The sequence below is a fragment of the Indicator indicator genome, chromosome 14 (genome assembly GCF_027791375.1).
Source record: "Indicator indicator isolate 239-I01 chromosome 14, UM_Iind_1.1, whole genome shotgun sequence".
NCBI lineage: Eukaryota > Metazoa > Chordata > Aves > Piciformes > Indicatoridae > Indicator > Indicator indicator.
Window position 1 is genome coordinate 6669846 of NC_072023.1, and position 71644 is coordinate 6741489.

General features: G+C 41.6%; 2 protein-coding genes across 2 annotated transcripts in view; both read left to right on the forward strand.

The window, feature by feature from the left end:
* The first annotated feature begins 13187 nt into the window (after positions 1 to 13187).
* TCF20 (transcription factor 20) lies at positions 13188 to 52104 on the forward strand. Its single transcript, XM_054386662.1, has 4 exons — positions 13188 to 18770; positions 41968 to 42061; positions 49019 to 49068; positions 52021 to 52104. Exons 1-4 carry the CDS (start codon positions 13188 to 13190, stop codon positions 52102 to 52104), a joined length of 5811 nt encoding a protein of 1936 aa, XP_054242637.1.
* Positions 52105 to 71224: 19120 nt separating this feature from the next.
* Positions 71225 to 71644, forward strand: part of LOC128971120 (cytochrome P450 2D14) — a 9770-nt gene continuing 9350 nt past the window's right edge. Inside the window, exon 1 of the mRNA XM_054386540.1 lies at positions 71225 to 71437. Coding sequence (XP_054242515.1) covers positions 71225 to 71437 — 213 coding nt within the window. The remainder of the gene's footprint in view (positions 71438 to 71644) is intronic.

The following is a 71644-nucleotide window of genomic DNA, read 5'->3' on the forward strand; positions in this document are numbered from 1 at the left end:
CTGGAATATGATGATTTATTTTGGAATATTTTTCTGGTAGGAATTCAGTCATCTAATTGCTAGTAAATTGCAAGTGATAAACAGAACCCTCTGATGAGCTCTGATAAGAGCTCAGTTCTTGGCTAGAAATTGTATAGGGAGCTACTATGCTAGAAGCTTTAACATAGTTCATTAGTAGTATTGTTCATACTATTTTTCCTGTGAAAATTCTGTTGAGAATTCTGTTTTGGGTACTGGATTTTAGCTGAAGTAGAGGCTTGATATTAGCAGAGCTGATTATAGATGGCTTATGTCCATATACAACATCACTAATGACTACAAAAACACATCTTGGGTACAGTGATCGCAAAATGGCAGAGTTTTCAGTCTTTGGAGAAGTAAAGAGGGGGTCAGCAGAACTGCCATGTTGGACTTCTGGAGAACAAACTTTGGTCTGTTTGGGAGACTAGTTGACAGAGTCCCTTGGGAGACAGTCCTGAAGGGCCAAGGAGTCCAGGAAAACTGGACATCCTTCAAGAAGGAACTCTTAAAATTGCAGAAGCAGGCTGTCCCCATGTGCTGAGCCAGTGGGTAAGAAAACCGGCCTGGCTGAACAGAGAGCTTTGGCTGGAACTTGGGAAAGAAGGAATTATTGGCCTTTGGAAGAAGGATCCAGCAACTCAGGAGGACTGCAAGGATGTCATGAGGTTATTCAGGGAGAAATTTAGAAGGGCCAAAGCCCAGCTAGAATTAGTCTGGCTACTGCTATAAAAGATGATGAAAAAGATTTCTATACATATATTAGCAGCAAAAGGAGAGCTAAGGAGAATCTCCATCCTTTATGGATGTGGGGGGAAGCTTAGTGACAAAGGGTGAGGACAAAACTGAAGTACTTAATGCTTTCTTTGCCTCGGTCTTTAATAGTGAGACCAGTTGTTCTCTGGGTACCTGTCCCACAGGGATGGGGAGCAGAACAAAGCCCCCATAACCCAAAGAGAAATAGTTAGTGCCCTGCTACACCACTTAGATACACAAAGTTCCATGGGTCTGAATGGGATTCACCCAAGGGTGCGGAGGGAGCAGACTGAAGTGCTTGCCAAGCTTCTTACCGTTTACTAGCATCCTGGCTAACAGAGGAGGTCCCAGTTGACTGAATGTCAGCAAGTGGGCCTCCCATCTAGAAGAAGGGCTGGAAGGAGGATCCAGAGAACTACAGACCTGTCAGCCTGACCTCAGTGCCAGTGAAGGTTATGGAGCAGATTATCTGAGTGCCATTATGTGGCATGTATGGGACAATCAGGTGAAGTCTTTATCAATGATCAGGATGAGGGGATTGAGTGCACCATAAATTCAGAGACAATTCTGAGTTGGGCAGGAGCTGTTGTGAGGGAAGGAGAGCCCTAGCAGAGGGATTTGGACAGGCTGGATCCGTGGGCTGAGGCCGGCAGTGTGAGGTTCAACAAGGCTAAGTGCCAGGGCCTGCAGCTGGCTCACAACAACCCCATGCAGTACTACAGGCTCAGTGAAAAGTGCCTGGAAAGCTGCCCAGCAGAAGAGCACTTGTGAGTATTGGTTGACAGCTGGCTGAGAATGAGCCAGCAGTGTGCTCAGGTGGCTAAGAAGGCCAGCAGCATCCTGGCCTGTATCAGGAAGTGATTGTCCCCCTGTACTCAGCACTGATAAGGCCACCCCTTGAATACTGGGTTCAGTTTTGGGTCCCTCACTACAGGAAGGACATTGACATGCTGGAGCATGTCCAAAGAAGGGCAGTGAAGCTGGTGAAGGATCTAGAGAACAAGTCCTCTAAGGGACAGCTGAAGGAGCTGGAGTTGTTCAGTCTGGAGAAAAGGTTTAGGGGAGACCTTGCCCTCTGCAACCTAAGGAAAGGAGGTTGTATCAATGTAAGGTCTCTTCTCCAAATCAACAAATGATAAGGCAAGAGGAAGTGGCCTCAGGTTGTGCCTTTAGATTGGACACAAGGGAAAATTTCATCACTGGAAGGGTTGCAAGGTGTTGGAACAGGCTCCCCAGGGAAGCAGTTGAGTCACCATCCCTGAAGACAAAATTAAGGCAAGTAGCTTAGGGACACTGTTTAGTGGTGGACTTGGCAGTGTTAAGTTAATGGTTTGACTAGATGATTTTACAAGTATTTTCCAACCTAAATGTTGGTGTACGTTTTGGTTTGTCACTGTATTTTTCCATCTCTTTATGCCTGCATAAGTGGGGAGGTTTCCCTTTTCCCCCTTCTCCAACGTATTTGTGTGAAATATTGTGGTCATCAGATTTTCTGATGTTCTTGATCCTGACTATACCTTTGTTTATCTTGCTACATAAAAAGGGTCTTTCAGATAGGTTTTGAAATGTATGATAGACACTTAGCAGGCAGTGAATTAGATGGGTTGGGTAAAATTGTTACACAAGGTGGTAGCAGATTGTGTCATGGGGGCATTGCTGAGTGAGTGGCAGATTCTCTTTGTACTGCTGGAGAGTGGAGGTAGCAGAGTTGTGGTTATTGCTCCAAAGCAATGAAAAAACCCTGAACTGTTCTATCCTTACTCCCTTCCCTCCAAATCAGTGGAACTGTAAAGGAGAGGCATCCTCCTTTTGCTTTTCTTAGTCTCCCTTTTACTGTGAGAGTTCATAAAGAGAACTTGACTGACGCAGAATTGTTTGGTCACCATCTGTGGTAGGGATTGGCTTTGGTGGATGACACAGGGAGGTCCACTGCAGTGTAGAGTTCTGCATCTCTGCACTTCTGACTCAGTAAGCAGAGTGGTGATTCTTACCCTCTGGTCCTTTTCCCTTCTCCTCTGAAATACTTGTCTACATTTGGTATCTTCTCATATTTCAGTTATCAGAGAGAAAACTTTTATTTCTTGAATTGCTCAGTTGTGTACATATTTTTTCAAATGATGGTATTATCTTGCAATCAGGATACAGAAATTAGACTTGTGTTCGTTTTGTTTGATTCCTTATTGCTTGCCTTGCAGAAATAGTTTGCTGTATAGTTTTGAAAAGTGCAATTTGTGAAAAACCAAAAAGTGTGTGTATATGTATATGTAATAGAGCTGCTCAAATTGGAAAGAGGAGAAGAGGTTAACCATGTGTATACTCTACAGCTTCATCAAATGCCTGTAGAACTTGAGTGACTGGATCAAGCTCACCAGGGAAAGCACACCTAGCTCAACAAGAAACAGGGTCAAGAGGCTTCTAAATGTGGACTGGAGGAGGGGTTGGGAAATAAACTTCCTTGCTTATCCACAGAACTGTAGTATTTATGAAGACTTTGTTAGGCTGTGTTTATTCACGAAATTTATCTTTATTAACTCCTCCTGTACATTGCCCTTCTGAATAAGCTAAGGAGTAGGATCCTTTTGGCCAGTTTGTTAACAAGACATAAAGAATTAAATTGGGAGCAATTGTCCAAGTCAATGACTTATATTTGTTGTTATCTTTGTAGTTGAAACAAAGTAGTAAACTTTTGTTTTTTACTGAATGTTTTAGAGCAGGAGGGGAAGCAGCATCTCCTCTTTATGTTCTTGTGATAGAACTCTAGGAATACATTGGCATTATGGAATGATTATATATAATCTATCATCTATGGTTTATGTTAATTGTCAGTCTTTATTAGGCTCCTTGAGGGGGAGGCAGGATGGGGAAGAACAGTAGTGTCTTCTGGTTTTGTTTTTTGTCTTCTCCATAGTATACAGGATGAAGGACTGTGAGAACTCAAGTTTAACAGAATGATGGGGCTGATTCTCAGAGCAGTGGACCATCTAAAGTTTCCTCTGTCTTACTTTGAAATCTGAACTCTAGCTTTTCCAAAAATTGTGCTCAGAGTGCAGCATCTTTGTTATCCTCCACTAATTTGTGCTTACAGAGGTGTTTGTTCGTTTCAGATGCAGAATTCATCCTCCTCCTTTGCTTTCAACTGCTGACTTTCTTCAGGGTGTATGCTCTAGAGTATGAGATGGGGAATACGTGTAATGGAGGCTTTGTCTATCAACTTTCCCAGTGTTTCCATTAACAACCTCAAACACTGTCTCATGCTATCACTGTGGTGATGCTGAACTCTCTTGAGGGAGAAAGTGGCCTTAGACTCCAGTTGCAAGATCTGCCGTTGCTTGTTCATTTCTATGAACTTCTTATGCTCCTTGGAGTTAATTTTGTGACTGGTGTGATCTGACTACTGTTGTAACTCATTGTGCCTTTGGGTGGTGCAGCAGAACTTTGAAATATGGAGTTAAGTGTCTGCAATTTAAAGTGATGGTACCATATCTTGTTTGTTGGTTACAGGGGCTTGAGTTTGTGCCGTGTAATTTCAGATGTTTAACTGAGGTGTTTAATGACTTTATATGCATAAAGTTGACATGGAAGAAGAGACCTTCTGGAAGGCTTTCATTGAGGGTGGGCTGGTGTGAGGCAACCAATTTAAATGCTTTAAACTAAAGCATAGTGATATAGGAATTAAAAAAAAAAAAAAGAATTTAGGAGTTCTTAACTGTTTGCTCCAACACCGCAGTGTGCTGCCTCCTTTTTGTTATCTGTTGGTTATGCTGTTATAACTAGAGTTGGGATGCATAATGAGATGGTCCCATCTGAAAAATCCAAAGAAAACTTGCAGTGCTGGGGTGGGAATGAGAGTCATGGAAATGGGAAGGCATGAAGTGGGAGGATCTCCTTAAAATTAGTACTGCCACTGAAGTAATTTTTTTGTTGAATCATTTAAACATATGCAATTATTTTGTATTATTTCAAACTATTTCTCTTGTTTCCTATAACTGTGGCTGTAGTGCTGGTCTCTCCTTGCTGGTCTCTCCTTGCTGGTCTCTCCTTGCTGGTCTCTCCTTGCTGGTCTCTCCTTGCTGGTCTCTCCTTGCTGGTCTCTCCTTGCTGGTCTCTCCTTGCTGGTCTCTCCTTGCTGGTCTCTCCTTGCTGGTCTCTCCTTGCTGACAACATGTAAATTGTAGGAGTGGTTCTGCTTCAGTTTTTGGTTTTGGTATCAGGTAGATGCTGTGGAGGAATGAACAAAGTGATGTTTAGAGGATATAGGATGTAGTAGACAAGGGAAGATGTCAGGGGAAAAAAAGTGTGAAAATTGTAAAAAAAAAAAAAAAGGACAACTTGGATTTTTTTTTTCCAAGGAAGTTCATCTACCTTTTTCTTAGAGAAAAAACATATTTTCCCCTAACACTTCATAAATAAATATCATATGGCCTTGACTGTGCTTTTTTCCTCAAGTTTTCCACAGCAGGAGTGGACCTTCAACACCCAAAATGCTCTTAAGTCTGTGTTGCTTCAACAGGATGAAGTACTAAACAGATCAGAGTAATGGTAACCTTGGTTAGTGAAAGGTGGTGTAGTGCATAACTGAATTTATTCTGTTAATCTTAAAGCACCAAAAATCATGTGTAAGAAGTTTGGAGGGTGTAAATTTGAAGTTTTCTGCAGTTGGACCGTAGTTCTTTAATTTCTTAGTTGAAGTGGATTGAGTTTATATTTTTACCTGATTCCCATATTACTGCATATAGTGTAACTAGGTGGTATTTAATAAATGGATTTATTTCTTGTATACAGTGCATAACCTGTATCGTAATAATGCTTGCACATAACTGATAGAGATTTTGGTTAACTTAATTTGCCTTGAGGAGTTCCCAAGAGCCTTAGTTACAGGCTTATTGCACCAGACACTGTAAAACAGGTTTAAAAGATTTAAGTGTATAGACTACATTGAATAGAAAAGACAGACACATGTTACAGATAATACTCAATATGACCTAATATTCATTAGTAACTTGTCATAATTTGAAGAGAGAATGCATTTAAGACTTTAAAGGTAGGAGCAACTACTTAGTATGAAGGAACACTAAAAGTTAATTAAAAATAATTATGTTAGGGTTTTTTGTTGTTGTGTAGTTCTGAGTGGTTTTGGTACTGAATTCATTTCTCCAGTGAAAGTGGGAGCGTGGACAGATAGAACCTGATAATCCTGCTCACCTCTTGCGATTAATACTTGATCTTCTTTTCACCATCTTCAGTTTTGTAACCGAAAGACGAAGGTTTGGTGAAAGTTGTGATGCCTTTGCTGAACCTCTTGCCTCCTGTCTGAGGAGGTGAAGAGCAGATCACAAGCCATCCTTGAAATAGTTACTTGGATATTGCTGAATTCCCAAAGCAGACATGATGTTTAGAGACATTGCAGATGTAGACAAAATTGAATTTGCAGTAAGAGGCACGTAATGAGTTGCCAAACTTTTTGGAGAACTGGTGAATTGGGTTAGGATGTACAATCAGCCGATCTGCAGCTTGAAGAAAGGAAATGAGGAGCTGAGGGTTCGGTATTATTTTCATTTTGATGGTGGCAAGGGTTGTTTGACTGTTGTGTAAAGATGAAGAGCCTTTTAAATGTGAACTTCTGATTTCAAGTGCACTTCAGTAGCCATGCCACTTAAGCAGTTCCTGCTGTGTCCGTTTTGCTGGTACAGATGTTTGTGTAATGATACAGTGAATGGATCTGTCAGTTCAGCAATGGCTTCTCTCCCTCACAGAATTGTTTCTTGACCATATCAGTTCCCTGATCTGGCCTGCTGCACGAATGGCAGTGTTAGCACTGCGGAGGAGGATGGACCTCTTCAGTTAGTGCATAGAAGACTGACTATATATGAAACAAAGGGTTTTGTTTTAATCTTTGAAGTATGATGAAATCTGATTTTAATAAGTTCTTATTAAAATTAGGTGTAAAAAAATTAGTAACTTCCAGCAGTCAGTTGACTTTTTAAAAACTATTTTAAGTGGATCTGTAATGTTAATTGAGGTAAAAACTAATGACATGATAAAATCTGATACATAAAATCAAGTAAATCTACTGAACTTTGATCTTTAGTTGTATTTCTAGAAGTACCTATTTTCATAGTACTATAACTTTAATACCAGCTTACAAGAAAATTTTGTTCTCGTAAGACTTCATGTTTAGGAATATGAACTCAACAATACACTTCTTTCAATGGACAGAGCTGAACTGGAGATGGTATTTTCTCTGTGCATAGGAAGGAAGACTTGCAGATGCAAAAAATTTGGATATTTTTAATTTGGGGGTAGGGGAGGCAATCAGCAGTCAAATAACAACCACATACAAAATTCTGATTATTTTTGGTTATTTGTTTATAGGATGGCTGTTATTATAGCAGTTGAACACTCCAAATATGTCTGTTCACATCTCCCCTGTGAGATAGGAAGATGCAGTGATTCAGGCTTAGTAAAATCTTCTGTGGCCACTTAGGGAAATACTTGAAATGAGAAGTGAATGCAGATCTTATCTTGCACTGTAACACCCAGAGCATTCTCCTCTCTCAGCTGACAAAGCTCACTATGTTCCTTCTGCCATGTTCATCTGTTCTTCACCCATTGTGTGAGAACCATTTCCTTAGTTGTTTGGATTTAAGCTCATACATACTGATTTGCTAAAAAGCTGTACAGACGTTTTGATAAAGGTGGAAGTCTCTGAGTTGATGGAAACTAGTTACAGTCTGCTTGGCCAAACTCCATTTGAGGAATCTTTTGATGACATTTTTCATTGGGAATGACAAAATTTGTTTGTTTGGTTTTGTCAGGACCAGTATTATTCTTCAGCTTATCTACTTCAACAGGTTCTGGAACTCTGAGTGGAAACTAATTGTATCCTGTTTGAATGGTGTAGTAAGGCTTTGAGTAAATTATGATGGCTTGGTGACAGCCAGATGTGACTGTGGTTTTCTCTAGAAGTGCAGTGGTGAAAAGACAGCATTAGAGTTTCCCATGTTCCAGTAGCATGCAAAAGCAGCTTTTAATGGAGCAGGATCTGAAACAGCTTTATAGAAAGGTATGAAGACAATCTGTTTACCATTCAGAGTAACCACAACTTTTTGAAGGAAATGAGAAATGAGTGTTACTACTTGGATAAACTGGTGACCTTTTGAAGTGCTGACAATCTTGGTTTACTTCCATATCGCATCTAAGGCTGGAAAATAAAACTGGTTTCCCTTTTCTCAAATGTAGATAGAAGAAATAAGTTAGATCTGTTACTCTGTTAAATGTAGTCTTAGGTTTGATCCTAAAGTTCATCTACTTGTAGTATATCTGATTTGCTTTCTCTTAAAAGCAGCAAACAGGCTAATGTTTCAAAACTGAACCAAGATCAGTCTATTCTCAAGACACTGCTCATGTGTGCAAGTAATAACTGTGTACCTACAGAAATGGGGTTTAGCAACTTGGCTTTAGAAACGGAATTGATACTCAGTACCTCTTTTTTTGGCCTTTATTTCAGCTTAATTCAGATCCTAGGGATCATTTACTTGCAAATTGTGACACTGAGTTGTTCATACTCAAATTCTGACTTGGTAGAATTTGTTTTGGTTGTTGGTGAGCCCTGCAACTTTAAGAACATGGGGTGAGGCAGGAACAAAATGGTAATTTTTATTTTGTAGGGACTGTGTCTAGGAATGGCTGTGAAGATGTATGTATATCTCTCTTATTTGCACAGCATTTAGCAAGTAAGTCTATTTTAATCAGAAGCCTGGACGCTACAAAACCCCCACTTGTTTGTGTGCATTTTTTGATTATGGAAAATGGTATCTTACTGATTGTCACTTGCCTGTAAATACATTTTCTTCCCTGATAAGCATGCTAGGAAGTGAGAGGTCTTTGACAGATCACTGAAAATATATTGCATTTGACTGCTGCCGGAGACTTCTCTGCACAGATGGGTCACAGTAGTCAACCCAAATCTAAAGAAAATTTAACGAAGCAGAAAGACCTCACTTAACGTCCTACAGAATTAAGTGATGCTGGCTTCGTTTGCTCCTTTGTAGGCTTACCATTTGGGTTTTAGTTCACTTGTTTTGAGCTGTCTGTAGCGATGGACAAGTATACTGGCATCAGTGTTACGGGGGAAGATCTTGGCAGCTGTCCTATATTTGTCCAATTTCTGATAATCAGGACAAAAAAGTTTTAAAGATTATATGGATTAAAAAAAACTTTGTACAACGTTGCAGAAGATCATTTCACACAGTAATCCTGGTAGTACTGATGAACCCTGTTAGTCAGCGGTGGTTGGGGGCAATCTCGTATACATGCAGGAACTCTTGAAAGATACGTACATGCTGTTGCCTACCATTTGGTACTCTTGCTCACAGGAGGCTAAACAATGCAGTAGCTTCATATTTTGAGGAACTCCTCTGTTAACAAATTTCTACAAGGCTGCTTAGATGATTAAACAAGAAACAAAATCTACATTGTGGATGTGTTTTTAAAAATAAGTTCACATGGAGAAGGTAAGTTGAAAGAATGCCTGAAGTAACTTCAGATGTTTCACAAATACATCTGAGCTACAGTTAAGAAGACATACTGTTCTTCATGACTTATGTGCAGTGATTTTGTAAGAGAGGCTATTTCTTTATCAGCCATGCAAGCTTGGTAATATGCTTCCTTTGTTCCTACCAGGTTGAAGGTAACTATTGATTACTGAGCTGTTGGAGAAGAAACGAATGTGTAGGGGCAGAAGTGAAACTGCTTAACCTAGTGCATGGAATCACTGTCATGTCTAGATGGATGTGCTTAGACGGCTCTACAGCTACAGGCTATAAATACTTGAGAAGAATCATCAGGCTTTATTGAGAGAGCTGGATTCGCGTGTAGTGAGAGTGTAGGTGTAACATTGGCGTAGTGAAAGCTCTGGCTTCATCTTACCTTCCCTTTGAATAAATGGGTAAGGCTTTGGATGTTTTTGTGTTGTGTGTTGGAAAATACTGTAAATGTGTGTAGTTTGTGGCTGTAATGGAGCACTTTTATGGAGTAGGACTTTGCCTCTTCTTCTGGGAATGGGGTTATGGATGTGTACCACCATTACAGAGTTTTATGCAATTGTCAGCAGGTGGAGTTTTTTTCTGATTAGATCCTGCATGTGGAGAAGTATGTACCAGCTGAAAGTGTTTTCTTTAAACACTGAAAGTATTTTCTTTGGGTAAAATTTTAATTTATTTTTTTCCCTTGTGGATCTAGGTAGACTTTGAAGGCCTCATCTGCCTGAATGTATTTTATTAGCAAGGCTTGCACATGGAATTGTTCTCAGTGGTTTTGCTGAGACCATAGCACTTGGATCTAAGCACTTTACAGCACTGTTATTAAGAAAGATTATTACAATAGTAATTGTAATAGTCCTGTATAGTATATTAATGACAGGAAATGTGCTATGTGTTTTAAGTTGTCAATGATGTAATGGATCGAAGCACCTCCTATCTTTTCTTACTCCTGTTATTAATGATATGCCCTTTTTTATTGGCTGCTATTCTACTGGTTGTGTTAGTTGAATTAAGCTGCTTGTGACATTTAAAGCAAGTGTTTTGTGGAAGACAGGAAAACAGAAAGCATTTGCTTAGGGCATGCGTGATTTAAGTTCTGATGAAACTCTACTTATTTGCAAAGGTAAAATCCAAGATTTAAAGAAAAAATAATAATGGAAGAAGAAAAACATTCTCCCAGTTTTGAGTTAGCATCTATATCTTATAGACTAAATAAATATTATATGATTGCATGAGATTATCAATGGTAGGAATTAGTGCCTCTGGTTGACCTTTACCAATTTTCTGTTCCTAAAAGTATTTGACAGCGTCTTGTGCTGTTTCTGTTCTATTATGTAATTAAAATGACTTTTTTTTTTTTTTTTAATAGTGAGGAAGTCTTAAGAATGTTTCCTAGCATCGCTAGTATGCTAGCAACTTTACAGCCTTTGTTAGCATTATAGAAGAAGGGTATCATCAGTGGTGAAATTTTGGTGTGACGTAATGCAAAAGAGGCTTCCTGAGGCCTCCTTCAGACTATGGAAAGTAAACTTTATTAAAATCATACTTAAAAGTTAGTCTGAAGTTCTGTGAGACTGAGCCTGTGATGAGGATGGAAGTGTTACTTTAAGAAGCCCATGCAAAGCATGTGACTGTGAGGGCATGCACGCAGCCTCCATAGCACCTGAGTGCTGCTGATTCCAGAGGCCCAAACTGCTTATCTCGAGGAGCTGCTTTCTAACATCTGCTAGTTACAGTTGATGTTCTCCTACCTTTTACTTTAATAATTTCCTTCTGTTTCCATGCATGTTTTTTTTCCTCCTTTTATTTATTTTTGTTCCATTTTTCACCTTAACAGCAAATGGTACAAAAAGGAAGGAAGAAGCTTGCATTGGGTATCCCTGTTTTGAAGGCAGGAGCTTCAACCTGATGAAGCATCAAAAAGAACAGTTCAGAAAAAGGAAAAACTTTATCCATAATTGGCATGGTGTGGCATAAACAGAAATGTTAGTCATGTCATATATGTTGTCTTTAAAATGCTAAAAACCTGGAAGTTCCCCAGAAAAGATCCTTCTTACAGTGTGATACTTAAAATATTAGATTATAAGACTAAGCCAGCAGTAAAGTTGACTTCCTAGAAAGGGAGAGCCAAAACTGGGAAGTATTAACAATTTGAAAGTTTCATTCTGATTCTGGTGTGTGTTTTGGTAGCATTTTTGTGGACCATGAAGCTGCGTGAACCAAGGCTGTGACACAAAGATACCTTTGAGTTAGCAGAAGGATTCTGGAGACATGCATTGCAGTGGGGTTTTGTGTGTGTATCCTGTGGCCCACATACAAAGAGAGTAGAAACCTGGATATAAGCAGGGTACCTTTCTTAAAGACCCTCAGGGTAATCAGAGCCTTCAGTGAATAACATACATATTAATTAAAAAAAAAAAATCTTGCAAGGCAGATGGGGAAAAGAGTGCAATGCCAAACATTGCTGGCACTTTCTCGTTTGCATGCTTGTTTTCTGCTCTTTGATCTTCTATTTGAACAAAACCTTTCTGTGCAATACTGCACTTCAGTTCTGAGTGGGTTCAGATGAACGTGGCAAGCACAAAAGATGGCTAAATGAGAGAATTTAATGCAGACAAGTCTTCCAGGAAGTCTCCAATCTGAGGAGTCAGAGTTCTGTTTCCTGGAAATGTGTAAGCATTGTCTTAACATTTATTTAAAGGAAAGAAAATGGGTGGCTTTATCCAGTTTGATTTCAGGAAGAGAAAGCCACAAGGTGTTTCAGAAATGAAATGCTTTTTTTGTTATTATTTAAATAATCACATTAATTACAAAGACAGCCTATATGCATATACTTGTTCATTACCATACTTTCCTTAATGCATCTAGAGATGTGTCAGGCTATTACAGAGGGACTAACTAGGGTCCCCAATCAATTGTGCAGCTGTGGTCCAGTCCTGGAGGATGAGTCATGATTCCACACACTGAATAATAGATTAGAGTACCTAAGAGACCTTCCTGAAACGCATTTACTTAACAGTTGGTTATGTAAATGTAGATGATTGTACGTGCTATTCCAACATACATGATCTGCCTGACAAATCTTTTCAATTAAGCTTCCATTCAAGGTGATATGAAAGTCTGAAGTGATGAAGCTGTAGACCCTTTTGCTCAAATTGAGTGTATTTTTTCTAATTTTCCATCGTTTAAAACAAAGCAAACAGGAAAAAAACCCCACCCTGCGTTGTCTTCCTGTCTTGGTTTTCACCTGGAGGTGTCACTGGACAGTCAGGAACAGAGCGTGAAGCAGATGTCTTTGAGCGTGCTGGTGCCAGTTCTTTCAGAAGTTCCTGTAGGTGTATCTTGGTGTGAGCTTGGGTCAGTTTCTTGAGTGTGGGCTTTGGATCTCATTCCTACAGTGGATTTTAAGACTGTTTCATGGTTCTTGTCATTGCACCCTTAAACACGGTAGCAAAATGCTTGATTACTCCCAGTATTAGCCATAGAGAACAGTTGGAGAGTAAAGATTGTTCTCCTTTGCTTTGCAAAATATTGCTTTATTTCTTCAGGGGCACATAACCAGACTGTTAGTAAATGGCTGCAGGGAAATTGTAATGCTGAAAATGTGCTCACGCTGGTAGTGGGTTACAAACTTGTGTTTTCTTGTCATTCCTCTTGTGCTACCTAGAAGGTTGGAAAGTTGCAAGGGGATGCACGCTGATGTACCAGAAAGTAGGAGAGGAATACTAAATGTTAATTGCTATTAAAACTGTGAAATTGCTATTAAAACAGTGAAATTGAGCGTTGGTGTGACTGGGAGATGCTATACCTTTTTTCTCTCTTTTTCTCCCCATTTAGGAGGGCTTTCGAGCTGCTGCTCTGCTGCTGAACAGCATGCAGTCCTTTCGGGAGCAAAGTAGTTACCACGGAAACCAGCAGAGCTACCCGCAGGAAGTGCACAGTTCATCCCGACTGGAAGAGTTCAGCCCCCGCCAGCAGGCCCAGATGTTCCAGAGCTTTGGAGGAGGTGCTGGCAGTGGACGTCGTGGAGCAGCAGGAGCCTCTACAGCAATGCCTGGTGAGAGCTCTGGCCATCAGAGCTACCAAGGTTTCAGAAAAGAAGCAGGAGAGTTTTACTATATGGCTGCCAACAAAGATCCAGTGGCATCAGGAGGGCAGCAGCCACCTCAGCGCAGGCCCTCTGGACCAGTACAGAGCTATGGGCCCCCTCAAGGGAGTAGCTTTGGGAGTCAGTATGGGAGTGAGGGACATGTGGGCCAGTTTCAAACACAGCACTCGACCCTTGGGGGTGTATCCCACTATCAGCAGGATTATACTGGTCCTTTTTCTCCAGGGAGTGCTCAGTATCAGCAGCAGACTTCTAGCCAGCAGCAGCAGGTGCAGCAGCTGAGACAGCAAATCTATCAGTCTCACCAGCCTTTACCCCAGGCTTCCAGCCAGTCTGCTTCTAGCACCTCACACTTGCAGCCAATGCAGCGTCCATCCAACCTGCCTTCCTCTGCTTCTGGGTACCAGTTACGAGTGGGCCAGTTCAGCCAACACTATCAGCCACCTTCGTCATCCTCCTCCTCCTCTTTCCCCTCCCCACAGCGTTTTGGCCAGTCAGGCCAGAATTATGATGGGAGCTACAGCGTGAATTCTGGGTCGCAGTATGAAGGCCATGCTGTGGGTTCCAATGCACAGGCGTATGGGACCCAGTCAAACTACAGCTTTCAGAATCAGCCAATGAAAAGCTTTGAACAATCTAAGCTGCCCCAAAGTGGTCAGCAGGGACAGCAGCAGCAGCAGCAGCATCCACCTCAGCATGTAATGCAGTATTCAAATGCTGCCACCAAGCTCTCTCTTCAAAGTCAAGTGGGACAGTACAGCCAGACTGAAGTTCCTGTAAGGTCACCAATGCAGTTCCATCAAAACTTCAGTCCAATCTCTAATCCATCTCCTGCTGCATCTGTGGTTCAGTCTCCAAGCTGCAGTTCTACCCCTTCTCCACTCATGCCAGGTGGGGAAAACATCCAGTGTGGGCAAGGCAACATGTCCATGGGTTCTAGAAACCGAATCCTACAGATGATGCCTCAGCTTAGTCCTACACCATCTATGATGCCAAGCCCCAATGCCCATGCAGGGGGATTCAAGGGGTTTGGGCTGGAAGGATTGCAGGAAAAAAGGCTCACAGATCCAGGGCTGAGCAGCCTGAGTGCCCTGAGTTCTCAAGTGGCCAATCTGCCCAACACAGTCCAGCACATGTTGCTCTCGGATGCCTTGGCACCTCAGAAAAAAAGTTCCAAAAGGTCATCTTCTTCAAAGAAGGGTGACAGCTGCACCAACTCAGAAGGCTCCCAGGCAGAGGAGCAGCTCAAGTCTCCCTTGGCAGAGTCCCTTGATGGTGGTTGTTCCAGTAGTTCAGAGGATCATGGGGAGAGGGTGAGACAACTGAGTGGCCAGAGCACCAGCTCAGACACCACTTACAAAGGGGGTAACGTAGAGAGATCCAACTCCTCACCAGCACAAGCCTCTCAGAATGAGCCATCAAAACTTAGCAGCAGCCCTGCAGCTAGGGAAGACGTGGCATCTCCTGATGGGAAGGAAGCTGTGGTGGCTGTGGAAAATGCCCCAAAAGTGAACGAAAAGGCAGTTGGGGTGATTGTCTCCCGGGAAGCCATGGCAGGAAGAGTAGAAAAGTCAGGTGGGCAAGATAAACCTGCACAAGATGATACTTCCACAGCCACTCAGGCACCAGCTAGTGCTAGTTCAGTGAAGGAAGCTGGGCATGCAGGGACACAGCCAGAAACTCAAGGAGGAAGTAAAGGAAGCAAAAGTGGAGATAACACTAACCATAATGGAGAGGGCAACAGCCAGCCTGGTCATGCAGTTGGGCCAAGTTTTCCTGCAAGAACAGAACCTTCCAAATCTCCTGGCAGTGTAAGATACAGTTACAAAGATAATCTAGCAACCGGTCTACAGAGGAATATTGGTGGCTTTCCACAGTATCCTTCTGGTCAAGAAAAGGGGGATTTTCCAGGGCACAGTGAGCGCAAAGGCCGCAATGAGAAGTTTCCTAGCCTCCTACAGGAGGTCTTACAGGGGTACCACCATCACCCAGACAGAAGGTATTCTAGGAATGCACAGGAACATTCTGGGATGGCTGGGAGTTTGGAGGGAGCCATGAGGCCAAATATCTTAATTAGTCAAAGCAATGAACTGACCAATAGAAGCTTATTAAATAAAAGCATGGGGTCTCTCTTGGAAGGCCCTCACTGGGGTCCCTGGGATAGGAAGTCTAGCAGTGCAGCTCCTGATATGAAGCAGATAAATCTAGCTGATTACCCTCTTGCTAGAAAGTTTGATATGGAGTCACAATCTTCTGCCCATGAAGCGGGGACACTCTCAGAGAGGAGATCAGTGATCTGTGACATATCTCCATTAAGGCAACTTGTCAGAGATCCTGGCCCTCACCCAATGGGCCACATGGGTCCTGAGGGCAGAAGTGGAAGGAGTGAACGTCTTGCCCCTGGCTTGAGTCAGTCAGTAATACTCCCTGGGGGTTTAGTATCCATGGAAACAAAAATGAAAGCTCACAGTGGGCAAATAAAAGAAGAAGATTTTGAACAGGCTAAGAGCTCAGCTAGTCTCAATAATAAAAAAACAGGAGACCATTGTCATCCTGCTGGCATCAAGCATGAATCTTTCAGAGGCAATGCAAGCCCTGGAGCTGCAGTCTCTGATGCTGCTCCAGACTACATTCCCCAGCAGGACAGCAGATCGACACAGATGAGACGAGCACCTGGCAGAACTGGAAGCAGCAGGGGTAAATCACCTTCTCAATATCACGATCTTGCTGATAAGCTGAAAATGTCACCAGGCAGAAGCAGAGGCCCAGGGACAGATCTGCATCACATGAACCCACACATGACACTATCTGAAAGAGTTAATAGGGCTTCCTTGCATTCTGCTTATCCTCAGAATTCAGAAGGCCCATCTTTGGCTTCAGCATATCACACAAATGCTAGGTCTCATGCTTTTGGTGACCCTAACCAGAGTTTGAATTCCCAGTACCATTATAAGAGGCAGATATACCAGCAACAGCAAGAAGAATACAAAGATTGGGCAAGCAGCGCTGCTCAGGGTGTGATTGCTGCAGCTCAGCACAGGCAGGAAGGAGCAAGAAAGAGCCCAAGACAGCAACAATTTCTGGATAGAGTAAGGAGTCCCTTAAAAAATGACAAGGATGGAATGATGTACCTTCAAGGGAGCTCTTATCATGATACTGGGATTCAGGAAGCTGGGCGCTGCGTCATGGGGGGCGACAGCGCTCCGAGCAAGTGCACCGAACTAAAACACGGCAATCAGAAGTTGCAGCATCATGAATCTGGCTGGGACCTCTCTCGGCAAACTTCTCCTGCCAAAAGCAGTGGCCCTCTTGGAGCAGCCAACCAAAAAAGATTTTGTCCTCCAGAAAGCGATGGGCATCGCAGAGAGGAATCTACAGATTTGCCCAAGCCTAGTAATGCTATGCTCAGGCTCCCTGGCCAGGAAGATCCATCTCCTCAAAATCCGTTAATTATGAGGAGGAGAGTCCGTTCTTTCATCTCTCCTATCCCTACCAAAAGACAACCACAGGATATGAAAAATAGTGGTGGTGAAGATAAAGGGCGATTGATGACTTCAGCAAAAGAAGGGGTTGATAAAACGTACAACTCCTATGCCCATTCATCTCAAAGTCAAGATGTTAGCAAGTCAGTTGCAAAGGGAGATTCCTTCAAGAACCTGCCAAGTCCTGATAATAGGAATTGTCCTGCTGTTTCCCTCACGAGCCCAGCTAAGACCAAAATACTGCCCCCAAGAAAGGGGCGAGGATTAAAACTGGAAGCTATTGTTCAAAAAATCACATCTCCCAATATTCGGAGAAGTGCTTCTACCAACAGTGCTGAAACTGGTGCAGATACTGTCACTCTTGATGACATCCTGTCCCTTAAGAGTGGATCTGAAGGAGGAAATGGACCAGAGGCTGAGAAGAGAAAAGGAGAGATGTCAGATCAAGCGGGACCAGCAAACCAGGATACAGCTGGTGAAACAACTCTTCCAAGATCTTCCGAAGAGTGGCAAAGTAGTGAGGATGATAAAACCAAAAAAGATGTCCCTGAAACTGCCAGTGTTGGTAAAGAAGGAGCAGGATCTAGTGCAGCACCACCACTTTCTCAAAAATCAGGTGGTCAGGGAAGGTCTGATGGATCTGTAAGTGGAGCTGGATCTCTAACCTTTTCAGACTCAAAAACAATTCCTCCTTCCAGTGTGTTTACTTCTGAACCAAATCCAAAGTCTGAGGAGAAAGATGGAGATGTAACAAACATTTCACCCAAGCCAGATGGATTCCCTCCAAAGGGCTATTTTCCCTCTGGAAAGAAAAAGGGGAGGCCAATTGGGAGCGTGAACAAGCAGAAGAAGCAGCAGCAGCAACAGCAGCAACTGCCACCACCCCCACCACCCCCACCAGTACCATCACAGCCTGCAGAAGGGGTAGGTGGTGGTGAGCCAAAGCCGAAGAGGCAAAGGAGAGAGAGGCGAAAACCTGCAGCTCAGCCACGGAAGCGGAAGCCTAGAAGGGCTGCTCCGATTGTGGAGCCTCAAGAACCAGAGATCAAGCTTAAATACGCCACTCAGTCCGTAGATAAAACTGACTCCAAGAATAAGTCCTTTTTCCCTTATATCCATGTGGTAAACAAGTGTGAATTAGGCGCAGTGTGCACAATCATTAACGCAGAGGAAGAGGAGCAGAACAAATTGGTGAGGGGTCGGAAAGGACAGAGGTCTTCGACACCCCCTCCTAGCAATGCAGAAAGCAAAGCGCTGCCCACTTCGACTTTCATGCTGCAGGGCCCTGTAGTAACAGAGTCTTCTGTCTTAGGGCATCTGGTTTGCTGCCTGTGTGGCAAATGGGCCAGCTATCGTAACATGGGTGACCTCTTTGGTCCTTTCTACCCCCAGGATTATGCAGCCACCTTGCCCAAGAACCCACCTCCAAAGAGGGCCACAGAAGTGCAGAGCAAGGTCAAGGTACGGCACAAAAGTGCTTCTAATGGTTCCAAGACAGATACAGAAGAGGAGGAGGAACAGCAACAACAGAAGGAACAAAGAAGCCTAGCTGCTCATCCCCGCTTTAAGAGGCGGCACCGCTCTGAGGACTGTAGTGGAGCCTCTCGGTCACTTTCAAGGGGAGCTTCTTGTAAAAAAGCAACCACTGATGGTGGCAGTGGTGGTGAAAAGACTCCTTTGGACTCAAAACCCTCTATGCCCACTTCAGAAGGTGGCACTGAGCTGGAGTTACAAATTCCTGAACTACCTCTTGACAGCAATGAATTTTGGGTCCATGAGGGTTGTATTCTCTGGGCCAATGGGATCTACCTGGTCTGTGGCAGGCTCTATGGGCTGCAGGAAGCTGTGGAGATTGCAAAAGAGATGGTGAGTAACCTTGCTGTGCAGAATTTCACTTGTGGTGTGCATGCCATTTGGAATGCCATTTCCCCTTGTTTTATGTCTTGGGTGATCATCTCTCATCTTAAATCTCTAGTGGTGGCCTTTTGATGATTTTGTTTAGAGCTCTGCCACACTTGATCAGGCATCAAAAAAGCTGGATACTCATTACCTGCTAAAAGTTCTGGATGTCCAAAACCTTTCTCATGGCTACAGGGATCTGTTTCTCTCTTTATCATATTAAATATTTCATGGTTTTAGGGCTCTTCTTGGAGTCTTTACAATGAAAGGGCAAGCAGCAACAGACACAGATTGCAACAAAGAAAATTCCAATTCAATATTAGGCAAAAAAATTCACAGCAAGGATGGTCAAACGTGAGATTGAGGAAGCAGGAATGACAGAGAAGCTGTGGAGTATCAGTTCTTGGAGATGCACAAATGTGACTGGGCAAGGTTCTGTACAAAGTCTGAAGCTTTCAAAACTGGCTCTGCTTTCAGCAGGGATCCATTCTAACCTAAGTTATTCTGTGACTGTAACATATTATACACTGTAGGAGCATTTGCAGTGCTTATCAAATAAGGTGGATAGGGTGGAATCACACAGAGGTCTGTATGCTTTAAGTGAAATTAGAATGGGCTTAGTATTGAATTCAATATGAAGTATATCTCAGATCATACTGACTTTCTTCAAAGTGCAAGTATACAGTGAGTGAGAAAAAATATGTAAGATTAAAGCAGGGACAAAGGGAGAAGTGTATTCACAACCACCTGGCTGTTGATGGAGACACTATTCTTAATTATTGAGATAGAAGCTGACACTTTAAAACCATAGTTGTATGAGTTTTGCCATCATCAGTATGTTGCATCCCTTCAGTTATGGTTACCTTGTACATTATGCTTTCTGTCCTGGACCCAGACCATGGAAGAGGCACTAGAATACTTTTTCCTGTTGCTTTCAGATTTTTTTCTTTACTAAAGAGAGTGAGGATCCATTTTTTATCTTCTCCTTGCTCTGTATTGTTACATGCAGTACACTCATTTCCTCCCCATGAGCTTTTCTCTTCAGATTCGATTCCTGGCTTGTTCTGCATTTTCACTCACTGTTCTTTGACAGTAATTACATGCTTCTTTGCCCTAACTTGATTTGGCCTGCATTCTTGTTTCTAGCCTCTCATTAAACAAAGTCAGTTAATTTCATTTGGTTTTCATCGAGCCGTGCCTGCATGCTTGTTCTGATGCAACTGCTGAATTTCTCTTATATCTGATAATTGCAAGCTTGCTTTCAGGATCTCCACCACCATTGTACCCACAATGTGGCCATGCTTTCTTATGTCTTGTTGTTCACCAGTATTTTGAATTTTGATTGCTGATTTATCCCTTTTTCCTGTTTTCAGGGTGTGTCTTTCATTTATGATCCTTGTTCTCCCAGTAGCAGATGTCTTCTCTGCAGGGTCTTGAACTCTCCTTTTTGTGTTCATGTACCTGCAACAGGGGTATGCCCAGCAGAAAAAGGCTACACTGACAGTAGCACGTTTTTGAGTTTTTCATGTTGTTTGTCACCTAGTTCTTTCTCTGCATTGGACCTTGATGACTTCCTGACTGATTACTCTTCCCTTTATCACTTTCTTCCAACCGGTATGATCATCTTCTTTTCACAAACAGAATTTACCTTTTTCTTCATCCAACCCTTTCATCTACCCTTGTGGCATCGTATGAGAACATCTCCTTGAACATTGTGTCCTTTCCTGCTACCTCTTTGCACTTGGCTCAACTTCTAGCTTCTCTTTCCCCTCACAGTAGCTGTAGACATGAGTGTTTACTGGGGTGTTGTTTTTTTTTTTTTTCAAAGTATACAAAACACCTGTGGCTTCTCCTGCTTTTGCAACTAAGCCTTGATTTCCTTTTTCCCTTTTTTCCCCCTCAGAATTCTTTGAATGCATTGCCTGGTGCTCTTGTTCTCCACTGTGGCTTCAATTGTGCTTTACTACAATTGTAATCAGTGTCTACCTACTTGAAGTGATCTCTTCCTAGCTAAGGTTCAGAACCAGTACTGCATTTTCCTTTCCCTGTTAGCTACATTTGTCAGTACCAGCTGTGCTGCTCTTGAAGTCTTGTTCCACCTTTGTTTCCCATCTGTGTCCTCTTTTGATTAGTTCCTTTCTTTACACTTTTTTTTCCCGCAGAGGCTACTGTTTGTTACCCCCAGCTTTTTGTGGGGTTTCACTGAAGTTCTGCTTGTGCTTTCCTTCCCCCTATCTCAGAATATGGTACCCTTGGGGAGCTTTTGGTAATGTGATTTTTTTTTTTTTCTTTTTTTTTCCCCAGAGTCTTGTAGAGCTTGCCTTCTGTTCCAAATTTGTATTTTGCTACCACAGACTTTAATTATTCTTGAATTCATGGTGGGCTCTCAGACTCTCACTTTAAAACATAGCTTTTAATCTACATCATGCTTAATCCATAGTCTGCCATCATGTCCTGTTTTTTCTGTCACTCAAATTCTCAGTCTTACTCGATTTTAAAATTTTCTTCCTAATCCTTCCTATTTAAGGCTGTAAGAAATACTGGTTACTCTCTGAGTATGAGAAGTTATACATAGCCTTTGAGTGCTGTTCTCTCTGGGTCCATACTTCATCTGGTTGTAAGACTGTCAACTTTCAGAGGCAGAGACCATTTTCTTGTCTATGCTTAGTTTTTGTTATGCCTTAAACACAGTAACAGGTGGCCTGGCTGAGTATTGGCCTCTTCTGCATGACATCCATAAGAGTAATCCATCTTTTTCATTCACTTGTCACAGATAACAGCATGGATTTTTCTCCTAGCATTACTTTTCCTTAACCTTTTTATCCTATGGTAGTAAATTGTAGTGCTGTATTCTTCTCTGGAAGCAGAATATCCTCTCCCCCTCAGCTAGGAGAGGGTTACATGTAACAGAAAGATGGCAGGCCCAGGGTATTCAGAGGTGTACCTGCCAGAAGCCATCCCCAGGCAGTGGAAAGGCTCTGTTGAACTAGACCCTTTTGCCCCACTGCCTGAGGAAAGCCTTCTGGCTCAGCCAGCCAATTTCCTGCTTGTCGCTTACACTTGTTCTTTACCTCTTCCTTGCTTTTGCAAGTGATTTTCTTTTTGTTCTCTCTGACGTGCAGTTTGTCAGTATTAGTGTCCTGAAAAAGCAGATGTGCAAACCATATAGCTGCTTGCTAACAGAGGAGAGTAGACAGATGTGTGCACAGGCGTACAGGAATCTAGGTCTTCAGTTTGGTCTAGGGTAAGGAAAGACTTTAGCTTATGGCATATGAAGGGTCATGAGCCTGGATGTGAATAATTCATGTATGTAACACATTCTGTTCAAATTAAATACTGCCATAATTCAAAATCTGCTTAAACTGCTCATAATACCCACAAAGGGCAAATGTGCACCAAATTTTAACTAAATCCATACCATTGAGTTGAAATATTTCCTGGAGAGATCTGGTTCTGTTGTTGCTTAGGCAGCATCCTAGTATAGAAATAAGAAACTGAAACTTCTAGTCATAAAGGCCATAAACCATTGAACTGTGACGTATAGGTAACCTGAGTAACCTGCCCTACATTTCTTCTTGCACAAACTCACCTGTTTGAGGTTTTTTTATCACATGGAAGATTTTTCTTTCTTTTTTTTTTTTTTTTACCTTCCAAACACCTCTGCTTCTTTGCCCTTTAAAATCAGGAGGGAATATGAGGTATTTTTCTTGCTGTAAGTTTTCTGTTACTTTATATGAATAAACGTCTGTGTCTTACTGCCTTACTGTCTATTTTTTTGAGAACAGCCCCATAGTCCATCTCAAGGAAAGCTCTAGAAGATTGTGACTGTATTATCTTATAAGCAGGAATCCAGCTTGTTTCTGAAGTGGTAGAATCAGCTCTCCTTAAAGGCAAAACAGTGGCTGTGGACGCTTAGAAGACTTCTTGGTTCTGAGAATATGAGTACCATCAGATTAATTGGGCTGCTTTGGATGTAGAATGGCTTAATCTTCCTTATTTTGAGATTCAAATTAGATACCTCAGTAGATGGACCTACCTGCTAAGTAGTCTGTCTTTCTGTCTTGAACTGCTTTGTAAACCATAGTGGGGGCACTGGCTGGTCTCCTTGCAGTTAGACACTTTGTTTCTGAGGCTAATGAAACCTTCAGCTGAAAAAATGCCCTCTTCCCTAGTGCTGGGTGATTCCGTTGCTTATGGATGCTTTCTTTCAAATATTGGAGGTGGCCAGGTACAGAGTTTTCAACTAGGTAAAGCAGATTCTAAGTGTTTTGGCATAAAATCTTTGTCTTATGCTGTTAAGATTCCTAGTACTATATGGTTTTAAAATCCATTTTCTTCCTCTTGAAAATTTTTTTGGTCTCTCATTAGTCATGTCAACCATTTCTTTGCATTTATAGAATTGGAAAATTAACAGTTGTATGCAGTTTGTTACAAATACCCTTCAAGGAAACAGTTTCTTACCTTGTTCATCTTCTCTTTGTTTTCCTATTCATAAGAAAATAATTTTCACGCAAGATGAAATCTTGGTTACCTTTGAAACTGGCAAAATTACAAAGTCACTGGTAGTTGTTGGCAGATTTAATGTTCAGAAGAATAAATGGTCTTTTGTTCTCAGTATTAAATTAAAAAAAAACAAGTGAAGAGAACAAAGCAGAGGACATTTTTTGTGTTGAGTTGCAGAATCTGAGAAGATAGTTCTACTACTGTTTTATAAAAATCTGTTCACTAGGAAGCGTTATTCTGTTCCTTGGAATTTTTTTTATGAAACTCTTTCCGAAGGAAGAGGCTCTAGCCTAGCACTGGTGTTATTTGTAGCTTTTTTGGGGTTGGTTCTCGTTCCTCCCCTATCCTTGACAGAACTGACATTGAGGAAGGTAAATCTAGCTCTTGTTTCTGCTGATAGTGCTCTGTGGAAGGAAAATTTGTTTATCCCCCTTTTAAAGATACCTTTTAAAAGGTCTAAAGAATTTATTATTTTCCTCATAAGTCTTTGCTTCATTTCTCATTTAAGATATCTTTTAATCCTTGTACATGGAAAGAAGTCCTTTCAACCCATTTCCTGTGTTGCTTCTTATTGAAAGGATCATCTTGGGTTTCAGTCAGGAAAATTTCAGAGTAGCAAGTGGTGAAGGGTAAAATCTGCCCATGATCTGCAGTATAACAGAAGGAGATTCTGGGCTTTCTCTCACCAATCTGGGCCTGGCCGACTGCATGGATTCTTTCAAAGCCTTCTGCTTACCAAAAGAGGAGAAATCTACATGCTTTAGGACAGGTAGAACAAACCTGTTCAGAAGATCGGTCTGACTTTGGAGAAAGTGCTCACAGAAGTTCAGAACTTAAGTGCCTGTCTCTTTCTTTGCAAATTGATGCTTCAGTATTTGAACTTTGCATTACTGCTGAACAATGGCATCCTTCTGGCTCACTTTGTGTGTACCTTCATTAGTTTGTAGGGCTGAAGATAGGTTTGCTTATTCTATCCACGTTTCATAGAGAAGAGCTTTTGGTTCCATACTGAGTTGTTTTTGACCACTGCTAGTTGAGCTCTCATAGTATCCTATTTATGGAAATCTGTACCGTAGAGGAAAAAAGGATTGCATATCTATAATATTTTGTTTACTCTGTTGCTTTCGTAGAAACATTTTCTTCTGTTTACTGATCTGGACCCAGGTTGTAAATTGGCTAGAGAAATGTGTCTGGAGAGATCACTGAGACTGAAGCTATTTGCATTGTCAGATCTGAGAAATCAAAGTCTCACAAAAACGCTCCTACACACATTAAATAATTGCTTTTAAAAGGTTCCTAACTCTGTGGCTAATCAAATGCCTAAGCTGAGGAATTAGTGTGAAGTGAGGAATTTGTGGAAGGTTATAGCTACTTCTGGCAAAACAAAGCAAAACAGTTTATAGCCCAAGAAACCGAAGTAGTGTAGGGCCATGAGTCTAAAGGTTTATTCTGCATGTCTGCTGTGGCTCAGGTATGCTTTGTTATTTCCTAAGTCAGGCTACAAGTGAATTTCTGTCAAGAGGGGTGATTCTGCTTTATCTGCTTTGCAAGCTGTTTGCTTCCACTGTTTCTCTTGTGCTAGATTTACCAACTGCATTTGCACAGTGGGTTGATTTTTAGCTAGCTAATCCATCAGAAGACTTGCTTGGGGTGGGAGAATCTTTGTTTCCAGATCAGCCATCTGAATCTGCTTATTCTCTGAACCATGTTTGCTGCATCTGACAGACAGGGCCCTTTCCACTGGTAATTATAACCATTAGATCAAGTTAGTCATACCATAAAACTGTGCACAGGCAACATCCACCACTTGAAATGTTTAAGACCCACAGTGCTGCTCTTTCTAAGCCTTGGGAGATGAATGCTGACCTTTTAGTCATTATCCTTGTTTTCAGAGAAGAAAAATGTGCAGAACCTGACTTTTTTTTTTTTTTTTCCTCCTACAAAAAAACCCTCAGGTAAAGTTCTGCATTAGGTCAGAGTTCGGCTGAAATAATAATCTGCTGCTTCAAAGACCACATGCCTGACAAACACAGGAAAGAAAACTTGTATTTCTTATACCCAGACCTGCAATAGTAGGGGGAAATTTCCAGAGTGGGAAGAAGTGACACTGAAGCTTGTTAATTTTTCACTGTGGTGAAAGGGAAACCGGTAAAGAATCTAAAACCTGCCTATTAGCAGTAGCTGAAAAGAGGATGTATTGAGAACATTGCTTATTTTTGTCTCTCACAACAGCCTTTAGTATGCTTTAACCCCTCAAGTGAGGAGTGCCACAGAATCTTGAGGTATCTTCTACAATTACCTTTAAAGTGGTTTGAGTTCTTGATTTTCATTGATAGTCTGTGTCCAAACACCTAGTTGCCTGAGCTGGATGTGTGCTCTTTCTTGAAGACAGGACTGTCCTTTAGTAGAATTAGTTAGATATTCATTTTCGTTCCTCAGGTAATGGCAGCATCTTTATTATTCTTCCCCATTATTACAAAAATAAGCATGAAATTTTGGGTGGAGAAGAAATTCTGAAAGACAGGCTGAATTATGAACTTCAGATTCTGTTTTCTCAGAAAGGCATTGCCATCTGCTGTACTAGTGAAACTCTGTGTTGTCATGCCTCCTGGTCTGTAAGAGTGTGCTGCCACAGGGATGAGAACCTGGTAGGAGCCCCTGTTGTATCTCAGTTCATTGCCTCCCTCTGGTAGGGACTGGAAGTGTGAGTGGTTAAGTCCTACAGCACTTTGTAGCTCACAGCAGCTCTTTATACTGGTATCACAAGCCTCAAATGCTGAAGAGGTGAGCAGACAGTATCCTGCTCTACATTTCTGATGGGTATATTTCAATATCTGGAATGACTGGCAGCCATTAATTACATCTGTGAAAGGAAGCTGGCTTTCCTTGGCTTTGTTGTGAGCAGAAATCAGGTAAAAGTGATGCAGGGTATTGGTGGTCATGGATTGTAAATCACAGAATGCATCAGGTTGGAAGGGACCCTATGGAGGGAGCAGGGGACCTTGAATGTTTCCAGGAATGGGGCCTCAAGATGGCAGGGAGTACAGTTTGTTTGAGGTCTCAAACATAAAAATGATAATTGGGAAGAGAGGAAAGACTTCTTCAGTGTCAGCCTTTTGCCATGGGGACAGAGAAAAGATGAAGGGTAGGCAGGGAAGTAATGTTTGTGCATCTTCACTAGCAAACTCCTTTGTCATTAGCTTATTCCAAAGCATGGCCATTATGTCTGTACTTCTGCGTATTTTGATATTTTCCTGTTTGCCTAGCATGTGGAGTGAGGAAAGCAGAAAATAGATTTACTAACAATAGAGCATTGGGAAAGAATAGGATGTTTAACCACTTTAATTAATTGTAGCCAGGAGCACTGGAAAGTTGTATGTAAGAAGGAGCTCGCTCATTCCAGTTGTGGCCTTTCTACAAAGCATCAGGGATCCTTGAAATCTATGTACAATTTTAGTTTAAAAATACGTTTTAAGTCATTTTAATTTCTACGAAGCTCTTCCAGATGTGAATGGGACCTTCTCTGCGCAGGAGATTTCTAAACAAAGCTTTAGAACTTTTTGTCTATCCACAAGCTCACACAAGCCTGTTACTGTAGAGATGCCAAACTCTTGCTGAATTCTCAACAGCTAGAGAATACAATCCATTTATATGTCATTTTAGCTTGGATCTTTTTCAGCTGTGCTGGCAGAAAGCTTAGGTTGTTGTGCTGTTTGTGTTTTGTTAACTTAAACTGAACTAACTCTTTTAAACTTAGACTAATTCCAGATGGTATTCAGTTGAGCTCTATCCCCTTAACTTCATGAGAAGAATGCTACTAGCAAGCGTTGAAGGGATACTCAAGAATTTCAGAAGTTTGTTGTGCTCCACATCTCTGAATTTATAATGGTCTATATTTGCATATCTGCTTAGTTTTAATCAAACTGTAAAAATATTTCCCATGATTTGTAAAAAAAAAAAAACCTTCTTACCAAACTGAACAAGCAAAGATTGAGAAGAGGTTAATTTCTGAAAGTAAGAATTCATTGCTTGCTGTGATATCATACTGCATGGATTATTAGAATTCTATCTTTTGTAAGACTTTTTAAATAAAAAAAATTACAGTTTCCCCATTTTATTTTTAAAATAAACGTTTTCCTGAATCCTTTGATCACTGAATAAGCAAAAATAATACTACAGCTACAGTAACATTCTACCATTCATAACTAAAGGAAAGCTCTTCAAACACTGCAATGCAAACCAAGGTGATAAAAACTGGTATGTAAGCATAGGGATTTGTGCCATAGCCAGACTGGGGTGTAGGAATGGTGCAGGCAAAACTGAGAAACTTACTGGTGGTGATGTGTAGGTCTAGCAAAATACAATAGAAAGCAGATTTTAAACTTTTTCTCTTTTCAGAAGTAAAATTTAATTTATCTGCCTATTATAAGTCTAGTTACATAACCCCAATATCTTTATTATTATTAGAGAAATATGTTCTGAAAGATCTTAGATTAATTCCCTAGATTTAGGAAGATGAGTAAAAATAAAACTGGAGTATAATGAGTATTCTTGTAATAACTTTAGAAGCTACAGCAAAATTAAAACTCAGTTTATTGCCTTCGAGAGTGTTACTCTGAAGAGAGCAGAGTTGGATAAAAGAGGTTCTGTCTATGCTGCACATTTTGCCTGAGGTTATGGCAGAACCTGGGGAGGGAATGTGGGTTCCCTGAATCTTAAACCCATCCTTTTCAGCTAATCTAAACTATACTTCTCTTAGACTGATGTGCTCTGAGTAGTTTCTTTCTTTCTTTCTTGGCAGAGGAAATATTTTTCAAACAATTTCATGCACTTAGCTGGACTCTGTGTGAAGTACAGGATAATCTTCATGGCTAGAGCACTTTGGAAAAAAGTTATTAATGAACCTTCATTGTTACGGATTGGATCTCAGCCAGCTGCTTCCTGATTAAAGTTTAATTGCATGATGATTAGTTTTCATTAGTAAGCAATTAGCATTTAACAGCAGTCTTGTATTGCTAAAGCTAGGGGTGAGCATAAGTGGCTTGAGCCATGTTCAGAAGGTATATAGCTGGAGATGTGGGCACAAAATTGTTTGGGGAATATGGGGATGGGATTTCTGATGTAAGATGCCCTCAGCAGCTTGTTCCTGCTGCAGTGTTGAGCCAGGGGGAGGGTAAGGAGTGGCAAATGGAGCAAATGGAACAGCACAGCCTGAGCATAGGACACAGAGGCTGGCGGTGAATTAGCCCCTGTGGAGGGAGCTCTCAAAAATATTCATTTCCCTCAAAGAGCCCTTTGAAGTTCCACATTGCTCTCACCATAATGCTGCTTTCGATAGTCCTGTCTCACTGCTTGCTACAACTAATTCTTTTTATTTTTCAGAATCCTCCCCTGAACCTGATGAAATTCCCATTTCTACTGTGATAGCAGGCCTTGATTGCTTTGTGCCACAGTGGGGTAAATTAGGGGAAAGATGAGTGCAGAGCAAGGGCTAGGGGAAGAGAAATAGATGAGGTAGTAAGTGGAGAAGAAGATGAAGGTAGAGGGGAGTAGGAATATAGCAAAAGGTCAAGGCTACTTTGCTGTTAAAGGTACAAAAGAGTGAAGAGTGTCTCTTGTAAACCACTTCTGCTGCACTGAGGAGTCTGTTGTGAAGAAGAAATATGGTGGTGATTTCATCTAGGCTAAGTTTTGGTTGTTAGAAGCCATTCTTCTCCCCTTCACCTCCCCTTCTGCCAGCACTACTGCTCTGTGACTGAACCAAGTCAGGTGGCTGGTCAGCAAATTCTCCCCTTCACTCCTCATCCTGACCTCTTCATTTTCATCAAGTTAATTTTTTGCCTGGACCAGCTTTCTTGATTCTTGGAAATGCTCCAGCTAGGGATGGAAGGGGGCAGCAGGTTGTGCAAGTACAAACTGATGTCTTAAAATGGTCTGTAGGTGAGTGGACTGATCAAGACCATTACTTCAGATAGTATCATTGTGGAAAAGTTTTCTACTAATTATGCAAACTAGTAAAATGTACTGTCTATTGAATTTACGTTTTAAATTTTGTCTAAGATGATTGTCAAATGTACATGGCTTTGCAGCATTTACTACTGAAGTCAAGCACAACCACCTAGGTGTCTAAATATGTGAAAGTGTAGGGGTTTTCTTATACCGTGATCTGGGGACTGGGTGCTTCCATCCTCTGGCTTAATTTGCCAGCTGGAGTAACCTAAAGCAGGCATTTTTCTTCAGTTACAAGAACTGAAATAGCTGCTGTTCCTTTTGATAAATTTTAGCACTGCTCAGGGTGTGACTTTAATCATGTAGATCCACTTAAGTTGTCTGCAGACTTGCTGAACTGTTGGCAGGAGTAGACATAACAGTGTAGGACTTAACATAAAATACCAACCTTATTCAAGACAAAGACTGTGATGAGTGGCAAAGCCCACCCAGGGCTCTGTGTGCTGCAGCTGTGCTGTTTGTCATACCTGGGATACCAGTGGTAAAAATAGATTGCATATGTCTTCCTGAAGTCTGCTTGCACAACCCATTGTAGTATAAATACACTTATGTCCTGCTTCAACCAGCTAATTGTTGTCTGTGTCCTAGGCTTTCCTCCTGTTCCAGAAAATATTAAAGGTTGATGACAAAAACTGCTTGTGCAGTCTTTACTTGCTAGTTATTTTTTTCCAGGGTTTTTTGTCTGTTTGTTTTTATCTACTTCATGTTTTCATTTACGCCTCAGTCCCTTGGTTCTAACACAGCTGTATGGGTTTTTTCTCATAGGCTACCATTTCACTAAATGTGGGATTTTTTTACTTTGCACTACTCCTGCTGCTAATTGCAGCATTTCTTACGTCTCTGACTCATTTATTCTTACTGAGAACTCACACTTGCTAAATTTCAGAAAGTTACTGATGATCAAAGGAGGCTGTACAGCTACATAGAAAGCTTATTGCTAAGGGAGGGGGAAAATGAAGGGGGGGTCCTGGCATGAATCTCTGAAATGGAGAGTTTTCTCTAAAGGACACTGCTGCTCAATGTGAAACTTCAAAGGAGAGGAGAGGGATTAAAATAAAAAAGAAAGTGTGGGATGTGGAGGAATGGGAATGTGAGAGAGAAAGGTAAGTTCATATCTTGAGGTTTGAGAGCTGTGAACTTTCCGACGTTGTGCCTGCACTGTCAAAAATTCCCGATGTAGCCTTTGACGCTTCAATTAATTATTCTCTGAAGTAGGCTTTAAAATCACTTATTTGTGACCACTAAGGCAAATTGGTAGGGTACTTTGCAAATGGAAAGTACAATGTGTTTATATTGTGAGATGTTCATAATTCAATTAGAAGATTAGGGAACTGATACAAGGTTGCATGCTTTAGTTGCATAAATGCAGTGGGAGGAAGCTAAGTTTAAAGATATTCCTGTATCATTCAGAGTCAGGAACACAGAAGACAATAAAAATGTTTTGTTGCATCTTCACCTGATGAGAGCTTTCTCTTCTAGACAGTTAAAAATTGTGGGAAATCCTAACTTGAGTGTACTGGTGTCATATGTAAATCCATTATTTTATTTGATCGAGTCTTTTCTAGGGTAATGGCTCTTCAAGTAAAATGTAGTCACTAAAATTTCAGGGTCGACACAGTGCATAACCAGTGCTTTCCAGAAAACCAAGAGGAAATTGTTTAGGTTAGGTTAGAAAAATTCCAATACCCACATGATAGGTACATAAAACTATTTTACAAGATTTTAATGCAGTCTTAACTCCTAGACTTAATTACTCCTTTGAAGCACCACACATTGTCTTTAGGGAGGATAAGAATTTTTTAGCGATGCCACACAGTACTGTTGTTCTAAGCAGGAATCTGCAGAAGCAATTCCTGGGGAACAGAAATGTGGAATATTTACCTATAAGTTTTGTTTTCTGGAGAAATAGCTTCAAGGGTAATACCAAAAGAAGAATTTTCAAGTCTCTGAAGCTGTGTCAACAAAGACTAATTTACTGCTGACTTACACTTTCACTTTTGGGCTAGAACCTTTGGAACATGGAGGAGTAAGAAGCGAGAAGAGGGTATGCCTGTGTAAAAAAAAAAAAAAACCAAAAAAAAAACCCAAAACAAAATGCCTGTGTGCTTCAGTTTCTGCCTCAGAAAAAAAATTGGCATTTTTCTTCCATCTTGCACAGTGACTTTTATTTCTAGTAGTCTATAGCTCATACCAGTCATTTTATATCTTAGATTGATCTAGATTTAGAAAAACTGTAGATGTGGCTTGCGAATAGATACCATCATTGCCTTTATCATGATCTGGCAGTGTTCAGAGCCCAAAAGATCTTCATTTTTTTTTTTTTTTTTTCTTTCGGATCTGGGGAGAACCACTCAGTTCCTTAATCCTTAGACAGAGGAAGTTCTCTCCTCAGGAGAGCAGCACTAAGTCTGTCCTTTCAGGAAACTACTGATGCTACCTCAGCTGCTTTGTAATTTCCAGCTGGACTGTCATCCGGTCTTGGACTTCTATTTATATTTGCTGCCACTTCTAAACTGCTGCTACCTCATAGGAAGTTTTCCTGTGTCATGTGTCGCTGGCAAGCCTACTGACCTTAGATATTTCTGAATAAATTCAGTTTAAAATTTGTGAAAAGTATCAGTTGTTTTAATGGACATATATCATTATGGTTTGTAATTTTTTTTCCTGATGATTATTGGGTAATAAAATAACACACTCCTCTTTAAACCCATTCAGATTTTTGGCCAGCAGACATTATTTTACACAGAGCACCTCCTCTGTATCTAAAGGTAATTTCATCAATGTGTGTTACTAATTTATTTAGTTTTCCTCAACTCTGATTAATGTATTGCTGTAGATCATGAGGTTGTTTCTTCCTTTCAGCATTCTTTCTTTGTTGTTCTTTCTGGGGGTTTTTGTTTATTTTGTTTTGGTTTTAAACACACAAGTGTTACTTGACAGCTTATCACTAAAGAGAGATGTACTGACCTGCAGGTTATCTTTACTTCTGTAAGCATTGCACCTTTGCTCATCTTTGTCTACTTTTCCTGGGTAGTAGCAGCAGTCACTAGTGACCTTAGGAATAATCCTGTGCACTTTGCTACTCCTATTATAGTTCTGGTGCCAACTACTGCTTTTGGAGTTCTCTTGTTGTCAATCTCTTTAACAGTATCTAGTACTATTTTTATGTGCAACTTTTTTTCTAGAGAGACAAATTATTATTTTTCCACTAAGACAAAGATTGTACCTTTTTTAGCTATCCTTACTTACCATGGGATGTAATTTGGCTGTACAATAGGACCAACTCTTCAGACCTTAGTTTAAGAATTGGTATTCATAATAATGAGCAGAAGTACATTTGGAATACTGTTAACCAAATTTTGTTACTATGATTTTCACATGCCTACTTCTTTCACATTAATGTGCCTGCTTTCTCTTTTCTTACACCTCACACAAGTTACTTGTCATTTGTTTTTGTCTGCCTCCATTCTGCTTCATTTTCTTCTTTCAGTTTCAAGAACTTATAACGTACTTCTAATCAGTGTATCCTAGCTAATTTTATCATTTACTAAATGAAGCACCTCATTTTCAACACCCTGTATGTTTTCCTTTGTTTTCCTTTATGAATTTCTTCAAAGCCCTTCTTGTCTGGAATTTCTCTGGAACAATTTGGATATGTGTAGCCTTCTGCTGTGATGGACTGTGCCCAACACTGCTGCCTCAGTCTCACTGGTTCTATTCCATCCCTTTGCATCCACCAAAACTTTTTGCTGTACTACTGAAGTGTCTTGCACAGTGAGGCTGTGTTTATGACAAGGGCTTGCACAGATTATTACAAATAATGACAAATGGCTTATTTGTGTCCAGTGTTACAAGTCTTGGAATTACTGGCAGGGGTGGATTTGTGCTGCACCCTTTTCCTGACAGGTTGCGTAGGTTTCTAGTATCTTCTTAAAATTTCTTCTATTTGCCTTGCTTGAATGTATTTCCTTAATTTTAAGCCTTTACAGAGGTTTTGCTTCTAATAATATTGTGATTGTCCCCTTTATGTGCTAGATCTTTTTTCTTTTCAGCCTTTTAGTAAATACCAAGCATCGTCTCATTTTTTTCATACAATTTGCCTCTTAAAAACCCAAATTCCTTTATTTGAGTTTATTGCATTTTCTTGATTTGTAATTTTTTTCCTTTTTTATGTCAATCTAGTTATTGATACTCAAATGTATATATCAAACTGTCTATAAATATTTGAGGAGTGGGTGTCAGGATGAAGGTGCCAGTCTTTTTTCATTGTGCCCAGTGATAGGACAAGGAACAACAGGTACAAGCTAGAATACAGGAGGTTCCACCTCAGCATGAGAAGAAAATAATTTATGGTGAGGGTAATGGAGCACAGGAACAGGCTGCCCAGAGAGGTTGTGGAGTCTCTTTCTCTGGAGACTTTCAAAACCCACCTGCATGTGTTCCTGTGTGGCCTGCCATAGGTGATCCTGCTTTGGCAGGGAAGTTTGACTGGATGATCTCTGGAGGTCCCTTCCAACCCCTGACACTCTGTGATTCTGTATTACTTAGTGGGGGAGAGCTTTTGGTAACTTTTAATTTTTACAAAGCCTTTTCCCTTGTGGTAGTGGTATTGCTTTGTTTTAAGGATACTGCAAGGTGGTGTTTTATACTGCACTTGAGCCAAATAGAAATTCACCTTGTATTTGTCTGTTTCCTGTAAAGCAGTACCCAGGGTAGTAGGGAATTAAATGTAGTAGTGGCAGAAAATTCCAAAAGGAATAACTGCTCTCTCTTGCTGACTGTCCTGTTCCCACAACTCTATATGTCCTTATCACATAATCGCGGCTTGAAATTTGAATTTCTTTTTCCTCTTTTAAGTCTGCTCTTCTATCTTTCAGACCTTTTTGTAATTAAATTGTACTTATTGTTGCATATTTAATTCCCCAAATGAATAGCCAAGTTAACATAAACTGTACAATTTTTTTTTCTCCTAGACTTGCATACTTTAGCAAATTCAAACTGCTGTGCTTCTAAGCAGTTGTATGCAACGTTCCTCTCATTCAGCATGGTTCTTTGTCAATAAAGAAAAGATTTACACATTTCTTGTCTTCTTCCACTTGGTACTCTATTCTTTTAGCATCCCTTTAAAATATTAAATGGCTGCAAAGATGTGCATTTAATTGGAAATTAAACATGCTCTTTTACTACCGTTTACAGTTACTATTTTTTGTTAACTAAAACAGATTTAGCAAAATTAACAGTCAGTTTACTCTTGAACTAGCTCATTTCTATTCTAGTTCAGTTACACTAAGTTCTTATTTCATGTGGGGTTTTTATCATCCCATTGTTTGAGAGGTGGGGTGGGTTCATCCTTCTCCATGGCTTTCTCAGCTTTTCACCAGTCTTGTCTCCTAGACTATGTTCATGCACATGTAAGCCTTTGATCACTCCACCGAGTGAATGAAGCACTTGGGCTTGTATGGAGTAGTGAACATGAATTTATTGCTTAGATCAAACTTCAGCCTTTTTATATAGAGTTACAGTTTAGCTCAGCCTTCCTGCTGTGGAGGTAAGACTGAAGAGTCTTGAAAATGTAACTTCTGGGTGCCTGTGTTCTTTTTAATTATCATGAGGGGGATTTTGTTGTTCATGGTGGAATAGCACAGTCAAATCTCTTGGTCTACAAAAGAACTGACGTTCCAGGCAGGTATGCTTTGTTTTGGTGTCCTGTCTCCAGCCAGGAACAGTTATCTTCAGAGGTAGGTAGTAAACCAGGCATATACAGAGTGCTTTTTGCATGTTTTCGTCGTTCTTTTAGCAGTTGTAGCTTTAGAACAGTCTTTCTCATCACTGTTTAACAGGCAGTGGCATACCTGTCCTTGATGAATTTGTCTAACTTGCTTTTGAACTCACTTATCCTTTGCCACTGCAGCATTCTTTTGCCAGTGATTTCTATAGTTTACTTACTTCTTGTGTAGTAAAAGGCAGATGTATTTGGGATTTAAAGCTGTTATTTGACCTTCCTTCTTAGATTTTGCAGATCTCAGTCCCTCCTAAGTTACTTCCTTTCCAAAATGCTTCGTCTTTTCTCATATAGAGACTCTTTACATTCCTACTTTCCTCTGTAGTCTGTCTGTGTGAGTTTTTCCTGATCTGTTGTATTCTTTTATTAAGAGTGTGACCAGAGACACACAGAGTATTAAGCTGTCAGGATACTACAAGAGTAGCAGGTAAAACCTAAATCTTCATTATGTCTATTATCAATTTATTTTCTAAATAACTATGTTCTGACTGTCCTTTTTTTGCAGTTACAGGGAGTGCATATTTCTCTTCAGGATTACTACCAATACCTTTCCATGAGTAGTAAATGCTGCTTTGGAGTCTGTCATGACATATCTGCATAGGTGGAAGTATTGCCCTGTGTATAACACCTTGCAGTTAACAACATTAATTTTCATCTTCACTTTTATCATATATTTAGCCAGGATTGTGAGATGTTTTTTGCAGCTATCTACAATCAGTTTGGGATCTGACTTCCTTGGATAGTTTTACAGGCTTCAAGTTTTCACAATTTATTGTTCACCCTCCTTTGCAAGAGATTCTATAAGTATAGTTGAATACCTCAAGTGTCTGCACAGGACCATAGAAATCTTTGCTAGCAAACCATTCTTGTCAAAACAAACCATTTATTTCTATACTTGTTATTTTCTCTTTTTTCCTTCAAATTGATGGAAATCGAATGCATTGTTCTTCATTTCAAGTGCTGCTGTTGTACTTTAATCAGTTTTATATGCATTGAAGAGGACTTTCCTTTTTTTAAAGACATTTTTTCAGTTCTTGTATTTCTTCTGGGTGTTTTTTCTCCTGTGCCATCCATTTTGAGCTGCAGCTTCCCTTTGTGCTTCAGCAGCCCATGCAATGCTGCGGTTCTGCCTTTTTACTGTATTTCCTAATGCAGTTTATTAGCATGGCATCTTCCAGATCATTGATTGGTCTGTTTGCTGAAATCTTGGAATCTAAATTTGTCTGTAGTTTCTTGACTTGAAGATAGCTGCATAATTTTATTTCAGTGGCTTTTCTCCTTTATTGTTTGATTTGCTTGCTACGGGAGTATATCATCATTGGCAAAGGATACTTTCAAATAATGCAAGTTTAAAGCATTTCTATATTTTTAATTCTGGGGATGATTTCTCTGATACTCTGTGCCTGGTTTTTGGGCAACTTCGATTGTGTGCAGTATCTGTGCATCAGTGAAAGTGCTGGTTTCCTCTCCTGTTTGCTAAAAATGGCTGCCCACTCTGCTCTTTCTTTCGTCGCAATCCCTTTTTGCTGCAGTCCTTCAAAGTCACTTATTCCTTTCTCCTAGAGCAAACAGTGCAATTTATTTTTTCTTAGTTTTTCTTGTGGCTTGTTGGCTTGAGTTGCCTCTCTGCGTCCCGCTTTCCAGGAAAGAGAACGCAGCTGCCTGCTGCTTCTGTTGCCCTTTTGCCTGGATATTAAATATGAGGCTCTGCCTAGCCTGCCAACTGTTTAATCAGAAATAGTCAGAAGGCCCTCCTTCCTAATATTGCAGCTGACTCTGAAATCCTCATTATCTTACATCTGCATTTGTGCTGTGCAATTATACAGAAGCAATTATTTTCCTTAAAGCTTGTAATTTAAACAGGTGAAGGAGGGGGTATGAAAAATGCGTGTAACATGTGAAATGAAGACTTGTACCTGTATAATAATTGCCACATCTATTTTTTTTGCTTGTTTTTCTTTTTTAGTAACTTTCATTTGTTAGTTTCATTCTGTTTATGCATTCTTGACAAGAATGGGAAAAACAGGGAAATTTCCTTAGCTTTCTGGGGAAAGGAAGAAAACAGCAAAGGAAAAATGGTGCTTTGGAAGAGAGGAATGAAGCCTGAGTGTGGGTGCAGGTGAGGAAACTGAAGAAAACAACTGATCAGCAAGAGAAGACTACAAATCATGGGCAAGATTATAGATAATAGAAAATATGATGCACTTGCATCACTTGTGAACAGCCTTGCTTTTAAACTACTTTGGTAATTGTTCCACAAGATAGACAGTGGAGGAATTATCTCAAAACACCTTATGTTAGTGTTGGGCAGAAGCAATTCATTTCAGCTTCTAAGCAACTATTCCTATTGCTTCCCAGAAGGAAGTTAGTTGGGCAGCTCCTGTCCTACCCCTGTCCACTGTGAGATTCTGGTATTCCTAAACAAAGACATTATCTCTCTCAGTGCAAAGCCAAAGAGAAAAGTTAAGGTTGTGTGTTTTACCTGAGCAGCTGGGGCTCTCTTCTTCATAAGCCTGCAGCTTGTGCTTGGTTGAGGGAAGGAAGGTAAGTAGCTCCAGATGTTCATGTAATAACACCAATGTGGAGTTGGATGCAAATCTGAGGGAGGCAAAAAAAAGGTACCCCAAACACACCCCCCTATTTAATTATGTTTAGAGCATAAGAGTTTACTCTTGTAATAACAAAATAATGCAGGGGGAGGCAGGGAACAACAATCCAGAATTTAAAGCAAAAGAAATAGATCTAGTGGATGGTGTAGTGTTTTGAATTAATCGGACCAGCTCTGCTGCTGCTGTGGTAGCTGTCCCCCAACTATTCACACTTCCAGGTTGGGTGTTACTTATTTTGGTAGACAGAGAATGATGAGCTGTAGCAAGGAAGAAATGGGCTGCTAATAGCATAGAGAGGTAGAGACAATGCGTCTGGCTTTAATACTATTGATAATTTAGTTCAAGGGATGGAGTGTCTCTTCTAAATGGCACTTTTCAGTCTCTCCAGCCTATTCTAAGTGAGATATATGTGCCTTGTGGCCAGAGATGAATTGTGGAGATAGGACCTCTGAATCAATCTTTGCTGTGTGGTCTTTTTTTTTTTCTTTTTCTTTTCCTTTCCCCTTTTTTTTCCCTCTTTAAGCCAGGAATTGATTAGATGCCTGGCAATGATTACTATCCATTGGCACCTCCCATTGGGAGCACACTCCAAGTACCAGCCTTCAGCTCTTTCAAGCAGGGAAGGTTAAGCAGGCTGCTTACTTGAGCAAAAGGAATTTCTCTTCCCTTGAGAGCTTGAGTGCTGTTTCCCTGGCTAAGAATGCTATAATTCCTTTACAAGTGACAAGCAGGCTGCTACCATCTGCTGGTGAATGGCTGCAGGATGGTGCAGTTTGGGTGGAAATTTGCTCATGAACCAGAGTGGTTAGTGGTCATTAAGCTAAATCCACTCGTTTCCTATATGAAGTTCTGCCATTTTATTTTTTGGGTTTAGAATATTTTCTAATTGTAGTGTACATCTTCTATTTTCATTTTGAAAGATAGATACCTAAGATAAAGGTTCTACCAAATGCCGCAAAAAATACCAACAGGAACTACTTGCCTTTTGTTCTTTTAAGGCACAGCAGTGATATCTTGCAAAGGAAAACCTGAGACCATGCAGAAATATTTTAATCATTTTATTCTGTATTTCTAGAAACACTTAGATATATTTGGAAATCACATGGCATTACATGATAGCCTTTTTCAAAGATCAAGCAATAGACTCCCAAGTTGTTTTAGAGCCATGCACCTTTGTAGGGTGTCTGCTTTGTTCAGTCGCTCTGGTGTGTTGAGAAGGAAGAACTCAAAAGAAAAGAGTAGTTATTGTGTGTGTGGTTCCCCCAGCTTCCCCTGAAAGAAGCAGATGGTCGGGGGTCCCAGGAGGTAGAAGAAATGGGGCCATTAGACTGTCAGTGGCTTGTGAAAAGCAGAAGCATCTGCCAGAATGGAGACTTGTTCAGCAGCAGGGGAGCCAGCAGCAGCAGATGATCTCTGCCTTGAGCAGTCAATGGTACAGCAGTCCACCGGGGAATTGCTGTTGTGGGCGTAGCTGCAGGTAACCTTGGTAATAATCTGTTGGTCTGGCAGACCGAAAAAAGGGGAAATGAAGGCTTGATGCTCATGTTCTGGCATCTTAACTACCTACTTTCCCTGTCTAATCAGTCCTAGCTACAACGATTTGAAAGTATTCCATGCCCATTCTCAGCTGAGCACTACAGGCACACTTAGAATTTGTCAAAATGCCTGTTGTGTTCCCGCTGCAAGTTTCAGAATGGCAAGATGAGCCACATTAGATGCTGGAAAGAATAAGCTCAAAGGCTAAATTAACATTTGGAAAAGTATCAAAAATTTTGCTGGGGGTCTTCTTGTTTTCATGTGTCAGCACACTCTTTTAAGCTGTGCCTTTTTAGTGTTAAGAAATATTTCACACAGCTGTGGTTTAATCTCTGCCGCTGTAGCTCTTACTGGCTGCTCTGTACAGGACACACTGTTCCAGGGAAGAATGACCTCTTCAGTTTCAACAGTGTGATGGTACTTCAAAGAGGAGATAAAATGGGGAGGATGGAATGCCTCTGAGAAACAAAACTAGAAATGCATATCTATGTTCAAAAAGAATAGTCAGTTTGGTTCTGTCCTGTTAGAATAATGAATCTCAGTCAGCCACAGGTAAAAGCAAGAATAAAGTGCACAGGTAAAGAACTCCGGTTCAGAGCTCCTCAAGCTGTAGTTTGGCATAGGTGAACCAAGGACTATTGCCAGTACATAGTATTCTTCTAGGGTTGACTTCATAGCCAGTAGAAGGCATTTTCTGTACATGAAGTATTGTTTTACTCCTATGAGAGAGTAAATTACATTGCAGTTTGGCTAGAGGTCCATACGTTTGGGTGTGCATTTAAATACTGTGTTAGATTTTATCCTTTTCTTTGGAAACTAGCATTCATGTTCTGACAGGCAAAAATAAGCTGCTTGACTGTCTCTTACCAGGCCTGGAGGACACTTCCCTTACATCATAAATAGTGCAGTGGTTTGTCATGATACACATTCACTGCTTAGAAGACAGATGGAATTTAAGAGGAAGCACTGAATATCAGGCCCAGGATGCTTTGGCATAACTGTGAAGAGAAGGCAGTATTCAAGACTGCAGTTGTAGATGTCGTGAGAACTGACATCTCAAAAGCTTTTCTGTTAGTTGCATCTGCTTTGATTTGAGGAGAGCCACCTGGTTTGTGGCTGGAGTTAGTTTTACTTTCATCCTAATTCAATCATTTAAATACAAACTATAGGCATCTCAGCATAGCACAGAAGTGGGAAGAGCAATAGCTGTCAGACATTCTTAGTGTCTTTAGAAACACTGTAATCAAACCCTGTTTACTATGCAGAGTGAGGAACTTCACTGTGGCTGTTATCCCCAGCTGCATCTGTTCTGCAGATCTCCACTGCACCATCTATGTTAGTCAGGGATGTGAAGAAGTGTGGTCTAGCTGATATGGCCACCTTGGCATACGAGCCTTGCTGTACACTAAAAAAACTCATGCTTTCGTGCAGTGCCAGGTGCACTGCTGCTTGGAGCACATCTGCTGTGTGTGCTGCACAGGTGCAGCTTGCTGATAGTGTTAATAGAGCACATGTAGTTTGACACTAGTTTTTCCAATAGGAAAAGAGGGTTTTTAGATCATGTCATCATCTCTCTGTGCAGTCAGTGACCAAAGGCAACTTCTCAGTCTGAATTGAAGGTGAATTGTACCAGTTATAAGTGGCCTTATTGTGGTGTGGATTGTCTTTATCAACAAACCCCAATTCCTGTGTTTCTTAAGTATGATTCAAATTGTTGTAGGTTGTTCTTTTTTCTGCAAGTGGTCTGTGTTTTAATTTTAAAATAGTATCACTCTCTTAGCCTTTGGTGGATTCTTTACCTGATGTGGCTTGTTTTCTTCTTAGAATGGAAAGATGTTAACCTGTCAGAAATTAGCTTTCATCAGAATCAGTATAAACTGAAGAAATAAAATTGCTGTCTGAGTGAGATGCTCTGTAGCTCTATTTCTTTAGGTCATTCCTTAAGTCATTCAGGATGAAGTAAATTGGTGAGTGGCTTTCGTTCTGCTGCATTCACATCTGTCTGATAATATGGTTAAATAAATCATTGACCATTTGAGATAATAGGGTTTAAGTAATGAAAATTGAACATGGGCATCAGATAAGTCTTAACTACTTTGAAAATAAATATATGAGTGTCCTTGTTACACTACAGGCACTTCTTTTGCTTTTTGGAGGTCTGCCATTTCCATGATGGTGAGGTAGTTTTCCTTCATGGTATCTTTTTCTGCTCCAGATAAACCTTTTTTGATCACCTGTGGAAACAAATGTTCAAGTTGGCCCTGGTCTTGGGATGCTAGTGATAATGAAGATTATATAACTAAATGACTTTTACGCTAATGGTGTCTTCTAAATCATTCCTTGTCATGCTAATTCTCATTTTAAAGCAGCTGTAGATTTTAAAAATCTCTTTTCCTCCAGTTTTTAACACTGATGTCATTGTCAGGTGCTGAAACAAGGACTAGTGAAATGGATCTGAGAAGTGTTTCAAGTTCTTTCCGAATGGTTGGTTGAACATTTGGTATCTCTTGCCTGGTTAGCACAGCTGAAAAGTTTGTTGTTTCAAAGAACTTACATTGTTGCCTATTCAAAAGGCCTGTATTTGTATGGTGTGGAAAGATACAGTCTAACATTGTGAGACTTGAGAAATTTGTGCTGGAATGTGGTTGATAAAACTTGCAGGAAAATACAGATATTTGAAAAGATGATTGCAGTCTTCATTCCCATTTCTTGGTTTCCCTTTCAGAAATGTTCCCATTGCCAGGAACCAGGAGCCACCTTAGGCTGCTACAACAAAGGCTGCTCCTTCCGATACCATTACCCATGTGCCATCGATGCAGGTAATAACAAATGACATGGACATGCTAACTCTATTTTGTGTTTGTACATGTGACACTAGATAATTCCAAGGTACTTTACAAATTTATTCCCTCTCTGTTTTTCACCTGCTGTGAAGATACATTTATATGAAGGGTGAGAATTGGCATCAGATAAACAGTATACAGTTGGGACAAGCTGGAACTTGTAATGGAAAAATCTATGTGAAAATGCAGCAAAAGCCTGATTTGGGGGAATGCAGCTACACTGACTGAAATTCAGCTGAAATATAAGGACTCTCTTTTTCTTGCAAAAAATAGAAATGCCTTGTTAAAAGAGTTACAAGTAACCATAAAGGTGCCTCCTCTTGCAGGGTTGTGCTGCTATGCAGTCAGAGTAACAATTTCAAGTGCAAAGTCTTTGTAGAATTGTCAGTACCACTTGTGGCAAACCTTTTTTTACCCTTTCCAAGCATTTTAGCCAGTCTCTTGACTAAATCGTATTTTCATCTTTGGACAACCTAATGGCATAATCTACAGCTATGAGCTTGCTTTGTAAGTGGCCATTTCATGTACAGTAGTGGAAATTTTTCATAGACATAAATCTTGGGTAAAAAAAAAAAAAAACAACCCAGCTCAGAATGAATAATGCCCTGATATTCAGTCCTCTGCAACTCCCTTCTGTCATACAAAACCTAGCCTGGTAACAAGCAGGTAAGGATACAAGATTATAACTCTTGACTGACAAATAATTGCAGACTTCCTGTTTGTTATCCCACTTCCACAGCAGCACACTTGTTTCACTGTTTATTTTATGATGGGTTTCAAATATTACAATGTTTGATGTAGATACTCTCATTTTTGAATGACTGCAGTGCACCTCTTGCTGTGAAATCCTGCCCTGTTGGAGCACTGTGTTTTATTCTAATAGAAATGTTTTACATGGAATTAATGTTGTAGTGGAATACCACTGGTGCCACAGTATAGATGGAGAATCCTTGGTTTTATATGAAATAAGATGTTAAAGAAATATTACTCAGTTTGCAAAAATCACAGACTCAAAAAACCACTAGAAATAAGGGTGTCCATGCAAATTTAATTTTGGTTGCTTATGAATGCATCTTGAAAGATAGTAACTGCCTAGTTAAAGGCTGACATCTTTTTCCAGAAGACCCTATCTCAGCCTATAGAATGGAGCAGCAGTCATTCATGAACTTACCTTGTCCTCACTGATTCTGTATTTTACTTACAGCATATGGTTCCATCTCAGTTCTAAACCACAGAATGTTGGGGACTGGAAGAGACCTACAGAGGTCATAGAGTCCAATATCCCTGCAAAGCAGGGATCCTGATTTCCTTTTCCCTTGCAAAGCAGGGATCCTGATTTCCTTTTCCCTTGCAAAGCAGGACCACTTAGGGCAGGCCACACAAGAACACATCCAGGCAGCTTTTGAAGGTCTCTAAAGAAGGAGACTGCACAACCTCTCTGGGCAGCCTGTTCCAGAAAGTAGAACTGTGAAATTTTCCATGATGTTCATCTCTAAGAGCTTCATGAATGTTAACAAACTTTTTCTAACAGTACATTTGAGAGACAGAACCATCAGATCTACTTCCATGCTCTGTTTAGTAACTTGTTTCTGGTTTGTGACCTGCCCTACTTAAATAAAACCACCAACAAAAAAAGAAATCACAGCCACAAGAACAAAATCAATTATAGTGAGTGTTCCAAACAGTTTGGGGTGCTTAATCTGAATTCTTCTAATACTGGATAGAAAATGCTACATACTGTATGTTCTAAATACAGGTGTCAGAATGAAGGTATACTGTTCTTCCTCATTAACTCTACTCCACTTCAGTAAATGCAGTAGGATCGTTCAGGTGACAAATACACTGAGCAGTTATGGCTGATTCCCAAGAGCAGTTCTGTGTCATGCACAGAAGTGTCCTGTACAAAAGCTAGTATGTAATCATACTAATTGGTCCATATTAAATGCAATATAATATGTTTACCATATAGTATATAGAAGTGGGCTACGTTAAATCTGGCTTTTCCTTGCATTTATCTTGATTTTGCAACCTTTGAGGGTTTTATAGATTAGCTTTTTGTGTTTAACTTCTAAGGCTTTGCTTACTTAATATTCTTCTAATTTTGTTACAAGACATCATGTTGTCATGTGGCCATCTGTCAGAGTGTACCATTCCAAGCTAATTTCCCTCCTTTTGAGCAGTACAGCAGTAATAAATTGCAGGAGCAGCATGGAGATGGGATACTTGGACTTCAAGCTTCTCAAACATTTAAATAATAGTAGAGGAAGTTGGTAAAACTGGGGAACCTCTGATTTCACTCCAGGAAGCATATGATTGGGTGAGAACATAGGCTTCTCTTTGTTTCTTTCTCAATTTTCCTTTCTTCAGTTTTCCTTGTTAGTGTGTATGTGTCTGATCTGTTCCCCACTCTGCCTCTTCATACCAGCTACATACTCTTTATCTAGTTGATCTCAGGTTCCTCTTCTCAAATTTCGTACTCTAATCTCTTTGTTAGGACCCAATTCTCCCTGCTCCTTTCTGACTTGTCCTTTGTCCAGTTTTCTAGCTGACATTCTGGCCTCCTCCTCTCTACTATTAAATGACTTCCTGTTCTCCTTTCTTGCTCTTAGCTCTATTTCTTCTCTCTGGGCTTCTTACTCCTGTTTGATTCTCCTAACTTAGCTCCTTGTCACACCTAAACCCTCCGAGTCCCCGTTTATTCTTGTGTATCACCTTTGATCTTCTGTTTCACCTTTCTGTGCCTTATTCCACTAGTTCTTAGTTTCCAGACATCTGACTGAATCAGTCTTGGCCTCGTGCTGGCATTCATCCTTAATTCCCTGCTCCTCATTCTACTAGCTCTGATCTCCTCATCCTGCTAGTCTTCACTCTTTCTTCAGTTCAAGATTGCCTTTCATGATAGTATTTTCACTTCTGGACCAGTGTTTCCTATTTTGCAGTTTTGAAATGGTCACTTTCTTCCTTTATGCTGCCTGGAAATGTCCCCTGACAGCTTCAGTGCTTTTGGATCTGGTACTTAAATGTGAAGCCAGAGGTTAATGTACAGGAAAGACCTGCTAACCTTCAATCAAAAGTTTATTTGCTGGAATTTTCAAGAGAACCAAATAGGAAAATCTAAGGTGCCTCTCCTGAGGATGTGCAGATTAAATCCACAATTATTCCTCCCTTCAAAGAGTTGTATTTGCTGATTTTTGTGGTAAGCTGGCAAGGATGTGCATTAGGTAAAATTTAGAGCTCATAGAGCTTTTCAGAGGAAAATTTCTAGGATATTTAATATGGGCAGAATAACTTTTGACTGTCTTAAGAGTGTTAAGGAAATTGTTAGGCTGCTTTAGCTGAAGTTTTCAACCAAAACAAATGAAAGAGCCCAGCTTGAAGCAGATTCTTAGCACTCAAAATTTCAGCCTGATGGTGTGACAGTAAAAGACTTTGTTTGCAGTTGGTTTTATCTGTGGGTGTAATCAAGCTGTCTTAATCTATAGCCATTCTTCCAATAAATCTGTATGAAAGAAATAAGCAAGCTGTATGGAATAGGACTTCATTTTCATTTATACCTAAGCAGAAAATGAAGGCTTCCTTGAGAAACAAATCAGCATTCTTCTCTCTTCCCTCAGCCTGCTGTCTGCCTGTAAACCCTTTTTATTGGTTGTGCAGTGCTGCTGTCTTTTCTGTAGTGAATCAGATACAGCTATTTCTCAAATTCCTTGAGCTCTGTGGTAGTTCCATTTGAAGTCAACCATCGTGCTTTGAAGGATGGTGCCACCTTGCTTTATTGAGGATCTGGGACAGATCTGTCCTAAATCTTCAGAAGTTTATGTTGACGTTTACAAGGGCTCTCAGGCTTTAGGAATATGTACAGCTCAGTTTGTACCTTAAAAAACCCAAAACACAACCAACCAGACAACACTTGCTGGAGCATTTTTTAAGGTATGTCAAGATATAAACATGTGGTGTCTGAGTTACTGTGGCATCCCTGGAAGGGACTGTGCCTTAGTTGAGAGGAAGCATGCATGTCATGCCTCCTAGGCAGTTGCACAGTGAGCTGAAGTGTGGTTTTACCTTTGCGTTAGTGTAGGTTGGACGTTAGCACCCTGTCATTAGCTGTGCCTTGTTTGACAGGCAGTGAGTTTGGGGAAAGGTCTGGAGCGTGGAATATCTCCAAATGGCTTTGGTTAGTTGCAGTGCTGAAGGCTGGTCCTGCAGCGCTTCCTGGGCTCTGGCTTCTGCTTCCATGGTCCGTTTCCAATCCCACCCTGTCGAGGAGCCAGGTTTTGCGCCGCTATTGCTAATGGGCTACGCAAGGCGTCATAAGCTGCCAGTTCCTACACATGGATGTTTTTCTATAGCCTAATGCAGCTTCCCTTTTCATCTCCTTTCACAGAAAGTTATCTTTGGCAATATTGGGTGTAAGAGAGCTGGACTCCGCTTAGCCATTTGCATAAAAGTCAAGATCAGTAGTGCCACTTAAGTAATTGTTATATAGAAATGACTGTGGTTAGCATTGTCTGTGTTTGGCTTTCATCTGTCCAAATTTATGAAGAGCCTCTGATGTTTCAAGATAACTTAGTCCCAGGGATGTCGCCATGGAAACAGGATCTTTGTTTTCTGAAATTTTGTATCCTCTCCCTCTGCTTGTTCCTCCCCACCTGGAGTCAGATCCTGATTGCTGGAGCAGACTTGTCCCCACAACATGTATCATAGGCAGTTTCACATACAAAAGCTTTTTGACTGCAAAGTAGGAAAAGACTAGCAGCAAAATAAAATAAATTTTCAGAGAACAGAAATCCTGTGTCTTCACAGGCATCGTTAAAGATGAGTAGCAGGCAGAGCACAGAGGGCGAGACAAAGTGTGAGGCTTACAGAAGAATAATTGCTTCTATTAAAAATGTTTTAGGTTTTCCCTGACTACTTTATGGAGAAAAATATGTACAAACAAGGACAACTCTCAGTTCTTTTTCCCTTTCTGCCACAATGAGCTGATCATAGCTATGTGTCTGGTGTCTTCATGATGAATTGTAATCTGTGATACAGAGTGCTTGGAACTGCTGACTGAAATCCAGGCCAGCTTTGTAATGATGAACAATTTTTGCCTTATTGGTATTCAGCTGATTCTCTGCAGTGAGCTGATGATTTTTTTCCTATTTGTCCTTTAATAGAAACAAAAAAAAAAATCTATTAATTGGATCTGCTATTAGTATTAGCAACAAAAATGACAACCTTGGTAAGAAATGGAGCTCCATATGCAGATCAGGCACAAGGTATGAGGTTTCTGACAAATCATCCTGACGCTTTTCCTTCCTGATCTACTAGCTAGAGAAGTGCATTCATCACCAGTGTTGAGTTTCCAAGAAGGAAGAAAACTCCATTCTGTTCTAACATACTGTGTGTGGTTTTGATGATTGCTCGGTATATTTTTGATGATTGCTGTATTATGCAGTGATAATTCATGCTGTAGTCTAAATGTACAATTCCTGCCTTTGTGATGAGGCAGTATTTTACTTCTTTCCTGTTACTTGCTAATACTGTATTTGGAATTGGTGTCTGTGGCAGGATTAAGAGTTTTACTCCCCTTTGCTAAAATCTCTCAAGTATCAGCCTATCACATGCTGCTTCCCTTTGATTCAGGCCAGAGGCATTCATGTTGAAACATAAGCGTTTCATAGCAGAGGGATGCTCTTGCCAAAGCTTGGGTGTCTAGAAAGCTTTTCCCTCAAGCTTTAGTTGCAGTCTCCTGCTGTTTGCTAAACTCTTCCAGCAGATTGAAACAGCAGGTAGCACTGGTTATGCTACGTACTTAAGAGCATTTTAAATTAGCACATTTTATTTACCATTGTGCTTCTTCAGTTCCTAGCTATTTGGATGGGTTGGAGCAGACAGGGTCATAAGGACCTTGCTGAATTCTCCCAGTGCTGGTTGCACTGATGGTGGCGGTGATGCTCTGTCCTACTGATGTGATGATCGGCTTGTCTTTGGTGCATGAGTAAATCAGAAAGTACAATGTCAGAAGTTTGGCAAGGCTGAGAGGGACCCTGCAGTTCACACTGCCCAGGGGAAGCAGCTGAATCTTCTGAGGAGAGTGCTGCTTTTTCCCTTGGCTCTGAGGGTGAAATATGGACTATCTGGAGGGCACAAAAGGAAGGCAGAGAGTTGGCTGGTGGTGCTACTGGTGTGGGCATAGCACTGAAGTTCCAGGAGCTGCTGACTCTGCATCCCTTAAAGCCATAGTCTGGGAGGGAGGGTGAGAGGGGAAGCAGTGTTTATGCCAGCAGTGCCACTAAAGAAACACTCCAATGACAGTATTGCTTAATTTGCTCCTAAATAAGCAGTTCTATGTAGGTGCCCCACTTTCTGTAATAGGTTTAAGTCATTAATTAAAATATTTCTTAGATCATAGAAGCTTCACATATCTGAGTCATGGAAGCATGTTTAAGAACAGCACGAGTAGCCTGACGGACTACCAGATAGTGTCAGCGTAAACTGATCATCAGGGTTAGGGATTGCAAATGAACTGTTACATACACACCCACCTACACTCCCCTCCTCTTCCCCCTGATGCTGGCAGGGTCTTGGGGTAAGGATGAAAGGCAGCAGTCTTCCTGTGAAGAATAAAGGAGGGATCATCTGTTCAGATTGGATGAGTGCATTCATCTTCCTTGTGTTGTAGCAGGGAAGGCTGGAATAGCTGATGGGGATTGAGATACTAGGATTTGTAGGTTTGCTGTTGTGGTTCTTACTCTACCCAGAGGGTCAGGGAAACTGGGGATGCTTCACCTTGCCTTGGTGATCCAGGCAACACTGTCAGTTGTCATGTTTGTTTGAGAGATATTTGAATGAAAAATATATACCTGTGAGATGAGATAAACACATGTGGTATGTTATTCAAGCTGGGTTTTATTTTTAAAAGTAATAAATTACTGTCTTCTCCTCTTCTAGATTGTTTACTAAACGAAGAGAATTTCTCAGTGAGGTGCCCCAAGCACAAGGTAAGAATCCTCTCCTGTATTAGATCTGTTTCTTGCTGCCCTCTTCTGGTATCTACATTTGGATTAGTAAATTTTGTACCTGGATAACATCTGTAGTCAGAGGTGATTTCACATAAATTCTTCTGTGATGTGTGCTTGTGGTACATTCTGGGGGAAAACTTGAGAAGAATACAGAGAGCTGAAGAAGATAAATTAAGTTTTTGCCCTATCTGTTCAGTTGCTCTTTAGATTCTTGATGACTCTTTTGAAAGCCCAGCTTCATTTCCTGTCTTCTGTGATAGAATCAGTACTTTGCTCACTGTTTCTGTTTGAGTGCTACATTGAAATGGGCAATGGAGTTTCTTCTTGGATTTACTGAGGATGCAAGGAGGAAGAAAAAAGGCTCCTGGAAAAGTCAGCCAGTTTTTGAAAGCATTTAGACCATGTCATGAACCAATGTAGTGATGAGCCTGAAATACCTTGTTCTCGTTCAGTGGTAGTAACTAGCTGAGTCCTACCTCTCAGTAGATCTGTCCAGTTGTTCTGTAGGATCTTTGAGCCTTTAAAAAAAAAATTACCATTTTCAGATTTAGGTGATGCATTCAGCATGCTGCTTCTGCCTGGGGTTTTGGGCATCCTTAACTTGAATGTCCCTGGAGCCTGCAAACACAGTAGTGCTAAAAGCTGGACTGCTGTTTTACTGTCTGCATGGAAAGAGGAGACAAGGCAGGCAGTACCTACTCCTGTACAGATAATCAATATGCTACAGAGGTAGGGGCCCCTCTCCCAGCCCATACGGGAGGATACATCTCCAGGAGGCTGTGGATACCAGTCCACCAGTTTTGAATGCTCAGAAGTGTCCAGAAAAATTACTTTTCTTGTGGCCAGTTGGATACAACAGGAATTGTGCAAGAGGGGGGTGGTTTATGTTGGAAAGTAAATGGTAATAGGGAGGAATTGGGTTGCTTTCTAGCAGGGATTATTCTCCATTTAGTCCTTGTCTGCAGATCTCTTCTCTGCCTAGATTTAGACTGACATCTGGTGGTCTTTTGTCTTCACAGATTATCTTTAATCTGTCTTTTGTAAACATTCAAGAATTAGTCTCATGTTCCTTTCTGGGTGTTCTACCACAATGTGATGTGTTTATACATATGTATTTAAAATGTACTGGAAGATTCTAGGGACATTCAGGCTGTTATTTAGAATTGGCCTACTTTTCATCCTATAAAAGAAAATCAATTATTCTGCACAATTATTCTTCACAATAATATTAAAAATGTTCAGCAAGCTTAAATTGATGTATTCATGCTACAAACCTGCAGATCCTGCCAAGCAAAACTGGGAAGGGTGGGCTCCCTTTTACTGTGGAATGCAACTGCCTAAGTGCCACCCTCTGTCCAACTTTGGATACTTGACCAAAGACAATTGGAAAGTTACATCTTTGAAGACTGTTTCATTTGTGCTGCTTGTTGCCCGAAGTATTGCAGGGAAACACAGTGTTAAAGATTTTCATGGGTGGTTTGGGTTACTGCTGCTGTTTTTGAGCACTTGCAGTGATGGTGATCAAGCAGCGAAACAACCTGTTAGATAATCCAGCCTCCCAGAGAAGATACTGATTTCTAAAGTAATCTTGGAAGGCAGGAGGTGGGGGAAACTGCCAGTTAAGTTGATAAAGATATTTCATGAGGCAATACAAATTTGAATTTTAGTAAAAACTGTCCCACTGCAGATCATTTTCTGCATTGTGTCAAAAATGGAAATTCAACACCAACAGCCTTTCTTTGACCACTGAAGTTTGTTGACTTTTGCTTATTAGAGAAATGAATCATGTGTTGGAAGCCAAGCAGAGTTTTCTTTGCTTGGTTATGACTCTACCCTGTGGTTCATTGATCATTGCTGGTTTGTTCCAAATCCTTCTGCGGAGTAGAGTATAGGATCATCCTGCTCCTTCCACTGTAGTGGCTGGAAAAGGGAGTTCCAGCCAGTGGTGGGGCAGGAATGGGAAGGTTGAAAACCATTTCTCTGGAATGACTGGATAACAAACTGTATCAACTTTTTTTGCATGGTATGAACATGAGCAGTTGAGAGGAAGAAAGATTTTAGACTTCAGATTTAAAACTATGCTTTTAGGTAACATCAGTTTCACATTAGTAGCTAATTAGTAGCTGTCTAATACCTCATTCTTCTGTTCTGTAGTTACTGAGTGGAAGAACTAAGTTTATAAATCCACTAACCCTATGTCCCCCAGCAGAGTGATTCTTACCTCTTTGCAGCCTGTGCCTCACATAGGTAAATACACCTCATCATCATAAGTGGCTCCTGGAGAGCAAAGGTGCTTCTTGCCTCATTAACTGTGCTTGACACTTCAAGCATAAGCAAGCTAAGTCCAGAGGGACTGGTTCTGCCTTTGCCTGTGCTCCCCAGTGAGCTTTCCCATTTTCTTCTGTCAGCATTGATGCTTCAACCATCCATGTCCTGAATGTGCTACTTTTGCAAAACAGCAGCTTTTATCACAGGGCAAATGCAGGCTGCAAACCAATCATCTTTGGAAGGGTTTGCGTCCTCTCACCAGCCCAGCCGGCTGCGAGCTTGCATCATAGCAAGCGCCAAGGCACTGAGCAAGATGTAAAGGGGAGGGGATACCTCACCTTCTGGTGGCACTGCAGTCTTGGATTGTCTTAAGCCATCTGTGGGGTGACTTTAAGTGATGTTTCTCAGCTTGTTCTCTATGTTAAATTCTGTGTTTCTTAAAATTAACCAGCCTTTCGTATCCCAAACTCTTTGCTTTTGTGGAATTGCCTGCTTTTGTCACAGGGAAAGCTCTGGCTGAAAGATCTGTGTCCAGTTCCAATACTGACTTCTATTTCTCTCTCTTGCTTTCTGTATGTTTACTTTCCCTACCCCTGTCGTCCTTTTCTTCCTTTTCTCCCTTTTTTTCTTTTTCCTCCTCCTTTTGGCTTGTTGGTTCGTCAGCCCCTCCTTCCTTGCTCTCTTCCCTCCTTGCAGAACAAGATGGTGAAAGGCAGCCTCAGCACAGAGCAGTCGGAGCGGGGGTGAGGGGGGAAGTGTACTCCTGGGAATGGAAATAAAAGCAAGCACAGGTGAGTTGGGGAGAGTTTCCAGTTTCCACCTGCCTTGTGTGGCTCATTACTCCAGTGCCTTCCCCATTTCTATGAGAAATCGAGGTGCTCTTGTGTATATTCAGAAAATTTGTAATAACTTTATTTTTACCCCTTCCTAGTACCATTCTCTTCAGGCTAGTGACTTCACCTTTTTGTATTTCCTCAGCAGTTCCTTCTGCTGACAGTGAAAGGCAAAGCTTGTTAGCTGTTACAACTGTCTGATTATTCTCAGCTCAACCAGTGGCAGAAATCTCCTTTCATATGTGATCATCTGATTTTTTTTTTTTCCCTGTAAGTTTCAGGGTAGTTAAATTTATTTATATGGAATCTTACTATTATCTTAAATTTTGTATGCAAGGAAGAATTAATGCTGATGAGTTCAAGATTATTCTAATCTTGATTCCCCTGTTTTCTGGAAATTTAAATACAGGGATAAGTAAATTAATCTTACCAAGAGTCCGTTACATTAATTTCAGACCAGGATTTTCCTCTGTTTTGCCAGCCCAGTGTGGGTGGTAGAAGGTGGCACTATATGCACAAGTGGCCACAATTTCCTAAGTTTGTGATGCTTACTCTGGTCTCGCACCTCTCCTTGCTCTGGATTCAGGGTGGGCTGTAGTTGCCCTAAGTCAGCAGTGCTGTGGAAAGCTGCAGTTGTTCTGTCACAGCCCAGCTTGCCTGCCACTCTTCCTTCCTGCCTTCTGCTTCATATAGCCCCAGCATTCATACAGCCATGTGTGAACTTGGTGAGCAATTCAATTCATTAGAAACTGCATTTTGTCATGTTAGCATCTGAGGTAGGGCATTTTCCTGGGCTGGTTCCATGTGGACCTGGGCTCAGCGTTGGGAGTTAGCACCCAGGGAACAGGATGAGATTGGGATTTCATATTTCCACCAAGTGCGTTGCCATCTGATGGCAACAGGGGGGTCCAAATGAAATCAATGTTTGGTTTCAAATGAATGACATTGTTGGTACCTTTTTCCATTAACTGCAGCCCAAGAAGATCTTTTGCCTTAATTTTACTGCTCATCTGTATTTCTTATTATTGCTTCTCTGTCTCTCTTGCAATCATGCAGTTGGAGTTGCTCTTTCATGGCTGTTTTCTGAGCTGATAACAATCCCTTTCCCTCACTGCCATACCCCTGCTTCTCGGTCACCTCCCCTACCTGAAAATTTTACCTGTTTCTCAAGTTAATTGTGAAGTACTTTTAATGGTGTTTTCTATGAAGGGTGAATGATTAATCAGAGAGGTAGTGTTTCGTAATAAACACTTTGTAGACTGACTGCTGGCTTGCTTTAGTTCTGCTGTGTTCTGTGAATTTTCATTTTTAACGACGTTCTTTCTTGGCTTTGGGGTGTTGTTAAAACAGTTACCATGCAAACAGCATTTAAAGTTCATTGTTCGAGTAACTTTTTTCCTTCCATGGTAAAGGTCATTTGGATTTTTTAAGCTTTTGTCTTTTCTTTGAAGTGTAAAAGGCAATACAACTCAGAATGTTAAAATTGGATGATAGTCACACAGACAAGGTGTCTGTTGCCACCATTTAATCCAGTGATGATTTTTTGGGCCATTTCTTTAAGGAGCTGGTGAAAATTACTGTGTCCTGAAGACCTTTACACAACTTTGTTTCCTGCATTATTTTCTAGTGCAAACTCTTTTCTTTTTTACCTATCATAGAAATGTCTTGGCTTAAAATCTGGCAGCCTGTGGAATCTGCATCGTGTTCACTGTGTGCTCTAGATGCCTAAGGCATCATTTCTTTCCAAATCCACATTTGCCTTAAGTAATTCTCTTACCTGAAGCTCCTATTTAGTCTCCCTCTTTTCATGCTGAAAATGTCTTAAAAATTAAGTTCTCCAGCCTGACCTTCCCTCCCAAAGTAAAAACTGTGCAAATCTAAAAGATGCAGTTACTTAACAAAAACACACAACACACACCCCAACCAACCTAAAAGTATATTGCTGTGTTACTGTGCTAATTGAAGAAGTTTAGTGGAATTCTGTAGCAATCCTGCCAAGTAGAGCAGCTGCCCTTCTGCTAGCCTTAGTCTAAGATGGGATGGATGCTCAGCTGTTAGATTATACTGGGCTGTTTTAGTCCTGGTTCACTCCTAGGTCCAGCAAGTTAAGAGAAATCCTCCGTGTTGGATATCATCCAGGCAAGTCAGTGTATTCTGTCTCTGTTGCTTCTCTCTCCCTGAGCCAGTTGCCTCTAGAACATTTGGATCAAATCCAGATTTGGAGAGTGACTGTGAGAGTGAGTCTGGTGCTCTGGATCTTGTCCAGGAATGGGGAAGGACTCTCTCTGTGCACTGAGCCTGTTTCTTCTCTGAGCCAGTGCCTAATGCTCTGGACAGATTCCAGCATGGGCAAGCTGCAGTTGTACAGGAGCCAGAAACAGCAACACAGCCTTGACACTCCTTCAGTGAGGGCTCACAGTTGCACAGCAGTGAATACCACAAAGGTCAGCTGCCTGAACTCTCTAGGAACCTCCTTCCTTTCCTCTGTGGCTTTCCTGTCTGTTTTTCATACCTACTCGCCCAATTCTTTCTGCAGTCTTAGCCTGGCTCCCCCCTACGAGGGGATATTTGCAGCCAAGAGGTAGGCTTGCTGGGATGTAATCTAATTGGTGTGATGATAATCAGAACAGCATTGACTTCTGTATCACACTTGGTTAGGGTTCCTGGAGCTTAATTGCCAGCTCTGAATGAACATGGGTGTTACTTCATTCCCGGGCACACCTCTAATGCTGTTAACCACTTCCCATATGTATCACTTATGTTGTGAGGTTTTTTTCCTTTTCCCACTAGCTGGTGGGGAGGGAAGGGTTTCTCTTAAGTTATACCAAAGTAAGTAACCTTACTAAATAAACAAGTTGCTTCTGGGTTCACTTGTGTTATGAGAGAAGGGAAGGAATATATTTCAAGCTTTGCTTTCAGATGTGCAGATTAAGGCCTGTATCTTAGAGAAATGAAATTTTAACTTTGCCTGCAGTTTCTCTCTTGAACTGAGCTCCACCAGCTTAGCAAACTCTTCAAATTTATTTTCTTGCCTCAGTGAATTTCTGGACAGGGAAAACAAACATGCCATGCACCTGGACATTTCCTCATTTGTCTTCAAAGACATCACAAGCTTAGTTCTTCAATTAACTGGCAATTAGAACAAAAAAGCAAAAGAAAGCAATGCTACCCACCCTCCTGATAGCTTAACTGCAGCTTGACTTTAGCTTGTGAAGTCCAGCCAGCTCCTAGATCTGTTCCCTGAAGCTTGACTCCTGTAATTTTTATACCACCTTCACTACCCACTACATATTCACTGAAAGTTACTGTCAGATGGTAGCTTGGTGACCTGGGACACTCAGGACCAATCCCTGAGGGGCAGAAGCGTGGCATTCCAGAAGCTGTCATTGCGTGTGAACATGCTTGGCCCAGATATCCAATTTTCTTAGTCAAGGTAAGGAGTGAATGTGAGGTGAAGGAGCTCCTTTATGGCTGCTGAAGGTAGCTGTTCTGCAAGAGTGCCATGCTGTTGTGGCACAGATTGTTCTGTCACCCTGGGCCCCCTCTGTAACTGGGCTTGTTTAATTTTCTGCTGGTTGTGAAGTGAAGGTTTTTCACCACATGGATTTGCTTGTGTGAACTACTCGCCGTTGTGCTTCCATTCGTTTCCAGTTCACACGACTCAAGCTCTTGGTGTTGCTGCTGTGGTAGGCTGCTGAGTGGGTTGCTCCGAAGCCTGGGAGCAGGGGGTGTTGGCAGAGGGAGGGAAGGAACCATCCCAATATCACTGTTGGTTTCACTTTGTTTTTCAGGTTAGGCTGTTGAGATAAAAAGTGGTGGACATTCGTGACTGAATGGAATCTCTCCCACTGTGCAGCCATGCCCCCTCTCGACGTGCCTGCCAATGCCAGCACTTCCTTCATAAATTCTTACATCACACTCAAGACTGATGACATCACAGAATCTGACCAAGGAGTCTGAACCAGCTGTTTCCATGGACACAATCTCCATAGTGACAGTGGGAAGGGGAGGGGGAAAAAGGAAACAAGTGGGGGGAATTAAAGAGGGAGGGATAAATATATATATATATAAAGATCTATTTTTTAGTCTTGAAAGACTTTGTTTTAAATGAAAGGTGCGCTATATCCCTTTTGATGCTTTTGAGTAACATTAACAAAACCCCAGATAAATTAAAAAAAGAAAACTGTAGCTGAAGTAAATCTCAAATCCAAAAACAAAGCAAGGCTCAGGAAGCCTAACATGTTGTGGGAAAGAACAACAGAACTTGGGAGTACACCAAACAGGGCTTGTCTCCCTTCCTCTTGCTTTCTTTCTCAGAACATCCAACCAAGGAAGCTCAATTTTAAAAGGCAAATCAAATCATGATAAATTTTGTAGAGTGTGGGAGGAAGGCTTTTAGATAATTGCAAGTGATGGGGTGTCAGTCCTTGTGTAAGCAGGGTTAGGGATATTACCATTTTTGAGAAACACTCTATATCAATAGTGGAAGCTTGAAAATCATCCTGAGACTGATGAATTAAGAGGTAGCTGCTGCTTGCTAGATCCCATCCACCAGGTTTGTGTGGGAACACCTGTACCACACAGGGGAAAGAAGCATCTGCTTTTTGTGGCCACAGTGTGCACCCCCGAATCATTCCAAGGAGCTGCTTTCAGTTTTGAAGGCAGGTCAGGGGAAGGTAATGATTTACCTGCCAGACTGGGGAACTGGAAAGGAAGTCTGAATGTTGGTAGAGTCAATATGTCTTCAAACTAATCAGGAAAACCCACTTAGCCCTTTTTTTATTTCATGTTTTGCTTTTCCTAAAGAAGGAAGAGGGAATGTCAGTATAACAGCCTACACTATATGGTTATTTGGGGTGGGTTTTGTTTTGTTTTGTTTTCTTTCCTTTTGTTTTGTTGTTTTGGGTTGGTCTTTGTTTTGGTTGGGTAGGGTTTTTTATTGTTTTTTGTAAATTATGTAATTTTAAACATTTGGGTTTGAGGAACAACAACAGCAACAACAAGTGAAATTTTGTTTTGTTTTGTTTTCTTAAGGCCTTAAGAAAGGGGTTAGTGCATCTTTCAGGGGTCACTCTGCCATGGGAATAAAATAGCTGTTTCACAAACAGTTTTATATAAAAAAGCTTAAAAAAACAAACAAAAAAAACCTAATAAACTTCATTTTAACCTTGTCTCCTTTTTTTTTTTTTTTTGGTGCGAACTTGATTTGTTTAAAAGGACAGAGAGACAGTAGTATCTGCTGCTTTTTCATTTCTTTGCCTTCATCAGTTCTGCCTTCAGTGGTGACCTTCTGAACTGTCCCAGCAAGAGGAAGACCTTAAAAGGTTTTAAAAACTAAAGCTTAGGATTTGTTTGATGTTCAGAGATAATGAGCCAATGACTGAATGAGTTTTCTGTTCATGTGAGTTGGTGGCCTTTCACCAGGTCACTGACTTTTTTTGCTCACAGGATAGTAGCCTATCCTAGTGATATCAAACAGCGTGGTGTTTACTGGGAAGTCACTAGAGATAGGGATCTAACCAGCATGACTTGGATAAAATAAAATGGGGTTGATATTGTGGGGAGGGAAGAACTATTTTAAAAAGTTATGTACTGGATGCTTGCTCAGCTACTTGCATTTTGGAGTATTCAGCACATAAGAAATAAAATCTATGATAGCTCATATTAAGATATCTATTTTAACTCTATTTTTAAAAGATCAATTTAAAGATTTGGGAGATAATTTGGCAGTTATTTATTTCTAGAAGTTGCTACTCTCACTGATAAATATTTGGAAAGAAAGGGCAGTCTTCTGCTAACTCCTTTCCCAGTAGCAGCTACTGAAGTTAGTATGTCCTTCTACATTAAGAAATAGACCTGTTGTGATAAATGTCACTAATGTGTCCTGAATTGGTGCTGAAAATATTTAACTGCTGGTGTAGTCAGAAAAAAATCATTTTTAGCATAGTTAATGTGATTGAGTAAATGACTTCTTTTCAACTGAATAAAAATGTTTTTTTTTTTCCTAGTGTCTGTTCTATTCTACCTGTTCTAGAAAAAAAAATTGCAGTGATTTACCTTGGTGAAGAATCAACTTTATAGTACTGCCTACAGCAGAGGACTGTGGTGAAACTTGTGGCTCTTCAGGGTGGTTGGTGTGCAGCAGAGGGAGAAAGATTTGGGATTGCTGGGAGGGAGTCTTAGAGGGAGCTCATGGCAATTATGGTGCACTATGGTTGGAAGTCAGTGGGAGTCATGTAAACCAAAGAAATAAATGGTACCACTCTTGACTCCATGAGAAATACTTCTCAGTGGAAAGTGCTTAAGACTCTTCAGCTGCCGCTGTTGGAGGTAAGAGCTGTGCTCTCTACTAGAGTGTCTTGCTCTGTAGTCTTACAAGTTGGCCATCTTCATTGGTCAAGTCCTTATCAAAACCAGAGCTACCACAATTCTCTAAAACCAAGCCGGGAGGAATCTACAAACAATGTGTAATGGCTTCTTGGGAAAACCTGGAAATCCAGAGCAATCCTAAAATCCAGTTGGAAATAAAAATTTCTTTTGGCTCACAAGATACCAAGTGCCTGAATGGATTCTGGAAGTCATTGTACAAAGTATTTACCAGCTCCATCCTGCAAAAGCAGTTAACAGCCTGGTATTATTGAATACCCCAAACTCTCAAAGGATTTGAAAATTTTTCTAATTCAGAATTTGTGGAGCAGGAACAACCTGCAGCAGAACAGCAAAACACTGAGGTTGTGTGAAGAAGAAAATGAGTGGTCTGCCAGCCACTTGGGAATTAACCTGTTTGGATGAGGAATGAACTGGTGAGAGCTTGGATATGGCAGCTCATTTTCAAAGTGTTTCTGCATGCTGACTCCCAGCAGGATCTCTGAATTACAGCAGTTTGCTGGGAAATGTCCATGGTGGGTTAACGTTTCCACAGTGCATGGTTGCTGTTGAAAAAGGAAGCTCCAACACCTAACCTGAGTGAGGAGTCAACGTTGTCTTTGATTTTGTTCAGCAATGTTTTTCTATAAAGGATGTGTAATGGATTCAACGTGCAGAGGATGTCTTAATGATATGAGCTGATCAGTGTTCAGCTGGAGACAGGGATAAAGGAAGTCCTTGCAGAAACTGGTGGAGGCCCTGGGATGCATACAGCAAGCATATCTCCGTACCAGGAACTGCTGATTGATGTATTTATCATGGATTCTTACTGCAGGTGAAATCCATATTTGCAAATCCAAGGCATAGACTACTGTGGAGTTTATAAGTGAGATGGTGCAACACAGGGCACCCTGCTCAGTCCCAGCTCCAGCTGCAGAAGAGGGTGGCCTTCCTCACTAAGCTGTGTGTCATGTAGGTGTGAGTGGGGATTGAGGTATTCTTGACCCTTTTGAATTGGGCCAAGTGATGATGTGTAACAGCATTGAAATTCCAGAAACATTAAAGAGTTAAGGGCACAGCACCTGTCAAAGAACGTTGTACACCTCGCTCAAGGAGTCTAGCTAATGTCAAGATAAAAGCATCTTTGGTGGGGCTTGCCTTTTTTTTTTTTTTTTTTTTTTTCTTGAAGTTAGTTTGTCAAGATCTGGACAATTGAGTGACAGCTGTTATTTTAACTGTTTAATGCACAATATAAACCATACTTAAGGTATGTATGGGAAGATAACACTTTTCATTAAACTAGTACAGGCAGAGGGAGAGCATTTGGGGCTGAGTTTAATATAAGCTTTCTAAGTTGTCATGCCTAATAATAGTGTGATTACATCAGGAATTATCTGTGTTCTCTTGAGTGTATTGGGTGTCCTGGGCATGCTAAAAGTACTTGGTAGAGGGACTCAGTTTGTGAGCCTAGCCAGCCCATAGCTGGGATGAATCCCACTTTGGAGCATGGTCCATTGTTCTCAGACTGCTCGTCACTCACATTTGGTGGATTCACCCCTGAGCCAAGGGTCAGCACTGCAGCTTTATGGTCCAGAGTTCCTCTCAAAAATATGGAGGGTCTGATTATGTGAAAGAGCCCTAGAGAAATAATGTCAGTAGAAGTCATGGAATGTTTGTTCTTGGGGCTCATTTTAGGGAATGCTAAGATAGGAAGAGACCTAAGACCACTGGAAAGGCACTTAGAAGCCATGAAGTCCTCACTGGTGGAGGTGGCTGCGCCTGCTGACCTGTGTCAAGTTGGATGTGTGTGAGTTTTGGAAGAACGGTCTAGGTAGGTACCATACCAAACTGATTCTGTCCCAAATTTTTTTATACTACATAGCAACAGGCCCTGAAATCAACTCTCCAACCTGGAACAACTTTGCATCCAAACAGTTGTTCCAAAAGAGGATAGCCTCTGTTGTGCATAAAAAGGGACTGTTGGCCAGTCAACAGTCAACCTGAGTCAGTTGGTCCCTCTTAAAAGCACGCATACTTCATCCTGCTTTTCTACCTCCAGTCAGCAGCAACCCACAGAAGCTGTGGGACACAAACGCATATCCATTTTCTAGGGTTTTGTTTGAGCTAATTGAAAGAGCTTGGGACAGGGAGACACAAGTTTGTGCAACTTTTACTATTTCTGCAATGAGACTTACTCTATAGTTTTAGCATTTATTGGACTTAGTTGGACTTTGAAAGCAGCTGATCAAAAACTTAGCCCTTCTGCAGTCCACTGTTCAGTGAGGGTGTGGTTGAACTTTTTTGTCCTTCACAATGCAAGAGAAAGGACCAGTCTGGGGCTTGTCTGAATAGACTTTTTATGTCTCCTTCCACAACCTTCTGACCTACCTCTTTCTTCATGGGTGCATTAAGGATATATTGATTTGTGGGGTTTAAGGATATCTATACTTACCTACTTAATTTGTAAGTGCATATAGATACAGCTGGAACTAGGAGTTCCAGCTAAAGAAAGCTGGAAGGAGCTAAAGAAAAAGTTGATGTTCATTGACCAGCTTGCATAACATTGGTTGGGAGCAATAAACCCACAGCTAATGTATGCTATGAGTTGAGAGGGTACTAAAGCAAATGTCATAATTCAGAGTCTCAAAGAATGGACTTTGCCTCTGCTCATGCAAACATCATTCACAAAAGAACAAAACCATTCCTTGCAGTAAGCAGGCTTTGTACCTTCAGGCTACAACTTCCTAAGTGTCCATCCAGGAACTAAGCTTCTAACAGCCAGACAACATTGGCAGCTTATGATTGGGGCCAGAGGAAAAGCTAACTCCTCTATTTCCCCTTTGCTTTCTCTTTTGCCTCAACTGACAGCCAGTGGTTGAGCTTGATTTGTACTACAGCTTGGGCTGTGGTAATTCCCAGAGTAAACCATTATCCTTAGTCCTGGGGTTGGACTAGATGATCTTTCGAGGTCCCTTCCAGCCCCTAACATCCCGTGATTCTGAAAAGCCTTGTGCCACGATGATTCAAAAAGCACCTGAGAGTTCCTAGTGGGTGTTAACAGACTGAGGTATTTTCAGTATCATTTCCATTGACTGCAGGAATCTTTTGAGGACTCTGGCACTGCATTTCTCTTCTTTTACATCACCCTCAGCTAATCTGTGTATTGCACATTAGCTGTCTGACTTGCAGGTAAGCCATCCTGCTTTTCACAATTCATCTAGGAGTCACTCCAAGGTTGTGTTTTGGAGTTATAGCCCAAAGGATTTAGGATGCAGGACCTCACATTTCCAAGCCCTCCCTCTCACTGTGAAGTGCAACCAAGAGCATCTGCAGCTAGTCCCTGTTCCTCAGATGGCACAGAAAGTCTCAGCATCTCCAATTTCAGTACGTTTCAGCAACTTCTGAAATGGGTTTTTGGCCTATTGCATCTCCTCATCATCTGGGCAGGTCAGAGCCCTGAAATTCTGCCTTTTTCATCTTTTTTTTTTTTCGGTAGAATTAGTAAATTTATTCCAGACATCTTTAGCTTTGCTCTTTCTTTTCCACAACTGAGGAAATCACTGCTGTTCTCAAAGGTATACCTGTGCTAAATCAAGAGATAAATAAGAATTTAAATTCTGTGCATGATCAGGAATACAGGTCCAGCAACCATGACTGTTACTAAAAGGACACAAGTGAGCTTTTACCTGTCATCCACATGCAGATTTTAAAGCTATCTGGAAATCCTGTTACAGAACAAACTGGAAGGAACCTTGCAAGGTCTCTGGTCCAACCTGGTGGCTCACTGAAGGCCAGCCTCTGAATTATACCAGGTTCTTTCAGGCTTTGAACAGTCAAGTTTTGAAAACTTACAGGGTGGACACTCCACATCTTCAGTGAGCAACTGTTCCTGTGCTGAGCCGTTCTCCTGGAGCAGCAATTCCTCCTTGTATCTAGTCATAATTCCCCTTGCTGCAGCTTGTGGCTTGTCACTTGCCCTGCTGCCATGCATGGCGAATCTGGCTCCACCTTGCTTGGAACTGCAGCAGTTCATGGTGATGTGACAAGTGAGGACAGTCAGGCTGCATGGATCTCTGAAAATACTTAGCAGTGGTTTTACATCCCAAATCCAACACACTTGCAGAGCTTTGGTGTGGCTGCCCTGGGAAGCTCGGGGAGTTGCAGCAGCAGAGCGTGGTTATTGTAGACCCTGTTCCTGCAGGGAACTGTGCCACGATCCCTTCCTCCACAGTCAGGATCAAAGGGCACTGCTGGCATGAAGCCTTTGGAAGAGTGGTCAGAGCTTCTGACTTCAAAGCCTTACTTCTGCTAATTGAACCTTCTTTCTAGTTGAAACTCCCCACTAGTTTCCTGCTTGCTGTTCTGCTTTCTAGCAAACCTGACATTCAGCTTTGATACTCTGCACAATAGAGGTCTTCAGCCTGACTTCAGTCCAGCCTTGCTTGCTTGAGGGAGGCAGGACTGAAACCCCAGGCCACACACACCCTGGAGCATGTCAGACAGCAGCAACTTTCTATCACATGGGCACTCCTCGGACTGGTGAACCATCTCAACTTTGTGCAGAAACCACAGGTCCTCACTCGCCTAATATTTGGTTGTGCAAAATCCACCCTGTCCTGATGGGTGTGAAGGACCTTAACCTTTACTTCTGAAAGCCCTGACCTCACCACATGCCCTCCTCTGCTGGCTCTGCAGTCACTGCAGAGGCCTTCCAGCCCTTGGTCTTTCTGGCACTGCTGACTACCCAGCTGGGCTCAGCTGTGCTGTGGGGTGCCAGCCCTGAGGGCTGTCTGGTGCTGCCATCTTAAAGCTTTCTGAATTCGTACTCCAACAAAACCCATGCCACATTCAGCTGGGAAGCAGAGGGTAAGGTGCTGGGAACCAAGCAAAGGCTGTTTGTAGCAGTTTGAGGGTGGCATAAAGTGGTTAGCCTGCGCTTGCTGAGCCCTGTGGCTGCTCTGCTGCCTCCCGTGGAGAAATACAGAGGGGTCTCAGCCAAGGTCTTTGTGAGCACAGCTTGGATATGCAGGCTTGGATCTGCAAGGTAGAGGCAGAGCAGATGAGGCAGCAGATTAAACCCTGTGTATCTGCAGCTGGAGGGGTTGTTTAAGTCGAGGAGCTCAGTGTTTTGCTGGTCCGTCCACTCGAAGCCCTAATGCCTCCTATGTCATTTACCTCCCACTCACAACCCATAGTCATGTCTTTGGGTATCCATTCAGTCTTTTGACCAGCTTAAGAAGCACAGAGAAAACCTCTTTTTCATTTTTCCTTGCAGCCACCACCTCTAGTCCTTCCTCATCCCCATGGAAAGATCACTGCTCATGGATCCCTCCAGGGTAGAAGAACATGGGTATGTCTGTTGACACAGTTTTTGTTAGCACAAAACCACAAGGACGTAGCTGTAGAAAATACAAAACTGAGCATGGAAAAAACAAGTTTATGTAGTTACCATGGGAACATGCTGCTATTGGCATAAGTAAGCTACAGATTCTTTTGGGATGGAGTACTAAAGGTAGCAGCTAAGCACTTCATAGTAAGATGTGTGTTTTCATAATTTCTATTTCATTCCATATGTTCCCACTGTTATTAATCAAGCTGTGGGCATGACTGAGCCAATGTTTCAAATCCAAACAGTTATTTGTGAGCTTTCTATTAATATTTTTTTAATATATATATATATATGTATGTATACATTCTGATTCCCAATGCACATCTAGATTTGTGAAGCATAAACCATCATTAGGAGCATCACATAAAAATCAAACATAAACAACCTGTTTCATTGTTACAGTAACACACAACAATCTTCTGTTTCCAGCACACATAAAACCCTGTAAATTCTGACTTGTAATCAAGCCATTGTTTATACTGACAGAAAAAGTGCATATAAAACCATGAAAAATTGCTAATGAGAGCTTGACACTGTGTTATTCATGAAAACAGCAAAAGAACAAACTCTGTACTCTACCTACAAGCACATTTGTGCTCTCACAAATGATTAACAGAGGTTTTAGATCATCCAAATGGTATATTTGAGTATTTTCCTTTTAAGTGAATTAATAATAATTTGTACAGAAAGTGCTGGGACAAATGCATGTTTTATTTATGCTGCTAAGGATATATTTAGCAGCAAAAATTATTAAAGGAATTGCCTAAAAGAGTCCCTGTAAGTTCTTCAGCTCATCATCTTCTGCTGCCTTAATGGAGTGCTGAACAAAAGGCAAAATTCAGGAGATCATTAATTGCTTGACAGAACAATCAGCAGTTTGTACCCAGTGAGCACCAGTCACATTTTGTTCAGTCGTTAAGCCTGGCCTGCTGGCACATGTCCCTTTGCCAGCAACAGTCTGCTTTCCAGACCATGCTGTCTTTTCCATTGTTCCTCTTCTCTCCTTGGATTTCTCTATCTCCTATCATTAATTCCTGCCCCTTGAAGCTCCTCAAGTGTTTGGGAGTAAGACAGGAGCATTGAGATTGTTGGGATTTGTGCTGGTTTGTTAGTGAGCAAAGCCAAAGCTGTCTTTTAGATTTCAAACATAGCCAGGAGAAGCTACCCAGGGTTCAGTGTATAGAGGAGGATCTCTCAGCAGTCTGCTGCTGGCCATTGCAGGCATGGAAAACTTCCAGGTTAGGACCCTGACACAAGAGATTCCATCTCAACTTCTTCACTGTGAGCAGTGGAGCACTAGAACAGGCTGCCCAGAGAGGTTGTGGAGTCTCCTTCTCTGCAGACTTTCAAAACCCACCTGGATGCATTCCTGTGTTACCTGCCCTAGGTGACCCTGCTTTGGCAGGGGGGTTGGACTAGATTATCTCCAGAGGTCCATTCCAACCTCTACCATTCTGTGATTCTGTGACCCCCTGTAGGGTGCCAGCTGGGATCATGTCACTTTCACTATGGCAGTGGGAACCACATCCCCATGGTCATTTCTGCCATGTAACTCGCACATGTCCGTGAGAGCCCATCCTGCAGGTAGTTCCTACTGCCTGAGAGACGCAGACACAGCAGAAACTGAATCACAGAATTAACCAGGTTGGAAAAGACCTTTGAGATCATTAAGTCCCACCTACACTTGGTGCTATGTGAGGTTAATCAATAGTTACAGCAAACATCCAAGTTCTTGGAAATGCACTGAGCCTTTAAACCTGGGGAAAATGGCAGTGTCACTTCTGCCTTCTACATTTCCACTAGTGCCACAGAGGGTGGTCTGTATACCTTGCATTGGCAGTCTGAGCCCAGGCTAGCAGAAGTCACTGGGCTCAGTTTGCTCAGGCATTCACCTGTGTTTGATGTCCTACGTTTTAGTTCCCCTGCAGTGAAGTCTTAGTTTAAGTCCTGGGGTGCAGACACCTGCTACTGTCCCTCTGTAGAGACCAGTGCAGTAGGGCCCCAAATTAGGTATGGCTCCACTGTACCTACCAGACCTAGCCAAAGGCACACACACAAAAAGACAGTGCTTGAGAGGCTAATGTCTGCACACCTTATCATACACTGACAGGTATATGGAGTATTGTGTCCAGTTCTGGGCTCCTCAGTTCAGGAGGGACCAGGATACACTAGAGAGTGTCCAATGAAGGCTGCAAGGATGATTAAGGGACTGAAACATCTGTCTGATGAGGAAAGGCTGAGAGACTTGGGGCTGTTTGGTCTGGAGAAGAGAAGCCTGAGATCAGCTAACACAAGCCTCTCTCTACAAAACAGCTGTGCGCATCTGGTGGCACAAAGGGAGAAGAGGGATCCTGAGCTGAGCGACAGCATGTGCTCATGATGCTGAAAATGTGTCATTCAAATGAGGCAGCAGCTAACAGCATGCACCAAAACAACCACTGTGACATTACTGAGCATGCACTTTAATGGACAAAGTAGCAAATGTGCCACTTCACCAGAAGAAACAGATTTTTAGCTCACTGCTGGAGCAATCACAGCCACCGAGCTGGGAGGAAGGTGATGCCGACAGAGATAAGTCACTTCTCCTTTTATTGGCTCTTAGGAAATGTTAACGGCAAGTATGTTTTAGAGGTAATTAATCTCTTCTTTCTGAGATGTGCTGAGCACACACAGCTTTTAATGCTTTCCTGGGATGCTGAGGAGCCATCAGAAACAGGATAATGAGCTTGGAATGAAAAGAGAGAATTATCACTGAAACCTGAAATTTAACTTACCTGCTAAGAGACAGCATCACCCAAGGTTATTCTATTCACTCGAGTGACATAAGCACAGGAGAAAAATGCATTCTCTTTTTAGCCAGATTACCTCCTCTTTTTTTTAATTCACAAATAACTGAACTGAGGACCTAGCTATCAAAACAGGATCCTCAACTATCCTTCCAACACATGGAAACAGCAGCAAAATGCTCCCCATGAAATACTTTCTGTGCCAGAAGAAAAACATCATAGTTAGATTTTTTTTTTCCTGGAACAGGAGTGAGTCTTCAAATTACCTTTTTCACTTTTTTTAGCTTCCATTTTGAGATCTGTGGCAACCCACCTCTTTGTTTTGTAATAATTATCCTATCGATCCTCATTAATGTACTTTGCATCAGATGCTGTATCACGCCTGGGTAAACAACCCCATGATACATTTCACAGGTGAGGAAACAGTTTGCAGCTGGCTGAGTGCTTGCCTCTAACTCACAGGACAAATCAGTGGCAGAAACTAAACCAAGATGCTTTTGTCGGTTTGGGATCTTCAGATTTAATGACCTCATTGTTTTCAGAGGTGTCTTGCTGATGTCACACTTGAGGAAAACAGGATGAGTTTCCCCCACGTGGATTTAAATCACAGAATCATAGAATGCATTGGGTGGGAAGGGACCCGGGAAGGCCATCTTGTCCAACACCATTGCAGTGAGCAGGAACATCTCCAACTAGATGAGGCTGCTCAGGGCCCCATCAAATCTGACCTTGAATGTCTCCAGGCATGGGGGCTTCCACCGTATCTCTGGGCATCCTGTTCTAGTATTTCACTACCCTCATTGTGAAGAACTTCCTCCTTCTGTCTAAGCTAAATCTACCCTGTTCTAGTTTAAAACTGTGTCTTAAGTGCATGTTTTATGGAGAGAAACAAACCCAAACCCCAGGATTTGAGTCAATACCTCTGTCCAAAAGTCCCCTGGATACTTTCACAGGATGTTAGGTGTTGGAAGGGACCTCTGGAGATCATCGAGTCCAACCCCCCTGCCAGAGCAGGACCATATAACCATTCTTCATTACAGAAAACCCCATGGCATAGTACTAAGCCAACAATCAGAAGAAAAGCTATGTAGTCACAACTCGTGAGAAGCTTGAAGAACAAGAAACCAAGACCAGCAGCTGAGACACATCAACAGCCCGTGGTGTTGGGGGCGTGAGCCATATTTTTCTGACAACTTCACAGAAGAGTGTGAGTCAAGGCAACTGCTTCCAGTCATTCTCTGAACGAGCAGGCATCTTCCCAGAGCTCAACCACATCCCAGAGGTTTAACAGTATCTTCAGGAGGTATTTTAGATCAGTGCTGGTACCATGGCCCACGTGAAATGACACTTTGATTTGTTACCTCTCCATGCTGGAGTTAGGAACTGCACAGCTGAGTTCTATGTGGCTAACTCAGGTTGGAGTAACGTGGGAATGCTGTAGCCTAAGGAATGAAGGCATGTAGGAGAATCCGAATTAGAGTTTGGAGATTAAAACCAAGCCAGCTTGCTTTGATTTCTGCTTTAACAACAGTTAAGAAGATTAACAAGATGAAGATCCTGGGGTTAGGGCCTGTAATGACCATGATCTAGTCAGCTGCTGAATTGGTGAAATCCTCAGTGGGCAGCATTCTATTTCTGTGTGAGCTCAGCTCAGTATCCCTTCAAGCTCTGTGAAGTATCAATTCAAGATAAAGCCATTCTGCTCCTATCATGTCAGTTTTTCAGTCTGCCTTTAGTATCCAAGGCTTGTCTGGGGGTAACTTCATCTCACTGGCTGCTTTGATCATCTGGATGTTGAGACCTGCTGTGACTACCCAGCTCACATGGTCAAGCTGTTCACAGCAGCCACTACAGCCTGACTCCTCAGGATCACAGAGCACCACCACAAAGTTGTCTCTCTGGGGTGAAAGATGGGGCCCAACACCCACCTTGCTTTCAGTACCAAGTTCAGAATTGCTGCTTTTTAACAGTAAGATGGATGGGATGGGATGGGATGGGGTGGCATGGGTGAAAGAAGCAAAGTCCAACTAAGACTCACTTTTTTGTAATAAGTGAGCTGCTGTGATTGATACAGGAAAAAGGGTAGGAAGCCAACAGGAATTTAAAGAAGAAAAGCCTGAAGAACAGATTTCTTTGCAATGTGGGAAAGCTGGCAGTAAGTCAGTAACTCATAGTAACAGTAACTATGAAAGACTTGGCTATTTCAGCTCTGCTGACTGCTTTATTATAAACAAGCTGCTAGCAGAGTCCATCTTAAGGCTGGAGAAGTACTTCCAATGTATAAAACCCCCTCTGAAGGCCAAGGAAGTCACGATGAACTGGCCAACACCAAAACTTCCTGAGTTGGGGTTGTGCCGCAGGCTAAATTTGCTTGGGAATGTTCAGCCAAAAATGTTTTATTCCCTTTCTAATGGATGTCGTGGCTTTTAGAAATCCATTGTTTATCTGACCTTCTCCTAACTCCTTAGAAAAATTTCTGGTGATATTTTCCTTTCTCAGTTTAATGCTTTGAAGCATTACGTGCAAAATCTGGCAGCAGGCAGCTTTCTGTTAGGAACACACATTGCAGCAGCTCTCTAAAACTGTGCTCAAACTTGGCTGTGCTACATGCACTTGGAAACCCAGCTGACAGAGCTCTCAGTTTGTCAGCTAAAATTGCTCAGAAATGTCTGAGCAGAGCAGGTGGTGGTTACTGTTAGCTGCTGGAGGCTGGCAAGGGTAAATGACAAGTGTGAAGCTGGTCTCCTCCACATTCCTCTTGCCCTCTTCCAGCACTGAAATGGTGGGGAGGAGGGGCCGTCCAGGCAAAGGCAAAACAGGCAAAAGATAGATGGTAGGCTGAGAAAAGGAGTGGGAGGGAGGGAGAAACCACCTGGATTGTGCCCAATCACATAGCCCTTCCAGCTGAAGCACACCCATGAGGCAGCTCTAAGGCCTGCAGTTGTGTATGACTGCTCTGTAGTGAGTGTCTAGCACAACATGGCCTGTGGTGCTTTGCTCTCTTCTCCCTGCTTACGAGCACTCAACTTGCTCATCACCTGTCCCACGCAAATCTCTGGGAACCTCCTCTGCATAAAGCACCACCACTCCCCATTCCTTCCAGCCTGTCTTTCCTGAGCAGACTATGTCCATCTGTGGCAGCTCTCCACTCATGTGAACTATCCTGCCACGTCTGTGTAATCTCAAAGAGATCCTAATCCTGCAGTTGTATGGGGGCTGGTAGTTCCCGTGCTGCATGTTTGTTTACAGATACCTGAGAGAAAGTCTGAGTCATGATGCTTTCACAAGGGACGTGCATAGACTCCAGGGAGGGGACCTCTGCACACAGATAATGTGGGTTGAGGTGCTGGTTTGGGCAAGGGGCATTTCAGGGCCTTGGTTGCACCCCAGAGCTGATTGCAGACTCTTTGCAGGTGCACCACTTTTGCAGTCTGAGCTTTCCATCATTGTTGCAGCAATTGCTCCATGAGGAGCTCTTCCTGATCATGCTGAGATCACAGATCAAGCTGTGATGGGTTTACTGCTTCTCTTTAGCTAGAACTAACTGTTGTAAGAGTGAGCTTTATTGATCTCCGATGGCAGAGAGCTGTGCTGCTTTAGGAAATACTTTGGCTGTCTCCATGATTGTGTTTGCAGTACTGCTGCCCCGAAGGCTGGAGGTTGGAGGCTCCTTGCAATGGGTGTGCTTTCTCCCCTCTAGCTGAGCTGTGCTCTACAAAAACCAAGGTCATTGTGCTGATTGACGTTTGGAGTTAGACCAAGATTATTATTCCTATGATTTTTAAAGTCTCAGGTCACAATTTTAGGCTGATTTCTGTGACAAGTGCTTTCTGTAAGAGAAAGATTAACCTAACCTGAACTTTCTTAATGGCCAATGGAACAAATCTTCATCCCTGCAAACCGAAACCTGGATGGCTCTGGCCAGCCTGATCTAGTGTGAGGTGTCCCTGCCCATGGCAGGGGGGCTGGAACTAGATGATCCTTGTGGTCCCTTCCAACCCTGACTGATTCTATGATTCTATGACCTGTGTTCAGGAGCTGCTGCTCCCATGACTTGTCTGAACAAGAAAGTGACACAGGATTATACAAACTCTTTCACAATCACCCCATGAGAATGCAGCAAGTTGCAATCCCAGTTTGGCTGTGGGAGAGGGCACCCAAACAACTGGACCTCATCTAGTCTTGCCTCATGGAGGGTACTAGTCCAGGAGCTGCCACCATGCAGAGGGAGTGACAGGCCTTTCAGCTCCAGCTTTGGAGGAAGAGAAGGAAGAGGAGGGGTGACCCTCATCACCACTCCCCCAAGGCTGAGCTGAGCAGAGGAGGAGTTTTGGGTCTGAGCCAAGTCTCATGATCAGATGCCAGAAACTGCAGGGAGAGAAGAGCAAGGAGACCGAAACTGTGTGGGGAAGAGAAAGGAAGGAGAAAAGGACAACTGCCTGGGGAAGGAAAAGAGGCAAAAGAGGCACACCAAGGAGTAGACAGGCTACAAAATGTCACTGCTCCTGTGGCTGGGGTCTCAGCTGTCATCCTCCTGGAGCAATATCTCTATACTAGGAGTTTTTCTGACAGTCTTTACTTTACTTTTTGACTTCATGAAGCGCAGGAGGACGTGGAGCCGTTACCCACCAGGACCAGTTTCGCTGCCATTCATTGGGACCATGCTGCACGTTGACTTCCACAAACCTCACATCTCCTTCAACCAGGTGAGTGCTGGCCCCCTGTGTTGTGGTCGAGGGGAGGAATAAATTAATTACCCTCACAACAATAATTAATAAATAATATGGCAAACGGGTATTAATAAAAATAGTAACCCTTTATTGATATGAAATATGCCAGAACTCGTTAAAAGGATCATTGTACAGTTAGAAGATATATTTGCAATGGGAATTATACAATCTTAGGGCAAATAC

Bases quoted from the DNA above. Each gene is read 5' to 3' on its own strand.
- TCF20 (XM_054386662.1), top strand. From the start codon at position 13,188: ATGCAGTCCTTTCGGGAGCAAAGTAGTTACCACGGAAACCAGCAGAGC. The intron at 42,062-49,018 runs GTAATAACAAAT...CTCCTCTTCTAG, and splicing joins CCCATGTGCCATCGATGCAG to ATTGTTTACTAAACGAAGAG. The intron at 49,069-52,020 runs GTAAGAATCCTC...TTGGTTCGTCAG, and splicing joins TGAGGTGCCCCAAGCACAAG to CCCCTCCTTCCTTGCTCTCT.